This window comes from Lactuca virosa, chromosome 3 (assembly GCF_052849685.1).
Source record: "Lactuca virosa cultivar CGN04683 chromosome 3, Lactuca_virosa_CGN04683_v6, whole genome shotgun sequence".
Lineage (NCBI taxonomy): Eukaryota > Viridiplantae > Streptophyta > Magnoliopsida > Asterales > Asteraceae > Lactuca > Lactuca virosa.
The window spans coordinates 83,779,387-83,851,475 of record NC_136428.1 but is presented as its reverse complement, the minus strand read 5'-3'; the positions used below and the strand labels follow the sequence as shown (position 1 = coordinate 83,851,475).

At 37.4% G+C, this 72,089-nt stretch overlaps 2 protein-coding genes and 2 non-coding genes across 4 annotated transcripts; 2 read left to right on the top strand and 2 right to left on the bottom strand.

Annotated features, from left to right (window-relative positions):
- Positions 1-30,906: 30,906 nt before the first annotated feature.
- LOC145163742 (uncharacterized) lies at positions 30,907-31,614 on the bottom strand. The gene has a single exon (XM_079082525.1). The coding sequence runs from the start codon at positions 31,612-31,614 to the stop codon at positions 30,907-30,909; it is 708 nt and encodes a 235-aa protein (XP_078938651.1).
- Positions 31,615-32,651: 1,037 nt separating this feature from the next.
- LOC145167947 (small nucleolar RNA R71) lies at positions 32,652-32,758 on the top strand. Its single transcript, XR_013741546.1, has one exon. It is a non-coding gene; the product is annotated as a small nucleolar RNA R71 (small nucleolar RNA).
- A 20,719-nt stretch (positions 32,759-53,477) lies between these two features.
- On the bottom strand, positions 53,478-54,185 carry LOC145163741 (uncharacterized). Its single transcript, XM_079082524.1, has one exon. The coding sequence runs from the start codon at positions 54,183-54,185 to the stop codon at positions 53,478-53,480; it is 708 nt and encodes a 235-aa protein (XP_078938650.1).
- Positions 54,186-55,222: 1,037 nt separating this feature from the next.
- Positions 55,223-55,329, top strand: LOC145167946 (small nucleolar RNA R71). Its single transcript, XR_013741545.1, has one exon. It is a non-coding gene; the product is annotated as a small nucleolar RNA R71 (small nucleolar RNA).
- Positions 55,330-72,089: the final 16,760 nt, after the last annotated feature.

Genomic DNA, 72,089 nt, shown 5'->3' with positions numbered 1-72,089 from the left:
ACCTGTCGTACTCCGCCCCAGTACGGAACCCAGACCCTTCCATTCGGGGACAACAACCCTTGGTTGTCATTATCAAACGAGGCCACCCAGCCTACGATCCGCTCGCACTTCTGGCGATCTTCCTTCACGCCCTTGACATGCGCCTCTCTAATCTGCTCCGGTAATGGAGTAATCACTGTCATCCTCAGGCATATATCTCGAATCGGAGCCGTCAGCGCCTTGCGGATCAAGGCATCGGCCACCATATTGGCCTTGCCCGGGTGGTAGAGGATCTCAAAGTCATTATCCTTCACCACATCTAACCACCGACGTTGCCTCATGTTCAGATTCGGCTGATCCACGAGGTACGTCAAACTCTTGTGGTTCCTGTAAATGGTACAACGGACTCCATAGAGGTAATACCGCCAAATCTTGAGGGTGAAAACCAAAACCCCCAGCTCTAAATCATGCGTCGGGTAGTTAGCCTCGTGAGGCTTCAGCTGCCTCGAAGCGTATGCTATAACATGACCCCGCTGCATCAGCACTGCACCCACACCTGCGATCGACGCGTCACAGTAAACCACGAAGTCATCAACTCCCTCGAGCAGAGTCAAAATCAGTGCCTCGCATAACCGCTGTCTGGGAGTCTCGAACGCTGCCTGGTGCTCAGGCCCCCAGCAGAATGTCACTGACTTCTTGGTCATTCGGGTCAAAGGAACAACGATCTTGGAGAAGTCCTGGATGAATCTCCGGTAATAACCCGCTAGACCAAGAAAACTCTAAATATCTGTTGGAGACCTCGGAACCTCCCACTGCATCACGGCCTCAATCTTGGCCGGATTGACCAGAATACCCTTCTGGTTGACAAGATGCCCAAGAAACTGCACCTCACACAGCCAGAACTCACACTTGGAGAACTTTGCAAAAAGTCTCTCCCTCCTCAGTGTCTCCAGCACCTCCCTCAGGTACTCCTCATCGGCATGCACACTTGGTTCATGAGATCCATGAATACGGCTGGAGCATTGGTGAGCCCAAACGGCATCACCACAAACTCATAGTGTCCATAGCGAGTCCTGAAAGTTGTCTTCTAGACATCCTCGTTTCTGACTCGCATCTGGTGATAACTCGATCGCAGATCAATCTTGCAGAACCAAGATGCACCCTGTAGTTGGTTAAACAAATCATCAACCTAGGGAGGGGGTAACGGTTCTTCATCGTTACCTTATTCAGCTCTCGGTAGTCTATGCACATCCGATGTGACCCATCCTTCTTATTCACAAATATGATCAGGGATCCCCATGGCGAACTACTCGGCCTGATAAATCCCTTGTCTAGCAGCTCTTGCAACTGCGTAGACAACTCCTGCATCTCGGGAGGAGCCAATCGATATGATGCCTTGGCTATCGGAGCCGCACAAGGGACAAAGTCAATCCTGAACTCAACCTGTCTCTCCGGAGGTATCCCAGGAAAATCCTTCGGGAATACATTTGGGTACTCTCGCACGACCGGTACATCATCCATTGTCGCCTTACCATTATCCTGGGTATCCATAATATAAGCGATGTAACCTGCGCAACCCTGCTGAAGGTAACGCCTCGCCTTCGTTGCTGAACATAAACCGGTCCGTGATGTGGCCTCTCGCCCTGGATCACTAACCCTCCCCCACTAGGAGTCTGAAACCTCACTAGCTGCTAATCGCAATCAATCAGTGCCCCATTTGGGCTCAACCAATCCATACCCACTATAACCTTATTCCCTCGCAGGGGAATAAGAACCAGACCCACTGAAAACTACTCATCGAATAACTGTAGTGTACAACCTCTGTGAACCCTCGCAACCCTAACGGTCTTGTCATCTACTATCTCCACATCCAGTGGGCAATCCAGCTCCCCCAGAGCTCCTACGAATCGCTTGTTGAGCGCGAGCGACACAAAAGATCGGGTTGCACCCGAATCAAACAGTACCAAGGCTGATATATCATTCACTAAGAACGATCCTATAATAAACACATAAACATAAGCAATAATCAAAACAAATAAATAGATAATGAGAGAATACATACTCGTCACAACATCGGGAGCCGCACATGCCTCCTCAGCAGTAAGCTGGAAAACCCTGCTCCTCACCGTAGGCACCTCTTGTCACACCCCCAAACCGGAACGACGGTAACGTTCGGGGGCGGAGGACGTCATGTTTAGTATCACAAGACATGTATTATAGTAATCAAAGTAACAAACAACCGTTGTATTAATATTAAAGTGTTGACAAACTAGTGATTCATAAAAGATTGAATCCAAAAGTAAATAACAAAACAAGACATGAAACTACAGTACTTCATCTTCTGAATTCCAGCGCACGTACCTGTCTACTAGTTTCCTGAGAATACAAGTTATTTTGAAAGAGTATATAAGCATTTAAGCTGGTGAGGTCATAAGTATTTTAGTGATGTATTAGTAAGTTGAAAGTTCTTTTAGAAACGTTCTCCTGTTCCTCCAGAAGATCCTATATCTTCTGATATGATGAAAGATAAGTAAAAATGACTCTACAATCCTTTCTATGAATGCTAAATGAATACAAATTATATAAAATCCAGATCAAACAAACAATTGATTGTGTGAATTTGCCCTAAGCCCACAACCAAACAAGGAACAGGGAATGAGGCGGAAGTCACACATCCCATTGTTTGTTAGATCTTTACTGCATATAACTCTGGTGTATTCATTTGGTACTCATGGAGTTAACTGTAATAGTTCCTTTATATTTGAAGAAAACATTCTTTAAGAATAACCCTTATTTTCTTTAGTAAAATGGTAACCATAGTAGTTCCTTCTATAATCACTTAGTTTATACAAGCTATATATAATCTAATATCGAATGGATAGTTAATTGTGTGAAGCTGCCCTAAGCCCACAACCAAAGAAGGAACAGGAAGTAAAGCGGAAATCACACATCTAACTACCTATCGGATATTAGTTATATATAACCTTGATGTAAAAACTAAGGTTTTATAGAATTAACCACTTAAGGTCCTTTAAGTTGTACTGGATTAATAAAATGGATTAAACCTTTCACTGATAAGTTTCTAGTTTAGTTTAATCAATGTTCTATCTGAAAGTATGTTTTTGTACTAGAAAACGGTGTATTGAATTGTGTATACTATGACCTGGCCTATACTCGGTACTCCTTATGATTACTTGGTGTATACGGAATATATATATAGTCAATATCGAATAGATAGTAGACTGGGTGCATCTGCTCTAAGCCCACAACCAAACAAGGAACATGAAATGAAGCGGAAGGCACACATCCTACTATCTGCTGGACTCGATTAATATATATCCCTAATGTATCTACCAAGGAATCATAAAGTTAGCATTATAGGCCCCCTTCTAACTGAATGTTCATGTTATGAGTAAGTTATGTGGCGTTATTCTAATATTTGGACAATTACTAGAAGTAATGAAATCTTGTACTCTTAACGCCTCAGTCGATACTACTGTGAGTTTTTTATATATTTATGTGTTTTATTTATTATTGTCCGGTACTTTGTAGATGTACCCTTTATAAATAACTCCAGTATCATACTTGTGTTTGCTAACCCTGGTACGTTGTATTTGTACATTTGTTAGTGTAAACCCGGTATGATGTATTACCTCGTGTTTGCTAACCTTGGTACGTGGTATTCGTACCGTTGTTAGTGCAAACTCGGTATGATGTGTTTTGTATCTGTTTATGTGTTTTATTTATTATTGTCCGGTACTTTGTAGATGTACCCTTTATAAATAATTCCAGTAACATACTAGTTATACTGGGAATATATAGTATAAGTGTGTAATTCATGATTTGTTCTTCTGTTATAGTTATAGTATGTTCCTCTTTGTACTAGTTATAGTATGCTTCTCCCTGTACTAGTTATAGTATGCTCCTCCATGTACTAGTTATAGTATGTTGCTCCCTGTACTAGTTATAGTATGCTCCTCCCTGTACTAGTTATAGTATGCTCCTCCCTGTACTAACTATAGTATGAACTAAATCCCTAAACTATACTATTATAGTTTACTAGTATGTTTGTTTGAACTGTTATTACCTTGAAATAAAGACTCATTTATCTACTAAGTTATGATTGTACTTTAAAAACGGAGTTTTTGGAATGATTTGATCACTTATAAACACATATGCAATCCTTAAAAAATGATGTTTATTACAAAATATTTACACAATTATCATTGTGTTCAACTTGTATCCCCCCCCCCCTTAAAAGTATTTAAAACATTTAAAAGATTGATTATAGGGTTATGAACTCACCTTATGTGGGTGATTCAATTGCACCTTCTGATGAACCAATGAATCGAGTAATGAATTAATCAGGGTATGAATTCAAGTAAGAATATGAGATTTGAACACACGATGTAAATATGATCTTGTTATGCTCTATTACGCTTTCGAATTCTTTACAGAGAATAGTAGACAAGTCAGTAAAAGTTCTTATCTAACTCTAGTAAATAACCCTATTTATAGGGAACTGAAAGCATACAAAAAATATACTAAGGCATTGACTCTAAAGCTTCGAATAAAAGCGCCCTAGTAAAATACATTACAAAATATTCGAAGAGTCCAAAACATACTTCGACTAATTACAACAATTCGACCCTTACAATCTCCCCCTTTGTAATCATAGTCGAAGTCTTCAATTTGTAAGAAGTGTGATGGAATACAAAAATACTCTTCGAATCTCCGTGTACCAGGAGATAATCTTCTTCAGCTCTTTCTTGTCGCCTTCATTGTTCTTCTTGCAATGATTCATACGAACAATCAATTTCGTATATTGAGATGTTGAATATCTCTCGACTTCACTTGCTTGGAATAAGAACCGTTTAGACTTTCCAGCTTTGTCTTTTCCTGCGAAAACAATTCCAAAAGGCTTCAGGCAAATTTCACCATCAACATACTTCTTCAATTCAACCCGAGTCTTTGTAGGAGCCATCGGAGCTTTAATTTCCATTCCTTTAGCAGTAGCTAATTCAACATCCGTTAGTGCCAAGCACTCATAATAGTTTTCGATAAAAATCTTGATGTGAGCTACTCCAAGCTTGAATTCATCTCGTTCTTTGTTTTGAAGGTATGAGAATGATTTGTCTTTCAAAAGTAATGCAACTTGTATAAGATCATACAAGTTCATTAATGGAAAATCTGCAACAGTGAATTCGCAAATATTTCCATTTGCCCTGGCAACCACATACTTAACGTTTTGGACTGTGTTTTTGAAAACCACATCCTTTTTCATACTTATGACCTTCTTGATTTTTATTGAAGACCAAAATTCCTCAGGGGCTTTTCCAAGAACAGCATGAAAACGAATTTTCATGTGTGTACCTTCATCTTTATTTTTAAAATTCCCTTCTGCTTTGAACTGAGGCATGATAAACATCATTTCGTTTATGGGAAAATCCAGCTGGCCTGCATCAGTATTTGTGACCAAATAACTCTTCTTTGGTTTCTTCTCAAATGAATACATGTGATTGAATGCAACCTTGGCCTCGATTGTTTCATAGTTATAGTGTTTAGTTGGATTCCCTTTATCCATTCCCTTCGGATCATTTGCTCGCTAAGCCATAATGCTTTGAACTATTCCGAGCTTTTCGATTTCAGCATCAACTTCAGCCTTCTTTCTTCTTTTAATTTTTCCACAACAATCGATTTCCCTTTATCTTTCCATGCTTGATTTTCAGTTGTCTCTTTTGGTTTTGAACCACTCCCACCAGTCTCCGAAGATTTACCAATCACAATTCCTTTCGAAATTGGTCTTGCAATTGGCATTGTTGTTACGACTGTTGAAGTCACCTGTTCAGCAGAAACAATTATTGGTTTTGTTGTAGGGATTTCCGAAGAAAAGACTTTTCCCACAACTTTTGCATCTTCTCCACTAGTCTTCGACTCACTAGTTTTTCTTTCTCCCCCTTGCACCCCTGTGAAAACAGCTGGGGCATTTGTGGTTGGAAGAAGACTTGATATGCGAAAGAGAGGAGCAAGTTGCTTGTTGAGAATGGCTTCGAATTGGATAAACTTCTGAGATAAAAATTCAGGAGTAATCAATGGAGAAGAAACCGGCCTATCAGAAAACTCTTTTAACTCCTTAAGCAACTTAAGCACTTCTTCAAAGCTTTCACTTTCGGATGTTGAAAGTTGAGTAATTTGAGGACTCAAATTTTCATACAACTTAACAAATCGAGTGACTGCATCACAAATGATATCAACCTTTTGATGCAATGATCTATAGTCATGTTGAATAGTTACTATTTCTCTTTTCATATCTTCACGAAGTTCGTGAATTTGCAAGTTGACATCCTCTCGAACTTTCTTTACATCTTGAATAAAAAGAACATGTCGTTCCTTTGCAACATTCTTCAATTCTTTCAGATTACCAGCAAACTTCGAACTCTGAGAATTGATCCGAATTTCATTGTTTTGATCATTATGATCAATCTTCTCCAAGACTCGAGATTCAGAATCTTTAAGCATCCCCGATACTTTACTTATGATTCTGGATTCAAACACCTTCAGCAATGAATCAACTTCAACACTTGAAACAGACGAACCAACCCCTAGATCTGCTTGGGATTGAATGACAGAATTCAACTTTTGATTTAAAATCTTAAACTGCTTCATGGTCATCAGCATGTGATCTGGAAACTACTCTTCTTCTTCTTCATGAAACTCCAAATCTTCAAACATACCGCCAAACCCCTCATTATCAGTCTCTGTCTCCATACAAATAGTTTCTTGAATAGGTGAAGTTGTTTTGGGTGGCTCAGTAGATTAAGAAGAAACAATAGACGTAAAGGGTTGATCAAGAATGTGTTCGAATGTTGGGGAATCTGTTGTTGAAGTAAGAGGAGTAGAAGATAATGGTAAAGAAACAGTACTTGCAAAAGGAGCAGAAGTAGATGGATCTGTAGCCTCATTTTTCGAACCTCCTTCACCCATATTGACATTTGCATCCGTATCAGATACGTGTGCAGGGATGCCTGAAGTTCGAACCTCCTTAGGAACTGATTTGGCAATCGAATCTTCGGGTGGTATGACAACTGTCTTCTCAGGAGTGAAACTTTTGGTGATAAGAGTAAAATCTGGAGTTTCAGGAATTCTTTCACTATCATCATCTGTTGACTCAGTAGAGATTACAAGTTTTCGAGTCTTCTTCTTCTTTTTCTTTGATAAATGCTTTGCCATGTCTTCAGCCCTTCGTTTCTTGGACACCAGTGAAACTGGTGCGGGTACTTCTCTAATTAGAATCCCTTGATGAGTTATTTGAGGTTTTCGAACCACTTTGTGCGTTGGAGACTTGCTTTTGTGAGTGGACTTCATTTTAATTCTTCGAAACATGCCAGTCTTCGAAGGAAGGACTACATGTTCTCGTGTTTCTTCAATAATGGGCTCAATTACTTGAGTCTCAACAACAGTCACTTCAACTATTTCAGGCTTCTTCTTTGGAAATTTCGAAGATCTGGACTCAGTTTCATGCTTTCTCGACTTCTTGGTTTTCTTATCATCTCCTCCCAGTAAAACACCAGTTTTAATTGAAGAATCAATTGTCATCAAATAGGCTACCAATACAGGGTTCGAAGAATCAACTCTTTTAAGCATCGCATCTGGAATACGAGCAACTGTAGGAAAAACATCAGCATTATCTGTAACCTCCTTCGGATAGTGGTAAGATTGAAAAACTGCTTTGTCTTCATCAGTGGGTACCAAAATCCCTTCCTTATTGTAAAAGTGTTGCAGAATCAAACTCCAGTATCTTGCACACGAAATACCATGAATAACATTCGTGTGTTCTACACCCTTTTGGAATTCCTTCCACAACTGTGTAGAATAATCTACTTGAAGATCATAGTAGATTCCAACAACCATGGCATAAACCTCCATTCTTCCTTTATCAAGGCCAGCTGATCTCCCAGTCAAACAGCGTAGAAAAATACCAAATAAGAAATTCCAAATTCGTGGAAGACCAGATTTCTTAAAATCACTAATCTTGGACAATGGTGGCTGATATCCCATCTCATTAAACATGTGAACGATTTGTGGAAAAGTAAATGAAACATATGGAGGCAAATTCGGAATATCAAGAATTTGGCAAAATAGTTTCTTGGTTAGCCTGACCTTTTTGTCGTTCACCAGATGAAAAGTAATCGTATCAGTTGCTTTGTTATATGTCGCGGTTGATCCTGCTTGAGAAAGCCAGGACAATGGAACAGAGAAAGAGTTGAACATCGCTTTGGCCAAAACCGAGTTCTTCAAAGCAACTATGAGCATCTTTAATTCTTCCGGGTACTGAGAAACGTCACCCTCCAAGTAGTAGTTTGTTGCTTGAATCTTCATTATTTGTAATGAAGAGGCATCTTCAGTGGTATGAGAATCAACATGAGCAGAAGTCGCCATTGTTAGGGTTTGAAGATGATGATGAACAGAGAATTTTGGGAAATTTGCTTTTTGATCGCGTAAACTGACAATGAACCCCTGGAATTCCCTTTTATATGTAACCCTTAAATTTGAATTTGAAGCGGGATATGTATTTAATGATATCCGACGTGGCACCTTGAAAACCGGACCATTACTGCGTAAAAGTAGCCATGCGTCAAAAAGTAGCTGTCACATCACCTTGAAAAACGGACAGAATACCATACGTCATTTATAAACAGCCTGTCTTGTAATCCCCAAGAAAATTGTAACCGTCAGAACCCTTCGAATGGAAGCAAGGCTCTTTCACTTTTGGGATGAAAAGCGAAGTCATACACCAGAAGTTTGAAATCATCAGCCTGAGTTGGTATTACTCAGAACCTCAAGGATTTCGTGAGTGCTGTGTTCCAAAGAATAGAGACGAGAAACAAATATAATAAAAATATGGGATATTGTGATGTCAAACCATTGACACAAAATCAGATGAAATCCCAGGCAAAGATTACTTCATTAATCATTAAGAGAAATGATCAATAGTGTAGTCAGTGACAAGTAGGCTTTGAAAAATTTTGAAATGACTAGGACATTCGAATGAAACTCACACGGAAATCATATTCAAGAAAAAATTTATATGCTGGATCTTGATGGGTAACAAACATCGTGGGTTTCGAATGTTTGATCAAGACCACTCATTCGAAATGAATATGATTTGGAGTTTCGAATTTTGGAACAGAAACAAAAGTTTCGTGAAAATCTGGAACTTAGTTCCCCGACAATTCCTTAAAAGTTAATGAAAATTAGGTTTCACTTTCATCACGGTCTCATGATGTCAGATCATAAACATAGAGTTTTGATATATCTAAGTCTCGATGGGTTTGATCAGAGACCTCTCGGACATATGTCTTCGTGTGTGATCGTGAAAGAATTTTATGGATGAAAAAGATTGATGTAAGACACGAAAAGTACCTCTGTTGTGTTTGGACCAAACAGTAAACTCTTAACTCATTTTGAGAAGAGTAAGGTAGCTCAAAGACTAATGTGAATATAAGCCTGATTGGGAAGAAATCTTCGTATGAATAATTTCATTAAGGCTTTCTTACACACACATTGAGTCATGGAGGCTTTGGTCAACATACAGCAGCATGCTTCTAGGGACATCCTAACTAGTTCGAATGATGAAAAATTTATCGATTCATACGAAAAATGTACCGTACCCGAGTACTGCAAGCATAATCTCTGATGTATCTTCATGAGAATCTGCAACAAAATACTAAAAAGAAATAGGAATCAAAATATTTTTTATGTTTTGATTTTTCGAAAATAAAGACAGAACAAACGAAAATCTTTTTGAATTTTTAAATTTTTCAAAAATTAAATGACAAAATAAATGAAAATCTTTTTGGATTTTGGAATTTTCTGAAAATTAAATGACAAAATAAACGAAAATCTTTTTGGATTTTGGAATTTTCTGAAAATTAAATGAAAAAACATACGAAAATCTTTTTGGATTTTTGAATTTTCGAAAATTGAAATAGTACATGATGCAAATATGCAAAATTTTATCATCCCCTTATAAGTAACAAATGTACGAATTCGAAGAGGTCAAAGCGTTGACTATGAACAGTAACAGCTGAATCAACCCTTAAAATAAGTAACAATTGTGCGAATTCGAAGGGGTCGAAGCGTTGACTATGAACAGTAACATCTGAATCAACCCTTAAAATAAGTAACAAATATGCGAATTCGAAGGGGTCGAAGCGTTGACTATGAACAGTAACCTCTGAATGTTGAATGATTTTGCATTATCTTTTAGTCAGCGCCTCTGAATCATTCGTTATCATGCATCATTCTTCTTTTTCGCATGGAACAGAATTTCCATCGATCATTCCAAGTCCTTCTATAATCTTCACAAGGGATTTTTCATCCAAAGATTTCGTGAAAATGTCAGCTAACTGATCAGTTGTTTTCACAAAATCTACTTCAATATTTCCATCTTCCACGTGATCTTTGATGAAATGATAACGAAGAGCTATATGTTTAGTCTTCGAATGCTGCACAGGCTTATAACAAATTCTTATCGCACTTTGAGAATCACAATATAATGGAATCGTTTTCATATTAATTGCATAATCACGCAATTGACTTTGGATCCATATTATTTGTGAAGTGCAAGCAGCAGCAGCCACATATTCTGCTTCAGCTGTTGAAATTGATACGCATGTTTGCTTTTTCGACTGCCAGCTCACCAATTTGCCATCAAGAAATTGACATCCACCACTTGTGCTTTTTCGATCAAGATTACAACCACCCAGGTCTGCATCCGAATATGCTTGTACAAAGAACCCAGTGTTCGAAGGATACCACAATCCTAACGAAATTGTTCCTTTAAGATAACGAAAGATATTCTTCACAGCAGTGAGATGTGGTTCTCGTGGATTAGACTGATACCTAGCACAATTACATACAGAAAACATGATATCAGGTCTACTAGCTGTAAGATAAAGTAATGAACCAATCATGCTCCTATATAAAGTTATGTCAACGGCAGGTTTATCTAACGAAGATGTAAGCTTTATGCCCGTTGCCATTGGAACTCGTAACTTCGTGCTATTCGTCAATCCAAACTTTTCCAACAGATTCTTCGTATATTTTTCTTGATTAATAAAAATTCCTTTTCTGTTTTGAAGAATATTCAAACCAAGAAAATTATTGATTTTTCCCATCATGCTCATTTCGATCTTACTTTTCATCAAATCTTCGAATTCTCTAGACAAAGCAGGGTCAGTCGAGCCAAAAATAATATCATCAACATAAATTTAAACAAGCATTAGATGATTCCCCACTTTCTTTCGAAATAATGTGGGATCAACTGATCCTTGTTTAAATTTAGATTGTTTCAAAAATGAGGTAAGAGTTGCATACCATGCTCGTGGTGCTTGTTTCAAACCATAAACTGCCTTATCTAAAATATAAACATGATTTGGAAATTCTTCGTTAATAAAACCTGGGGGTTGTTCCACGTAAACAGTTTCTTCAAGCTCTCCATTTAGAAATGCAAATTTCACGTCCATTTGATAAACATCAAAATCTTTGTGAGCTGCATAAGCCAGAAATATACGAACCGCCTCGAGTCTTGCGACAGGGGCAAAAGTTTCTTCATAGTCGATTCCTTCTTGTTGTGAATATCCTTTAACAACAAGTCTGCCTTTGTTTCGAACAATATTTCCATCTTTGTCGGTTTTATTTTTGAAAATCCATTTTAACCCGACAATCGAAACATTTTCAGGTTTAGGAATTAACCTCCAAACCTTGTTTCGTTCAAATTCAGACAATTCAGATTGCATTGCAACAACCCAATCTGAGTGTTCTATTGCAATCTTAACTGTTTTTGGTTCAATCTTAGAAATGAAAACATTGAACATGCAAAATTATTGATGAGTATTCAATACCTCATTCTTTTCACGAATTTGAGCTCTTGTTAAAACTCCCTCTTGTGGATTCCCAATTACTTGATCCTTCGGATGATATTTTGTCCACTTTTCCATTGGCGGATATGCTGGATCAAATTCCAAAGGTGCATCTTCGTATATGTCATCGTTTTCTGATCCTACAATCGAACAAGCATCATCAAAATCATTATTATCTTCAATATTTTCTGAATGCTCCCCCTCAACATTATGCTCCCCCTCAACATCATCATTCATCCTTTCTTTTTCCCCCTCGAAAGAATGTTGTTCGTCATCTAATGTATTCGAATCCAAGTGCTCCCCCTCCACTGGATTGTTTTGCATAGTTTCGCCATTTTCTGGAGAATTTGATGTTGAAGCATCATTAAGCTTTGTTAGTTCAGAGATATGATTATCACTTGCATTGATTTCAGCATCAACAGCATGATCTGAAATTCCAAAAATTAAATCATAATCAATATCTAATGTTTGTGAGGATTCAGATTCATCTTGTATGTTTTTTCAGAATTGGATGATTTTCAAACTGAGTTGTTGTTTGTTTAATGTAGTAATCATCAAATGTAAGATTAAAAGTTTCTTCAACTTTTTGTGTTCTTTTATTCAACGCACGATATGCAACTGAATTATGCGAATATCCCAAGAAAATCCCTTCATCTGCTTTTGCTTGAAATTTCATAAGATTATCCTTGAGATTCATAATGAAGCACCTGCATCCGAAAACATGGAAAAATTTGACATTAGGTTTTCGATTGCTGATAATTTCATATGGAGTAATGTTAAAACGGCGATGAATGAATGATCTCTTTTGAGTGAAACATGCGGTTGATACTGCTTCAGCCCAAAGATATTGTGGAAGATTCGCATATGCCAACATAGTCCTTGCCGCTTCGCATAGAGACCTATTTCTTCGTTCAACAACACCGTTTTGTTGTGGTGTGTATGGAGATGAAAAATTATGTGAAATCCCTTTGTCCACCAAAAATGAATCAAGAACATTGTTCTTAAATTCAGTTCCATGATCACTCTTAATTTTTCGAACAATCTTCTTCAATGTTGTTTCCATCTTTTTGATAAAGTCAATCATGATTTGTGCAACTTCAGATTTAAGCCTGAGAAAATAAACCCACGTAAATCTGGAAAAATCATCAACAATCACTAAAATGTATTGTTTCTTGTTGAGAGTTGAAACAGTCGAAGGACCACACAAATCAATATGTAAGAGCTCCAGAGGTGCAACTATTTTCGAATCAATCGTAATTGGATGACCTTGTTTATGTTTCTTGCCAACTTCACAAGCTGCACATAAAGAAGCATTGTCAAATTTAAGTATAGGTAAACCTCTTACCAAATCTTGTACCACAAGTTTATTGATGTTTCAAAAATTGAGATGAGAAAGTCTTCGATGCCAAAGCCAACATAAGTCTGATGTTGCCTTCGAAAGAAGACATATAGCAGGTTTCCCTACTATCGGATTGATGTCCAAAGTGAACATGTCACCTTTCCTTTTGGATTTCAGTAACACCTCTTTTGTTGTGACATTCGAAATAATACTTCCTTCTTCGTTAAAAAGAACTTGATTGCCAGTGCCCACAACAAGTTGAGAAACACTTATCAAGTTATGTTGAAGGCCTTCAACATATGCCACCCGATTCACTGTGAATTGACCATTTGTGATCTTCCCATATCCTTTGACTTGACATTTTTGATTGTTCCCAAACTTCACTACTCCAACACTTTTGAGACTTCGAAAATCACGTAAATTCTCCTTCTTCCCAGTCATGTGACGAGAGCAACCACTATCGACGTACCACTTGTTATCATATTGCTCATCACATAGTACCTACATTCAATGGAAAATTTTAGGTACCCAAGGCTTTTTGGGTCCTTGGAAATTAGATTTCAATTTCGAATGTAATGAAGAACTTTTAACCCAATCACAAACTTTTGTTTTGAGACTATCAATTAAGTTCACTTCTTCATTTAAAGGAACCGAAACATAAGTTTTTGATGGTTTCGAATGTTCACTGACATTACCCTTCGAATTCTGAGTTTGTGAATGAACATTCTTTGCTTTTATAACTGGTTTCCATGCTTTGACTGATATGTTCGAATCCTTAGACGATGAACTGCCATTTGATGAATTATTCATATACTTTTCATATGCTTCGTGAATTTGCTCCTTTGAAAATGTATTTGACTGATACATCTTTCCTTTTCCTTCAAGCCAATGATCGATGTTCTTCCTTGACGTTATTCCTTTTTCTCGTGAAGTTTTCATAGTTTCTTTCTTCGTTTGATTTGGAAAATTTGGCTTTATAGGAACAAAATCAACTTTTGGTTTTGTTATAAAAGATTTAGCATATGATGTATCAACTGTTGATTTAAAATGTTGACGTTGAAAGAATTTTTGATTTGGTTTTGAGTTATTTGAAAATTTTCTTGGAATATTAGTTTTTGAAACTTTCGAAAACCTTGGTTGTTTATTCACTTCAGACTTTGAATGATTTGATTGAGATGAATGTTGAGGTTTTGTTTAAAAAGATGAATTTGTAGCTTTGAAAACATTTTTGGGTGATTGTGATTCAGACATCTTTTGAGACTCAACATTTTGCCAAAATATTTTCTTTCTTGCTTATCTTTTTGAAATGTTGTTTTCCTTCGAAAATTTGTCAATTTGATCTTTGAATTCCTTGGAGTTTAATTTGACAACTTTTTCACATTCCTTTTCAACTTGTTTTGAATTCTCTTTTTCAATTTCTGATTTTTCAACCCATTTTATTTGTGGTTCTTGACGTTGGAAAACATATGAATTCTTTGTTAAGTTGTTTTCAACTGTGCTTTGATTTGCGAAAAAACCTTCATCAGTTATTTTTGAATTATCCTCTTCAACTAACTTCTTTAATTCTGGTTTGATTTTCTCAACATTTCCAGTAGTTACGAAAACTTGATTTGGAAAAATGACATTATCTGTACATTTGAAATTTGGATAAACCACTGAATTAGTTTCAAGATAGTGTTCATCTTTTTCATTCATCACTTTTTCGAACTTTTGTGTATCACCATACACCTGATCAACCACAATTCGAGGACTTTCTTCTTCCTTTGAAGATTTCTTTTCCTTCGAAATGTTCACTTCATCTTCATCATCACTATCATCAGTTTGGCTGTCTTTGAGATCCACGAAGTTCATATCATAAACTTTCGAAGTTGAGGGTATATCAGTTTCATTTTTAACCATCAAATCCTTAACTTTTTCTTTTCCTTTTGATGTTGAAGCAACATTAACAACAGACAACTGAGAACAATCAACATCTTCAAGTTCACTAATTTCACTAATATTGTCAGAATTATTTTCAATATCAGCAAAATTAGATTGAGAATCAGATGTTGAATTCTCAGTCTTTTTCAAAATTTGAATTTGTTCAGATTTAGTCAAAGTATCATGCACTATGTTAACTAATTCATTCGCATCAAGACATTCATCAATTTTGACAATTTCATATTTATATCTATCATCAGGGACTCTGTCAAAATCAGCTATTATTTGCTCACAATCATACGAAATATTATCTACCTTGGCTCTTTAGAATGCTAGGAAAGGTAGTAATTTTCTATGTTGTTCTTTACTTATATCACATGAATGATGTAAATCAGTTAATTTGCTATAAAGTCGTTTAGCAGAATTACAATAGATGTTTCTTTGTGCTAGCAAAAGTTTAACATCACTCGATAACCTATCCCTATCACACATTATATTTGTCATTTGTAATTCCAAACATTCAATTTTGCTTATTTTCATGTCTAATATCTTTTTGACCTCTAACAACTCCATTGACAACGTGTTGGCCTCATTGCTAGCAGACACAACAATTGAATCAAAATAAGTAACCGTCTCATCAAAAGAAATTAGTTCAGAATCATAAGCATGTGTAGGAATATTAAAAGATTCGAGAATTTTACGTACCTTTATTGTCATTGGAGATTTTTCAGCTTGTTTGGATACGAAGCATCGTCCCCTCACTTCGAATTCCTCATCATCTGAGTCCTCCTCCGTTTTCTCATACAACGCCCCATGCGTTGGATTCCTCATTTCCTCATCGTCTGACCCGGATGACCAGATTTGATAAGTTCCATCTTCATCCTCATGCTCACCCTTTGCAACCAATGACAAATTCTTTGCTTTAGCACGAACCACCTCAAGCTTTTCTGTATAGTATGCCTCATCTTTGACTTTATTCCAAAGGTGCATCTTCGTATATGTCATCGTTTTCTGATCCTACAATCGAACAAGCATCATCAAAATCATTATTATCTTCAATATTTTCTGAATGCTCCCCCTCAACATTATGCTCCCCCTCAACATCATCATTCATCCTTTCTTTTTCCCCCTCGAAAGAATGTTGTTCGTCATCTAATGTATTCGAATCCAAGTGCTCCCCCTCCACTGGATTGTTTTGCATAGTTTCGCCATTTTCTGGAGAATTTGATGTTGAAGCATCATTAAGCTTTGTTAGTTCAGAGATATGATTATCACTTGCATTGATTTCAGCATCAACAGCATGATCTGAAATTCCAAAAATTAAATCATAATCAATATCTAATGTTTGTGAGGATTCAGATTCATCTTGTATGTTTTTTCAGAATTGGATGATTTTCAAACTGAGTTGTTGTTTGTTTAATGTAGTAATCATCAAATGTAAGATTAAAAGTTTCTTCAACTTTTTGTGTTCTTTTATTCAACGCACGATATGCAACTGAATTATGCGAATATCCCAAGAAAATCCCTTCATCTGCTTTTGCTTGAAATTTCATAAGATTATCCTTGAGATTCATAATGAAGCACCTGCATCCGAAAACATGGAAAAATTTGACATTAGGTTTTCGATTGCTGATAATTTCATATGGAGTAATGTTAAAACGGCGATGAATGAATGATCTCTTTTGAGTGAAACATGCGGTTGATACTGCTTCAGCCCAAAGATATTGTGGAAGATTCGCATATGCCAACATAGTCCTTGCCGCTTCGCATAGAGACCTATTTCTTCGTTCAACAACACCGTTTTGTTGTGGTGTGTATGGAGATGAAAAATTATGCGAAATCCCTTTGTCCACCAAAAATGAATCAAGAACATTGTTCTTAAATTCAGTTCCATGATCACTCTTAATTTTTCGAACAATCTTCTTCAATGTTGTTTCCATCTTTTTGATAAAGTCAATCATGATTTGTGCAACTTCAGATTTAAGCCTGAGAAAATAAACCCACGTAAATCTGGAAAAATCATCAACAATCACTAAAATGTATTGTTTCTTGTTGAGAGTTGAAACAGTCGAAGGACCACACAAATCAATATGTAAGAGCTCCAGAGGTGCAACTATTTTCGAATCAATCGTAATTGGATGACCTTGTTTATGTTTCTTGCCAACTTCACAAGCTGCACATAAAGAAGCATTGTCAAATTTAAGTATAGGTAAACCTCTTACCAAATCTTGTACCACAAGTTTATTGATGTTTCAAAAATTGAGATGAGAAAGTCTTCGATGCCAAAGCCAACTTAAGTCTGATGTTGCCTTCGAAAGAAGACATATAGCAGGTTTCCCTACTATCGGATTGATGTCCAAAGTGAACATGTCACCTTTCCTTTTGGATTTCAGTAACACCTCTTTTGTTGTGACATTCGAAATAATACTTCCTTCTTCGTTAAAAAGAACTTGATTGCCAGTGCCCACAACAAGTTGAGAAACACTTATCAAGTTATGTTGAAGGCCTTCAACATATGCCACCCGATTCACTGTGAATTGACCATTTGTGATCTTCTCATATCCTTTGACTTGACATTTTTGATTGTTCCCAAACTTCACTACTCCAACACTTTTGAGACTTCGAAAATCACGTAAATTCTCCTTCTTCCCAGTCATGTGACGAGAGCAACCACTATCGATGTACCACTTGTTATCATATTGCTCATCACATAGTACCTACATTCAATGGAAAAATTTAGGTACCCAAGGCTTTTTGGGTCCTTGGAAATTAGATTTCAATTTCGAATGTAATGAAGAACTTTTAACCCAATCACAAACTTTTGTTTTGAGACTATCAATTAAGTTCACTTCTTCATTTAAAGGAACCGAAACATAAGTTTTTGATGGTTTCGAATGTTCACTGACATTACCCTTCGAATTCTGAGTTTGTGAATGAACATTCTTTGCTTTTATAACTGGTTTCCATGCTTTGACTGATATGTTCGAATCCTTAGACGATGAACTGCCATTTGATGAATTATTCATATACTTTTCATATGCTTCGTGAATTTGCTCCTTTGAAAATGTATTTGACTGATACATCTTTCCTTTTCCTTCAAGCCAATGATCGATGTTCTTCCTTGACGTTATTCCTTTTTCTCGTGAAGTTTTCATAGTTTCTTTCTTCGTTTGATTTGGAAAATTTGGCTTTATAGGAACAAAATCAACTTTTGGTTTTGTTATAAAAGATTTAGCATATGATGTATCAACTGTTGATTTAAAATGTTGACGTTGAAAGAATTTTTGATTTGGTTTTGAGTTATTTGAAAATTTTCTTGGAATATTAGTTTTTGAAACTTTCGAAAACCTTGGTTGTTTATTCACTTCAGACTTTGAATGATTTGATTGAGATGAATGTTGAGGTTTTGTTTAAAAAGATGAATTTGTAGCTTTGAAAACATTTTTGGGTGATTGTGATTCAGACATCTTTTGAGACTCAACATTTTGCCAAAATATTTTCTTTCTTGCTTATCTTTTTGAAATGTTGTTTTCCTTCGAAAATTTGTCAATTTGATCTTTGAATTCCTTGGAGTTTAATTTGACAACTTTTTCACATTCCTTTTCAACTTGTTTTGAATTCTCTTTTTCAATTTCTGATTTTTCAACCCATTTTATTTGTGGTTCTTGACGTTGGAAAACATATGAATTCTTTGTTAAGTTGTTTTCAACTGTGCTTTGATTTGCGAAAAAACCTTCATCAGTTATTTTTGAATTATCCTCTTCAACTAACTTCTTTAATTCTGGTTTGATTTTCTCAACATTTCCAGTAGTTACGAAAACTTGATTTGGAAAAATGACATTATCTGTACATTTGAAATTTGGATAAACCACTGAATTAGTTTCAAGATAGTGTTCACCTTTTTCATTCATCACTTTTTCGAACTTTTGTGTATCACCATACACCTGATCAACCACAATTCGAGGACTTTCTTCTTCCTTTGAAGATTTCTTTTCCTTCGAAATGTTCACTTCATCTTCATCATCACTATCATCAGTTTGGCTGTCTTTGAGATCCACGAAGTTCATATCATAAACTTTCGAAGTTGAGGGTATATCAGTTTCATTTTTAACCATCAAATCCTTAACTTTTTCTTTTCCTTTTGATGTTGAAGCAACATTAACAACAGACAACTGAGAACAATCAACATCTTCAAGTTCACTAATTTCACTAATATTGTCAGAATTATTTTCAATATCAGCAAAATTAGATTGAGAATCAGATGTTGAATTCTCAGTCTTTTTCAAAATTTGAATTTGTTCAGATTTAGTCAAAGTATCATGCACTATGTTAACTAATTCATTCGCATCAAGACATTCATCAATTTTGACAATTTCATATTTATATCTATCATCAGGGACTCTGTCAAAATCAGCTATTATTTGCTCACAATCATACGAAATATTATCTACCTTGGCTCTTTAGAATGCTAGGAAAGGTAGTAATTTTCTATGTTGTTCTTTACTTATATCACATGAATGATGTAAATCAGTTAATTTGCTATAAAGTCGTTTAGCAGAATTACAATAGATGTTTCTTTGTGCTAGCAAAAGTTTAACATCACTCGATAACCTATCCCTATCACACATTATATTTGTCATTTGTAATTCCAAACATTCAATTTTGCTTATTTTCATGTCTAATATCTTTTTGACCTCTAACAACTCCATTGACAACTTGTTGGCCTCATTGCTAGCAGACACAACAATTGAATCAAAATAAGTAACCGTCTCATCAAAAGAAATTAGTTCAGAATCATAAGCATGTGTAGGAATATTAAAAGATTCGAGAATTTTACGTACCTTTATTGTCATTGGAGATTTTTCAGCTTGTTTGGATACGAAGCATCGTCCCCTCACTTCGAATTCCTCATCATCTGAGTCCTCCTCCGTTTTCGCATACAACGCCCCGTGCGTTGGATTCCTCATTTCCTCATCGTCTGACCCGGATGACCAGATTTGATAAGTTCCATCTTCATCCTCATGCTCACCCTTTGCAACCAATGACAAATTCTTTGCTTTAGCACGAACCACCTCAAGCTTTTCTGCATAGTATGCCTCATCTTTGACTTTATTCTTCCTCTCATCCTTCTTTCGAAGCATACAGTCATTTGCAAGATGATTCGCACCGTTGCAATAATGACAATCTATTCCTGCATCACCTTTCAGCTTCTTCTCACCCTTTCCATCAGCTATCTTCGAATCTTGCTTCTCAACTTTATTTTTCTCCTCAACAACATTTTTACTCACAGAATTTCCTTTCACCTCAGCAAGCTTAGTCTTCGAATTGAACGGCTTTTTGAAATATTTCTTGACACGATTATTCGAGTAAAATGTTATTGCTTCATCATCCGAATTCATGATGAATCCTTCTTCTTCCTCAGAATCACCATTTTCAGCTTCTTTCTTAGAAATCTTTGATACAAGAGCTAATGGACCTCCCAAATTCAACTTCGATTCCTCAGCAATTTCATTTACCTCACTTTCGTGTGTTTTCAATTGATTGTACAAATCATTGCGAGTTGATGTATCAAAACTTTGCTGATTCTTCACCATCATACTCACACTTCTCCATTCTTTTCGAAGCCCCATTACAAAGATGAGATTGAATTCCATTGAAGTTCTGGTAATTCCATAGCGATTGCACCGATAGATTAACTCGTTCAGACGATCATAGTAAACTTCAATTGTTTCTCCTTCTTTTTGTTTGAAATCTTTCAACTCAACCAAACACTGTTTAACTGAATTGATTTTTGTCTTCTCACTTCCTTGAAATTTATCTTTCAGATTGTTCCAGACTTCCTTTGCAGTTGTACAACTCCTAACGTAATTGTACAGAACTGGAGGTAATGCACCTTGCAGTTCCCTCATACACCTCTTCTCCAGTTTCTTCAGATGATCAGTTTGATTATCAACTCCAGAATTTGTAGAAGATGATCCAATTGGTTGAACATTCACTGGAACATTGACATTTCCAGTGATACATGACCATAATTCTTCATCCAGACCATTCAGATAATCCTGCATACGATCAGCCCATTGATCATAGTATTCAGGGATTAGCATTGGAATTTTGGTTGATGAACCTAGCAGATGAGAAAACGAGGTCATCGAATTGAGACTGAAACTCGCCATTGTTGTACGGAAAAAGATTTTGAGAAGTTTGAAAAGATTTGAGAATTTGAAAACAAACTAGATGAATCAAATCGAATTGATGAGAATAACACTCGATTCAACAATTCAAATGCAGAATCGAATCACAGACTAAGATCTAGACAATTTTTCACTTTCAAAAAGTGCGGAAACTTTTGAATCAAAAAGTTGATTCAAAAACTTTTTGAACAGCGTGAAAATCAGATCAGAGATATGATTCCTGCTCTGATACCAATTGATGAACCAATGAATCGAGTAATGAATTAATCAGAGTATGAATTCAAGTAAGAATATGATATTTGAACACACGATGTAAATATGATCTTGTTATGCTCTATTATGCTTTCGAATTCTTTACAGAGAATAGTAGACAAGTCTGTAAAAGTTCTTATCTAACTCTAGTAAATAACCCTATTTATAGGGAACTGAAAGCATACAAAAAATATACTAAGGCATTGACTCTAAAGCTTTGAATAAAAGCGCCCTAGTAAAATACATTACAAAATATTCGAAGAGTCCAAAACATACTTCGACTAATTACAACAATTCGACCCTTACACCTTCGCGTAAGGATGAGGAGTTCCACGAATGAATTTCTGAGACACAAAAGAATCCTAAATCATATATAATGGCATATATAGGCATGTAATTAATGTTTTACACAACTAACATGCCAGAAAACAACCTTAGGGACTAGGAAACACTTGAAATGAAGTGTAGAATCACATGTGATTGATCAAAGGGGGTTTAAGGCCACAACATGGAGTGTACGGCCAAGGTGTGTACGGCCATGGAGTGTACGGCTGTACACTCATGAAAAACATGCACAAGGAAGGGTGTTTGATCCATGGGGAAGCTAGTGTGACAAATGCACAACCAAAGGATGACCAAGGCTTTCATTTTGGAGGGTTTTGAGGTGTGTACGGCCACACCAAGTGTGTACGGCCGTACACTCCCCAAGATAGATGCATTTTTGGGTCTTAAGTCAAAGCGGTTCAAGGTTTCTAGAGTTCTAAGGGGTACCAAGTGACTAGCAAGTGTTTTAATCCTTAGATTATGGACTTAACAAGGGTGTACGACCATAGATAGAGTATACGGCTGTACACTCTTGATGTTCTTGAGTTTTAAAGATGTTTCATGGATGAAATCATGGATTCTTACTAAATAATGGAATGAATCAACTGACAATGGAAGAATGCTTACTTTCCTTGAAGATCTAGGTGAAAAAGCTTGATGATAGTTGAGAGAGAACTTGAGTTCTTAACTTGGAAGTTGAAGAAATGAATAAAAGTGAAGGGGTAGCTTATATATGGGGGAGAGTTCACGGCTACCATGGGTGTACGGCCGTACACCCATGTGTACGGCCGTACACTCCTCTTGATGGAGTGTATGGCTCGATTGTAACGCAAAGAACTAAAGTTAACATAGCCCTACACCAAATCGTTAAGTGTACTAGGCTTAGAACACTCTAACAGACCCGAAACAATGCTAAAAGATAGCAGAAATGAGTCTGACTCCCGATGGATTGGCTGTACTTACAAGGCAAAAAATTTTGGGTTATCACACCTCTGCCCGGCCCTGACGGCCATCTGTAATCCTGCCGCTGCTAAACTCAGACACTGGGCCTTCTTATGGTCCCTCTGATTGCACTGAAAGCAAATCAGATCTGATACTGCTATTGTGGTGGTGGTAGTTGTACAATCCCTACTCATGTGACCGGTTCGAACGCACTTGAAGCAGCCCGAACTCCCCGCCCTGCACGCCCCCTCGTGCATCTAGTCGCACTTGCCACACCGGTTGTGGCCCTGCTGGCTCCTCGATCTGTGGTCTGATAACTTGGGCTTCTTGCCTGAACTTCCTGTCTGAACCCCATCTGGTTTCCTCTTCCTCTCCATCTCCAAATCCAACTCCCTCTCTCAATCCCTGGCAATCATGTCCTCCACCATCTTGCAGTTGGAGCGGCCCACACACTGGCGGATAACACTTCGCAACATCTCATGATATCCGACCTTTTTTCATCTTCTCGTCCGCCACGTACTGTGGAATGAGAAGGGCTCTCTCCCTAAACTTGGTGGTGATCTCCGCCGTTGTCTCTGTAATCTGCTCAAGATCCTGGAACTCTCTCGCAAGCTGTTGCACCTCAATCATAGGTGCAAACTCGGCCCTGAACCTGGCCGAGAAATCACTCCAGTTTATAGCATCTAGAACTGTATCATCCACAATGGCTCGTCCGACCTCCTCCCATAAATCACATGCCATGTCCTTCAGAAGACAGGATGCAAGTCGGACCTTGTGCCCCTCAGGACATCTGCTCGTACAGAATGCGTTGGCGACATCATCCAACCATATGCTGCTAGCAATGGGGTCCCGAGCCCCATGATAATCGGGAGCTCCACAAGCCCTGAACTCCCTGAAATTCAGTGTGCACGACCCCATCATGGCCGCCACCTCAGTGCTGAAGGCGCTCAACTTCTCATCAAGAAGCTCCAAAATACCCTCCTTGACCGAACCAAAGATCACAGGAGTCTGGTCTAGAATGATGTGTGTGATTTCAGAAAAGATGAACTCCCTCGTCTGCGCATCCAGCTGCCCGACTCCAGAGCCTGAGCCTGATCCCTCACCAGTACCTGAAGTGTTAACTGTTCTAGTGTGTAGCGTCACCATACTGAAAATACACCATAACAAACATCAGTATACTCATCATAACTCGAGGGATCTTACATTCTACAAGTTTCCTGGGTTCATCTCATCCTTCCTTGATTCGATTACGGATCCTCTGCTTTCAGTAGTACGAGCCCATACTACCTTCCACATCTATCTGTACTTTCCTCAAGAACTACCTCGACTCCACCAAGTCCATTCTGCTACTACTGCTGATCTCATGCTAAACTCATCCTAGGCTTGCCTTAGGGTAATCACCAACCCACTCTCCGCTATCAGCTGCATAAGAAGTCCATGCTATCTCCCCTTAACTAGCTCGTGAACACTATTACATATCACTAAGACTAGATAATTCTTCGAATGAGAGATCCTACCCTACAACGGTTGGACTCAAACAAGAGTTGCGTAATAGAGCTAGACCTAACCTTCTAAAATTATGTAGTCCTCGCAATATGTAACTTAACATATTCATTTACTAGTTAGTAAAAGATAACTAGCACTCCTAAAATCACAAAGCAAGCAGCATTCGAGCATCGAGTAAACATAATCAAGTATATCTCATTCAGGCCATCACTGACTAATATGTACTAGCATGCGGTTCATAAAGCTGAGATACATATAACAGGCACATAATACATCCTTCCTAGATCCTTAGTCCTAATCTATCATGCAATTCTCATAAAGATGATACACATATAATAGGCACATAAGGCATCCTTCCTAGATCCTTAGTCCTAATCTAGCATGCAGTTCTCATAAACATATCATATCATAAACTTGTATGGGTAATTTGGGAGTACTTACTTGAGCTCGGCTGATTGCATGCACCACACCCTTTTTCTCTTTTCAAAGTTCTTTTCTCTTTTCAAAATTCTTTTTGTAAAAATTATTTTTGATGTGTGTAAACTCAACTAGTTTTAAACTACTTTTAATTATAAATTAACACACAAGAGGCAGTGGACCTATCAATTGTGGTATGGCTAAATAAGTAGGGTATCGAACTCAGGGAACGGAAAATTAAAACTAATAACTAATATTATCTAAAAGACAAGTAATAAAATTAAGGTTTTCTCTAGTTTTACAAGACTAGAAACTTAAACTAAAACTTAACTAAAATAACTAACAACTAAGCAAGCAAAGACCAACTAAATTCAATATCTAAAAGGACTTCTGTTCAGGTTCGACTTAATTGATCCTATGGTTGATTTAATGGTAATGGTGCAATGGATTAACCTTTTATTGGCTACCGATTCAAGTGATTAGATTCACATTCGCTATGCTAATCCTTAGAAAATAAACTAATTCAAGCAGTGGTCAGTTGTCTAAATTAATTAATTCCCTAGGTTATCTATTCGGGTTGAATAAGACTTGTAATGGTTAATCAATTTGTCAATTCAATTAACCTCTTGTTGTTGGTTTATCAAACAAGCTCACACATTAACTTACCCATTCTCTAATTAATCCTAGTTTCATATTCACTAATCCTAAGCACATAATTAAGTGTTCACATAAACCACATGAGGTAAACAATCAACAGATGTTCATGCAGCCTAATTGTCTTAATATTAACAGAAAATAGTTATGGTTAATGCATAAGGATCTCTAACAAGCTTAATTCAACAAAATCACCAATTAAAAGTTAATCCTACCATTAATCAAATCATAGTCTCAAAATTGTCTTACCCAAACAGAAGCTAGCAAGTTTAGCTCATAATTAAGGCAGTAGAAAACTCAAAAACGAAATTCAATAACATAAACATGGTTTAAGTACTAGATCTAGTTAAGAGAAATCAAAGTATGCCTTAGTTATCCTTCAAAACTTGAATTTGGTTGAATCTTCACTCTTCCAGATGTCTCTCTTCGTTCTGAATCGCAGCTCCTCCTCCTAGGGTTCTCAGAAGTCCCGTCTATCGATCTGGAGGGTTTCTTTTATAGATTCGTCTCGACTCGTCGAGTCCACAACCGACTCGACGAGTCCCTCATTAAATTCCCGTGTACGGCAAGTCAAGGACTCCCCTGCTTCGCGAATCTTCGTGGGAACTCTTCGATTAGACGTCCCTACTCGCCGAGTCCTTTGTGCTTTTTGATCCTTTCTTCTTTTGTTCACTCCAAAGCTTCCCGATAGCTACTCCTGCTTCCTTTTGCTTCCGAGTACTTCTTTTGGACTGAAAATATAATTCAAACATAATTAAGTACCTTTTGTCAATAATATGCAATTAATTAGCTAATAAATGATAAAACTTTATACTAAATATAGGGCTAAACATGCACATATCAAAATACCCCACACTTGGCTTTTGCTTGCCCCCAAGCAAAACTGAATTTTAAACGTACTAACATTACATATGACAATCCCAATCGAACCCAGCCGTTATGCCAAGACCGCAACGCATGCATTTGTGTCTAAAATTTTTCCTAAGGACCCCCCTTAATCCTAAATACTCACAATCCTCATAAACACCACTTTTTCCGAACAATGCTCATTTTATGCATCCCTCCGAATCCATCCGCATAAAATCTTTTAACCTCAAGGTATTTTTTCTTGAGCAACCCAAGCACACATAATCTAGAAAATTACAATTTTTCCAATACCAATATGGAGCTATTTAGAATTCTTCACTTCTTCGATAATTTGTCTTTCGTTTCTTTGAATTCACCAACTTCTTTAATTTTTGGTATCTTCAACTTTGATCTTCTTTAGAATTTTGATCTTTTCATCTTCACTTTGATTGCTCCAAAATTCTTACAACTTTTCTTGTAATTCTCTCTCTTTTTTTTACATGTAACTCACTTTTTTCTTCTTTTTTTTCACTCAAGACCCTACATGCTTAAGCAGGGGAGCTGAACTTCAACCTTTATTGGTTAAGGATAATAATTTTCCTGGATACATTTCAAGTACAAGATGCTAAACATATTGCATCCCTCAAACTAAGCAAGGTTGTGTTTTTGTCCCATGATTTCACTAGAATAAGGGAGACCACAAATGCATTATAACGTGTATAAGCTCGACTAAACATTTGGGTCTTCATGCAATCATCAAACATAACACTAGCATGATTCCTAATTGCTTTTTTTTTACCAAAGTTTCTAATTTCAAAATTTTCAAAATTTAACTAAAATTTTAACTAATGTAACCAACCCAAATTTTAACTAATGTAACCAACCCCCTACCCCACACTTAACTTATGCAATGTCCCCATTGCATATTATGCATGATAAAGAACAATAAAGTAAAGAGGGAATTAGAACAAACTCCCCTAGGATAGTATTTGTGAGGTTGATCTTCTTCATTGAAAGCTCCATCTTCAGCTGACCTTAGACATGAGAACAGCTCATCCATGCCTTGGGCGTCAAATATCGTGTGGTAACAGCTCCAAAAGTGCAGGAAAAACTCTCGAAAATCTCTAGAAATGAACCTTCTTGATAAAAACCACTTATTGTGGGAATATAATTGTCAAGCCTGAAGCTAAGTTGGAAATTCGTAAACACTTGTCGAGTAGGGAATACGACTCGCCGAGTGAGTTGTGAAAATGTAGAATACATGTTTTTACGCTTGGACTCGTCGAGTTAGTAGATGCACTCGACGAGTCAGTCGCTGGGTGAAAATTTTTATGTTTTCTGCTCCAAGTCTTTTTGATAAAAACTAACCACGTCAGAATCATATTAAATCTAATATTTCTCTTCAGTAATTAGACTCATGTGAACGCTCCTCGTGACCGGACTCGATACTTGAACTTCACTCTCGCTTCCGCCTAGACTCGAAACTCCTATTACTCGTGAGACTCTTTGTAAGCAACCCATTTTCAAACTCTGAAAAGACACTAAACAAACCATGAGAAATTAAAAATCCTAATTACTAGAAGTTCCAACAAACAATTAAACAAAGACAAAACAAATTGTTCAACAAAACATAAAACATAAATCAATCTTCATCTTCTTCCTCATCATTATCATCATGCATTGCCCCGCTCCCTCCGGCTCCACTTTGCCTTGCGCTTATCCTCTCCTCCCAAGTTGGTACATAAGGAAATTGGCCTCCGTCCACATGTTGGATGTTAAAGTGATCAAACATTTGGATGAAGGACCGGTTGGCAAAATTCATTCCTCTTGCCAAATCATCTTGATATTGCCTTCCTTCAACATTAAACCATTCCGGGGGTATTTCATCTTCCACCGGAATAACCGGTGGATCGGGAGGTGCTGGCCCGTGTCTTTGCCTAACTCTCCTGCCCGGCTCCTCGGGTCCGATCACAGAATCATCATGTGGAATAGTATAATTTCCCCCTCCATAATCCTCAATAATTCTAGCCCTTCGAAAAAGAATAGGATTAAAGGGAGGGGTCGGGACAATTGTCATTAAGTTCCAAGCACCACGAGCCATCAACCCATAAGAGTGGGCTAAACGTGTCACAAACATGCCACCATTAATTTTAGAAGTTTTTCGGTCCTTGACCGCCCCTTCAGCTAACTATGAAGCCACGCACCATGGAATGTTGCAAAAGGTGTTGGGTGTAATGATGCTCCAAAGATAAAAGACATCAAGGTTAGAAACCTTGTCATCATCTTTTCTTTGGTTAATGGTGTTTGAAATAAGGCGGTGAAGAAGGCGGTGCGTAGGTGATCGTATGCTCCCCTCTTGGGCCGATTTGGGAATATAGACTTTGTTGGCAATAGTGTTCCACCAACTTGTGCTTGTGACACCATCCGAGAATACCTTATGGCAATGCTCCAAAAATGTACCAAATGCAGCCGTATGAATCACTTGTTGGTCATAAATTCCCAACCTCCAAGCTAATTCCACCATAGAACAATTGCGAACCTCGCCCCCAAGACAAAAAGTAATATTCCAGGGGTTATAATAATCGTCCCCACCCCGGAAATGTATTGTGGAGAAAAATTCCAAGCACAACTCTTGATAGACCGGCTCTTGGATACGAAAGATGCGACTCCATCCATCACACGTGATGGACTCCCCATTATGCACAAACGTCTTGACTAAATAAGGAGCCAACCCCTCTTCGTAACGAACTCTCCCCAGCCATTCCCAATCAATTGCATTGGGGACACAAATTTCCTTTTTCCGGATTTCTGCAAGCTTCTTCTTCCACCTAGTCATCGTAGAATTGGACTCGATTTGTGGGAAATTTAACCAAGGGAAACCCCCTTGGCTTCCTCTTGAACTCTGACCCCGTGAAGACATGTTCCTGCAAAAATACGTAACAAAAACAACCAGAAACGAACAGAAAAATTAGAAAATAAATTATGAACTGCATCAGACATGACTCGCCGAGTCCGTAGATCGACTCGACGAGTCGTACGAACTGCGCGAGTCGGTTGACGAGTCTGTCAAATGTCATCCATAAAAATCAAAATAGATTGCAAGGGTTTGTCCAGGGATGTATCTCAAGGATAATAGTATAAGAAATTTCACCCATAACATCCTAATTGGATCAAAATCGAAACGCTAGAAATTCTAAAACTTCAAACACGGGTTTTCTAACCAAATAACACTTCCAATCTACTAAAAATCAAAGCTTTGACAGAAATAGAGAGGAAATTTAGTACCTTTCTTGCTAGATAGAGAAATAGAGAGAAAGAGAGGAGAAGAAAGAGGGAGGCGCACGTCGAGTGTCGGCTGGGTGAGTGAAGAATGGTTACCAATTAGGATAAAAAGCCCTAATTTAACAGATATGTAAAAATTAAAAAAATTTCGATAAAAACAAACCGACTCGTCGAGTCAGGGTCCGACTCGGCGAGTCTGGTCGCGATTTTGCGATTCCGACTTTCGAGTTAACTCGTCGAGTAAGTCACCCAACTCGCCGAGTCACTCGTTAATTTTGAAAAATTTATATATATATATATATATATATATATATATATATATATATATATATATATATATATATATATATATATATATATATTTAAAAATTTGATATTATTCTTATTCCTGCTTAAAATATATCAAACCCACCCCACACTCAGACCATGCTTACCCTCAAGTAGTCATGTTTTTGGACAATTAAAATATGAAAATAAATAAATCCTAAAAACGAAAATAAAACTAAAGAAAAAGTAAAATAAAGCAAACTCTAGGGACGGGTTGCCTCCCATTAAGCGCTTCTTTTTGAGGAGTCGTTAGCTGGACTCCTTCCCGCTTTACGTTTCTTCGTTTTCCTCTATCGGGAATTCACACTTAATCTTTTGTTGTTTAAACTTTTTCTTGTAAGCATGTATCTTTCTTTTATACGCCCGTCTCGATTCCTCTCTCCTTTTCCTCGCAGCATCCTCTTGTATAGCATAACTGATCTGTTTCCCAACCTTTTTCTTCTTCACCCCGTTCCTTGGACCCATCTTTTGTACTCCTTCTTTGTCGATCTCGATTTCCCGTATAGTTGCCACCTTATCCTCACTTGATATTAAGGATTCCTCCTTATCTTCTAAATAATCCGGTGGTTCAAATGCACATACTTCATAATTAGTAGACACTCGGGCTCGAGGTTTGGTTCTCTTGATTGTATTTGACTCGATCTCTCGATTAGCCATGAGTGACTCAATGGATGAGTTATTCACATCATTATTGCAACCCCTTTCATTCTCCTTTTCTCCCAAACTTACCCTCTCGTCAAGTTGAATCGCTTCTTCTTTTATCATGGTGTCAAGGTAAGCCAATTGTGCGTGTTGGAAGTTAAAGTTTTCCACAATTTCAGCCTCTTCTATTGGACTTCCCACAGGATCAGGAGAAGTATACATGTCAATATCAGAAAAGGAACTTGTAAGAAGCAAGTTAAGATCTTCATGATTCTTGAGGTTCTCGATTGGACTCGTCGAGTCAGTCGATGCGACTCGGCGAGTCTGTGAGGTTTCCACAATTTTTGTTGTTTCTTCTGACTCAGCTTCCTCTAACAACCTTTCTATCGAAATTCCCTTCAGAAGGTAATAGAAATTTGTTTGGATTTTCTTCTTGTAAAAGTGCAAGCTCTCTTTCTAACACTTCATCATCCAAATCCACTAAGGAAATTTCCCCGTTTTTCATCCCTTCATTCTTTTTCTCTTGTTCCGCTTTAAACACCTCTGAATCATTCCCTACCCTTAGTGTTAGTGTAGATTCGCACACATCGACTATTGCACAAGCGGTATTTAAAAATGGTCTTCCAAGAATGATTGGAACTCTAGGGTCTTCTTCCATGTCAAGCACTACAAAGTCCACGGGAAACACAAATTTATCGACTTTGATGAGAAGATCTTCGCACACTCCTCTTGGACTTGTTATTGTCTTATCGGCTAAATGGATCTTCATACGAATCGGCTTTGGCTCCGACAAATTTAGCTTCTTGAAGAAATAATATGGCATTAGATTAATGCTTGCACCAGAATCGGTCAACGCATGAGTAGAGATTATGTTCCCAAATTGACAAGGTATGGAGATGCTTCCCGGATCACCCCTCTTTTCTGGCAGTTCATTTAGCAATACTTCAGCAACTTCTTCCATATTTTGTCTAGTGGTGAAGAGGTTCTTAAGCAAAGTTGCATAATTGGGTGTATGAAGTATTGTTTCAACAAATAGAATGTTCACTTGGAGGGTCCTCACTTGCTCCATAAATCTTCTATACTGTTGAATCTGCTCGTCTGGTATGGCTCGGATTGGAAATGGCAAAGGGAGCCTGTAAGATTTCAAAAGAGAACAATTTTTCTTATCAGCTCTCGGACTCGTTGAGTCCATTATACCGACTCGGCGAGTCGAGTCGGGTTTGCTCGAATTCCTTTCAATTTCCTCTTCTGTTTTCACCTTACTGGGTTTCTTCTGAATAGAGGTCAAAGGAGTGAAAATTTTGTCAGAATTAGTGGTTATCACATTTAGATGCGCCATTTTTAGATTTTGTTCGGTATTGCTCGGAAGTTCACCAAGTATTCTTTGATTTATTTGTTGTGCAAGCTGTCCTATCTGCTTTTCAATGTTATGAATAGAGGCTTGCTGATTCCTAAGCAAATTTTGTTGATCTTTCATCATAGCTTGATGATCTTTAAGCATTACTCGTTGCTCCTTCAATTCAACGTCGGTATCATTGTGTCTCTTCTCTGACGCAGCTACAAACCTTGTGAACATCTCTTCCAAATCAGCTCTCTTTTCCATAACCGGTTCCTCCTTTTGATAGAAACCCCGTTCTTTTTGCTTGTATTTCTCCTCCTTTGCCTTTTTGTACTCGTCATACGGGAGCCATTCCTTCTTCGGTTTCCGCCAATTATAATCAAATCTATCGCCACTTGAATAGAATACTTGAGCTTTCTTGTTTCCATTCTCATCCAAATCACAATCTTTAGTAAGATGAGGTCCGTTACAATTTTCACATCAAACCCGAATAGCATGAATTGTTTGATCCATCTTAGTCATCCTCCGATCTAAACTATCTAGTTTAGCCATCATTGCCGCCATGCTATCGTTTACAGTGTTCACCACCCCCCCTACTTACTTCATTCCATGGGTTATGATATTCTCTAGAATGTTTAGAGAATTCCTCAATTAATTCCTTGATCACCGGGGGTGGCTTCTTGGTGAGTGGTCCTTGCGAGTCAAGAAGCTGCCTTGTAGTCACATTTACCCCATCATAAAAAATGGAGACTTCTTGTTGGCTATTAAGATCGTGATGTGGGCAATTCCTTAGTAGGCCCTTGTATCTCTCTCATGCCTCATAAAGGGACTCTCCAGCTTGTTGTTCAAAGTTGGCAATAGCTTTCTTCAACTTGGCTATCTTTGAAGGTGGGCAAAACTGGTCAATAAATTCTTCCTTCATCTTAGCCCATGTAGTAATGGATCCGGGAGGGAGTGACTTGAGCCAATCCTTTGCAGCACCTTTGAACGTGACGGGAAGCATACGAAGCAGTTGGGTCTCGCGAGGCACATTTGGAACATTAAAATAATCAGCTACATCGTTGACCTCATCCAAGTGTTTATAGGCATCTTCGTGATCTTTACCGTAGAACGGAATCTCCTTTAGTTGAGCAAGTATGTGACCTTTAAGCTCAAAGTTACCAGTTGCGGGAATTGCGGGCTGCACAAGTCCCGGCCCGGTATCGTCACGTATTCTCTTCTTCCATTCCCCCATGGGAACTTCATCGATGTTAGCCATGGGGTTAGCTAGTTCGCCTTCAAACCGTAGAAGGGAATCTCCTTTAGTTGAGCAAGTATGTGACCTTTAAGCTCAAAGTTACCAGTTGCGGGAATTGCGGGCTGCACAAGTCCCGGCCCGGTATCGTCACGTATTCTCTTCTTCCATTCCCCCATGGGAACTTCATCGATGTTAGCCATGGGGTTAGCTAGTTCGCCTTCAAAGTCACTCTCTTCCTCGGTTTCGGATTCGGAGTCGTATTCGATGTCCTCCTTAATTGGGTCTTCGTTTGCCAAGGAAATGCTGGATCCTCCTGATTTACTACTCTTCTTCTTGCTAAAGACAGATCTGATATTCTTCAAGGGTGAGTTCTTAGGTGTATTAGAGCTTTCAACCCCCTTGCCTTTGTTTTTCCTCAAAGCGGATTCTGGATCTTCAAGTGGAGGAACCAAGGGTGTGTTGGATCCTCTGGTCATGTAATGCCTGCAAACACAACAAGTAAAACGCGTAAAAGGAACAAAAATAAAATGAAAAACGAAACTGTGTAAAAGCGATGGACTCGCCGAGTAGCTTCGATTGCACTCGGCGAGTTCAGAGCAAAAACAGCAAAATACTTACTAAGCTTCTAAAAAATGAAAATTATTAAAATCTATCATAATTACTAAATTACCTAAGAAATAACTTTGTGTAAGATAAATCTCACACAGAGGATCGATAAAACTAGGAATTAGAATTAATTTTTGAACCGTTCCCCGACAACGGCGCCAAAAACTTGATGTGTGTAAACTCAACTAGTTTTAAACCTACTTTTAATTATAAATTAACACACAAGAGGCAGTGGACCTATCAATTGTGGTATGGCTAAATAAGTAGGGTATCGAACTCAGGGAACGGAAAATTAAACTAATAACTAATATTATCTAAAAGACAAGTAATAAAATTAAGGTTTTCTCTAGTTTTACAAGACTAGAAACTTAAACTAAAACTTAACTAAAATAACTAACAACTAAGCAAGCAAAGACCAACTAAATTCAATATCTAAAAGGTTCTGTTCAGGTTCGACTCAATTGATCCTATGGTTGCTTTAATGGTAATGGTGCAATGGATTAAGATTTTATTGGCTACCGATTCAAGTGATTAGATTCACATTCGCTATGCTAATCCTTAGAAAATAAACTAATTCAAGCAGTGGCCAGTTGTCTAAATTAATTAATTCCCTAGGTTATCTATTCGGGTTGAATAAGACTTGTAATGGTTAATCAATTTGTCAATTCAATTAACCTCTTGTTGTTGGTTTATCAAACAAGCTCACACATTAACTTACCCATTCTCTAATTAATCCTAGTTTCATATTCACTAATCCTAAGCACATAATTAAGTGTTCACATAAACCACATGAGGTAAACAATCAACAGATGTTCATGCAGCCTAAATTGTCTTCCTATTAACGGAAAATAGTTATGGTTAATGCATAAGGATCTCTAACAAGCTTAATTCAACAAAATCACCAACTAAAAGTTAATCCTACCATTAATCAAATCATAGTCTCAAAATTGTCTTACCCAAACAGAAGCTAGCAAGTTTAGCGTTTGATTTATAACGAAGCTTGGTTATACGTATATATATATATATATATATATATATATATATATATATATATATATATATATATATATATATATATTTAAAACCATGCGTTATAACTTAATATTTTTAGCCCAATAATTTAATATTTGTCTACTTGGCCCAAAAACATTTAGTTTGACCATTTCAGCCCCTTAATCTATAAAAATGGCACTTTTAGTCCCCTTTTATAAAAATTGACATTTTTGGTCCTTGAACCGTTTTTCTTGACATTTTAGACCCAAACTTTAGTTAAATAATAATTTCAGCCCAAAAATATTGTATTTGTCATTTCCAGCCCTTAATTGTAAAAAGTTTACACTTTTGGCTCAAATTTCATAAGTTTTACAATTTTGACCCCAAGATCAAAAACTTTGCATTTTTAGTCCAATTTTTGCATCAAGTCATTTTCAGCCCATAAAAACAGTTTATTCATGTTTTAGACTCATAGTTTGTTAAGTTTTCCAATTCAGCCCCTCAACATTTCATTTTTTCGCAACTTTGGGCCCAAAACTCGGGAGGCCCAAATTAAAGCCCAATAAGCTAAAATTTATGTTTTTGACCCCTAGAAAAGTGTTATTTTCATAAAAGTTAGATTTCTATGTAAATAATACCATTTTGTCCTTATAAAACCGAAAATTACATATTTTACCCAAACTTTGATTATTCTTGCAAAAATGACACTTAAAAGGACTTTGACTTTATTTTCACTTCTTAAGCCTAAAGATCCTTAGATCTTTGAAGTAAATTGTTTATTATGTACTTTGTTTATGTATTCTTCACACTTTAGCCATACATTTCAAGATTTAGCAAATAACATCATATTTTCACAACATAAACCAAAGAAATCACATATAACAAGCATACACACATAGATCAACACATAGTACTTGTATTCTCCCCCCAAAAACAAGTAAAAATCGAAAATAAGGGGGTATGAACTCACCTTTGCTTTGTTGTTTCGGTGTTTAAGAAGATATGAAGAAGATTTTTGGTTCTAGCAACACCTTGATGTGGATCTCAAGCTTATGGAGCTTCTAAGGTGTGGTCATGGAATAAAACTATGTAAGAAGGAGTTCTTGGTGTTAAAATGAAAGAAGATGTTTGTTTTTTATAATAACTTACCAATAATAGTGATTGTGGTGAAAAATCCCCTTGGAAACACCCTAAATCTCGAAATTTTGAGGAAGTGAAGGAGGAGTTGTTCTTGAGAGCTTGAGAGAGTTTGAAGGAAGTTTGAAGATATGTGTGTGTGTTGCATTCCGCCGAGAAGAGAAAAAGAAAGAGAGAGATGAGTTTGCATGGGAACATGAGAGGACTTGGATGTTTGGAGTGTAATGTGTCTAGTTATCCACCAAATAAAAATGAGGTGGCAACACAAAAGTCAACACTCTTAATCTCTCTTTTTTTTTGTTTTTTTGGGCCGAGAACTTGGGCTAGAAGGAAGAGTTGCATAGTGTTGGGCCATTAATTCCCTTAGTTCGAAATTATAAGGCCCAACTTGGTATTTTCGGCCCATTGGGCTTTTAGGGGTGTTCACGGCCCAATTTTGTATAAAAGAATGGATTTATGGTCCATGAAAGCTAATTGAATCAATTATGGCCCAATAAGGCTCATTAAGGTAAACCAATTCATTTTGGATCCATTATGGCCCAAAATGTTAAGTTTCTTGAAAGTGGGTCCAATTAGGGCCCATTTAAGGGTCCTAAGCCCAAAATAGTCAAATTGGAAGCTTATTGGTCCATTAGGCCCAATAAGGAAATCCTAGTCCATAATGGACTTAAACCGGGATTTTTAGGGTTTCCAATCTTTTGTTGACTATTTGAAGTGTTTGCATAGGGTGATTGATGGCACTTTGGTGTTATTGAATAAACATCATGCATACTTTCAAGTTTTAGTCACAAATGTTATCATTGTTAATGTTTACAAAAGCATTAGAATTCCTAGTTGTAACATTATCCCAAGGTTGTAAAAATCGCTCGGCGGTAGCTCGGCGGTCGACTGGGTCAAGCGATTAATCGGTTTGGTGGGGATTAATCGGAGGATTAATCGGGGACCATAAATTACTAATAAAACTTTTTTAAAACTTAATATATCCTAAGAAAAAAATATTATTTGAAATTTTAAAATTTTAAAATTTTGAAATTTTGAAATATTTGGTATAATATTTGAAAATTTGAATATTTAAATATTTAAAATTTTGAAGTTTTGTAAATTTTGGTGTAATATTTGAAATTTTGAAAATTTGATTTTTTTAAAATCTTCCCGCCAAGGACCGCCTACCTGAGTTTGACCGATATTGACCAATTTCCGCCAAGCACCCTAATCGTAATCAGTTGCAGACCGCCTAGCGCCTAGGCGCCGCCTAGGCGGCCACCTAGGCCGATATTTACAATACTGCATCATCCCCTCGTTAGAGGGAATTTCGTCCTGAAATTCTTTTTGAAGCTAGATTTGAGAATGCGATAACAGGTGAGGGTACTTTTGCTTCATCTGGTCTTCGCGTTCCCATGTGAATTCTGGTCCACGTTTTGCGTTCCACCGAACTTTCACAATCGGAATGCGACTTTGCTTAGTACGCTTCACTTCCCTGTCCATGATTTCAACTGGTTCCTCGATGAACAGGAGATTCTCGTTGATTTCGATTTCTTCCAATGGGATGACAAGAGTTTCGTCGGATAAGCACTTCTTCAAATTGGAAACATGGAACACGGGGTGTACACTGCTGAGCTCAACAGGAAGCTGCAGCCTATAGGCCACTGGACCAATTCGGGCAAGAATCTCTAATAGCCCAATGTACTGTGGGTTTAGTTTTCCCCGTTTCCCAAAACGAATCACCCCTTTCCAGGGAGAGACCTTTAACAACACCAGATCTACTAGCTGTAAGATAAAGTAATGAACCAATCATGCTCCTATATAAAGTTATGTCAACGGCAGGTTTATCTAACGAAGATGTAAGCTTTATGCCCGTTGCCATTGGAACTCGTAACTTCGTGCTATTCGTCAATCCAAACTTTTCCAACAGATTCTTCGTATATTTTTCTTGATTAATAAAAATTCCTTTTCTGTTTTGACGAATATTCAAACCAAGAAAATTATTGATTTTTCCCATCATGCTCATTTCGATCTTACTTTTCATCAAATCTTCGAATTCTCTAGACAAAGCAGGGTCAGTCGAGCCAAAAATAATATCATCAACATAAATTTGAACAAGCATTAGATGATTCCCCACTTTCTTTCGAAATAATGTGGGATCAACTGATCCTTGTTTAAATTTAGATTGTTTCAAAAATGAGGTAAGAGTTGCATACCATGCTCGTGGTGCTTGTTTCAAACCATAAACTGCCTTATCTAAAATATAAACATGATTTGGAAATTCTTCGTTAATAAAACCTGGGGGTTGTTCCACGTAAACAGTTTCTTCAAGCTCTCCATTTAGAAATGCAAATTTCACGTCCATTTGATAAACATCAAAATCTTTGTGAGCTGCATAAGCCAGAAATATACGAACCGCCTCGAGTCTTGCGACAGGGGCAAAAGTTTCTTCATAGTCGATTCCTTCTTGTTGTGAATATCCTTTAACAACAAGTCTGGCTTTGTTTCGAACAATATTTCCATCTTTGTCGGTTTTATTTTTGAAAATCCATTTTAACCCGACAATCGAAACATTTTCAGGTTTAGGAATTAACCTCCAAACCTTGTTTCGTTCAAATTCAGACAATTCAGATTGCATTGCAACAACCCAATCTGAGTGTTCTACTGCAATCTTAACTGTTTTTGGTTCAATCTTAGAAATGAAAACATTGAACATGCAAAATTATTGATGAGTATTCAATACCTCATTCTTTTCACGAATTTGAGCTCTTGTTAAAACTCCCTCTTGTGGATTCCCAATTACTTGATCCTTCGGATGATCTTTTGTCCACTTTTCCATTGGCGGATATGCTGGATCAAATTCCAAAGGTGCATCTTCGTATATGTCATCGTTTTCTGATCCTACAATCGAACAAGCATCATCAAAATCATTATTATCTTCAATATTTTCTGAATGCTCCCCCTCAACATTATGCTCCCCCTCAACATCATCATTCATCCTTTCTTTTTCCCCCTCGAAAGAATGTTGTTCGTCATCTAATGTATTCGAATCCAAGTGCTCCCCCTCCACTGGATTGTTTTGCATAGTTTCGCCATTTTCTGGAGAATTTGATGTTGAAGCATCATTAAGCTTTGTTAGTTCAGAGATATGATTATCACTTGCATTGATTTCAGCATCAACAGCATGATCTGAAATTCCAAAAATTAAATCATAATCAATATCTAATGTTTGTGAGGATTCAGATTCATCTTGTATGTTTTTTCAGAATTGGATGATTTTCAAACTGAGTTGTTGTTTGTTTAATGTAGTAATCATCAAATGTAAGATTAAAAGTTTCTTCAACTTTTTGTGTTCTTTTATTCAACGCACGATATGCAACTGAATTATGCGAATATCCCAAGAAAATCCCTTCATCTGCTTTTGCTTGAAATTTCATAAGATTATCCTTGAGATTCATAATGAAGCACCTGCATCCGAAAACATGGAAAAATTTGACATTAGGTTTTCGATTGCTGATAATTTCATATGGAGTAATGTTAAAACGGCGATGAATGAATGATCTCTTTTGAGTGAAACATGCGGTTGATACTGCTTCAGCCCAAAGATATTGTGGAAGATTCGCATATGCCAACATAGTCCTTGCCGCTTCGCATAGAGACCTATTTCTTCGTTCAACAACACCATTTTGTTGTGGTGTGTATGGAGATGAAAAATTATGCGAAATCCCTTTGTCCACCAAAAATGAATCAAGAACATTGTTCTTAAATTCAGTTCCATGATCACTCTTAATTTTTCGAACAATCTTCTTCAATGTTGTTTCCATCTTTTTGATAAAGTCAATCATGATTTGTGCAACTTCAGATTTAAGCCTGAGAAAATAAACCCACGTAAATCTGGAAAAATCATCAACAATCACTAAAATGTATTGTTTCTTGTTGAGAGTTGAAACAGTCGAAGGACCACACAAATCAATATGTAAGAGCTCCAGAGGTGCAACTATTTTCGAATCAATCGTAATTGGATGACCTTGTTTATGTTTCTTGCCAACTTCACAAGCTGCACATAAAGAAGCATTGTCAAATTTAAGTATAGGTAAACCTCTTACCAAATCTTGTACCACAAGTTTATTGATGTTTCAAAAATTGAGATGAGAAAGTCTTCGATGCCAAAGCCAACTTAAGTCTGATGTTGCCTTCGAAAGAAGACATATAGCAGGTTTCCCTACTATCGGATTGATGTCCAAAGTGAACATGTCACCTTTCCTTTTGGATTTCAGTAACACCTCTTTTGTTGTGACATTCGAAATAATACTTCCTTCTTCGTTAAAAAGAACTTGATTGCCAGTGCCCACAACAAGTTGAGAAACACTTATCAAGTTATGTTGAAGGCCTTCAACATATGCCACCCGATTCACTGTGAATTGACCATTTGTGATCTTCCCATATCCTTTGACTTGACATTTTTGATTGTTCCCAAACTTCACTACTCCAACACTTTTGAGACTTCGAAAATCACGTAAATTCTCCTTCTTCCCAGTCATGTGACGAGAGCAACCACTATCGATGTACCACTTGTTATCATATTGCTCATCACATAGTACCTACATTCAATGGAAAAATTTAGGTACCCAAGGCTTTTTGGGTCCTTGGAAATTAGATTTCAATTTCGAATGTAATGAAGAACTTTTAACCCAATCACAAACTTTTGTTTTGAGACTATCAATTAAGTTCACTTCTTCATTTAAAGGAACCGAAACATAAGTTTTTAATGGTTTCGAATGTTCACTGACATTACCCTTCGAATTCTGAGTTTGTGAATGAACATTCTTTGCTTTTATAACTGGTTTCCATGCTTTGACTGATATGTTCGAATCCTTAGACGATGAACTGCCATTTGATGAATTATTCATATGCTTTTCATATGCTTCGTGAATTTGCTCCTTTGAAAATGTATTTGACTGATACATCTTTCCTTTTCCTTCAAGCCAATGATCGATGTTCTTCCTTGACGTTATTCCTTTTTCTCGTGAAGTTTTCATAGTTTCTTTCTTCGTTTGATTTGGAAAATTTGGCTTTATAGGAACAAAATCAACTTTTGGTTTTGTTATAAAAGATTTAGCATATGATGTATCAACTGTTGATTTAAAATGTTGACGTTGAAAGAATTTTTGATTTGGTTTTGAGTTATTTGAAAATTTTCTTGGAATATTAGTTTTTGAAACTTTCGAAAACCTTGGTTGTTTATTCACTTCAGACTTTGAATGATTTGATTGAGATGAATGTTGAGGTTTTGTTTAAAAAGATGAATTTGTAGCTTTGAAAACATTTTTGGGTGATTGTGATTCAGACATCTTTTGAGACTCAACATTTTGCCAAAATATTTTCTTTCTTGCTTATCTTTTTGAAATGTTGTTTTCCTTCGAAAATTTGTCAATTTGATCTTTGAATTCCTTGGAGTTTAATTTGACAACTTTTTCACATTCCTTTTCAACTTGTTTTGAATTCTCTTTTTCAATTTCTGATTTTTCAACCCATTTTATTTGTGGTTCTTGACGTTGGAAAACATATGAATTCTTTGTTAAGTTGTTTTCAACTGTGCTTTGATTTGCGAAAAAACCTTCATCAGTTATTTTTGAATTATCCTCTTCAACTAACTTCTTTAATTCTGGTTTGATTTTCTCAACATTTCCAGTAGTTACGAAAACTTGATTTGGAAAAATGACATTATCTGTACATTTGAAATTTGGATAAACCACTGAATTAGTTTCAAGATAGTGTTCACCTTTTTCATTCATCACTTTTTCGAACTTTTGTGTATCACCATACACCTGATCAACCACAATTCGAGGACTTTCTTCTTCCTTTGAAGATTTCTTTTCCTTCGAAATGTTCACTTCATCTTCATCATCACTATCATCAGTTTGGCTGTCTTTGAGATCCACGAAGTTCATATCATAAACTTTCGAAGTTGAGGGTATATCAGTTTCATTTTTAACCATCAAATCCTTAACTTTTTCTTTTCCTTTTGATGTTGAAGCAACATTAACAACAGACAACTGAGAACAATCAACATCTTCAAGTTCACTAATTTCACTAATATTGTCAGAATTATTTTCAATATCAGCAAAATTAGATTGAGAATCAGATGTTGAATTCTCAGTCTTTTTCAAAATTTGAATTTGTTCAGATTTAGTCAAAGTATCATGCACTATGTTAACTAATTCATTCGCATCAAGACATTCATCAATTTTGACAATTTCATATTTATATCTATCATCAGGGACTCTGTCAAAATCAGCTATTATTTGCTCACAATCATACGAAATATTATCTACCTTGGCTCTTTAGAATGCTAGGAAAGGTAGTAATTTTCTATGTTGTTCTTTACTTATATCACATGAATGATGTAAATCAGTTAATTTGCTATAAAGTCGTTTAGCAGAATTACAATAGATGTTTGTTTGTGCTAGCAAAAGTTTAACATCACTCGATAACCTATCCCTATCACACATTATATTTGTCATTTGTAATTCCAAACATTCAATTTTGCTTATTTTCATGTCTAATATCTTTTTGACCTCTAACAACTCCATTGACAACTTGTTGGCCTCATTGCTAGCAGACACAACAATTGAATCAAAATAAGTAACCGTCTCATCAAAAGAAATTAGTTCAGAATCATAAGCATGTGTAGGAATATTAAAAGATTCGAGAATTTTACGTACCTTTATTGTCATTGGAGATTTTTCAGCTTGTTTGGATACGAAGCATCGTCCCCTCACTTCGAATTCCTCATCATCTGAGTCCTCCTCCGTTTTCGCATACAACGCCCCATGCGTTGGATTCCTCATTTCCTCATCGTCTGACCCGGATGACCAGATTTGATAAGTTCCATCTTCATCCTCATGCTCACCCTTTGCAACCAATGACAAATTCTTTGCTTTAGCACGAACCACCTCAAGCTTTTCTGCATAGTATGCCTCATCTTTGACTTTATTCTTCCTCTCATCCTTCTTTCGAAGCATACAGTCATTTGCAAGATGATTCGCACCGTTGCAATAATGACAATCTATTCCTGCATCACCTTTCAGCTTCTTCTCACCCTTTCCATCAGCTATCTTCGAATCTTGCTTCTCAACTTTATTTTTCTCCTCAACAACATTTTTACTCACAGAATTTCCTTTCACCTCAGCAAGCTTAGTCTTCGAATTGAACGGCTTTTTGAAATATTTCTTGACACGATTATTCGAGTAAAATGCTATTGCTTCATCATCCGAATTCATGATGAATCCTTCTTCTTCCTCAGAATCACCATTTTCAGCTTCTTTCTTAGAAATCTTTGATACAAGAGCTAATGGACCTCCCAAATTCAACTTCGATTCCTCAGCAATTTCATTTACCTCACTTTCGTGTGTTTTCAATTGATTGTACAAATCATTGAGAGTTGATGTATCAAAACTTTGCTGATTCTTCACCATCATACTCACACTTCTCCATTCTTTTCGAAGCCCCATTACAAAGATGAGATTGAATTCCATTGAAGTTCTGGTAATTCCATAGCGATTGCACCGATAGATTAACTCGTTCAGACGATCATAGTAAACTTCAATTGTTTCTCCTTCTTTTTGTTTGAAATCTTTCAACTCAACCAAACACTGTTTAACTGAATTGATTTTTGTCTTCTCACTTCCTTGAAATTTATCTTTCAGATTGTTCCAGACTTCCTTTGCAGTTGTACAACTCCTAACGTAATTGTACAGAACTGGAGGTAATGCACCTTGCAGTTCCCTCATACACCTCTTCTCCAGTTTCTTCAGATGATCAGTTTGATTATCAACTCCAGAATTTGTAGAAGATGATCCAATTGGTTGAACATTCACTGGAACATTGACATTTCCAGTGATACATGACCATAATTCTTCATCCAGACCATTGAGATAATCCTGCATACGATCAGCCCATTGATCATAGTATTCAGGGATTAGCATTGGAATTTTGGTTGATGAACCTAGCAGATGAGAAAACGAGGTCATCGAATTGAGACTGAAACTCGCCATTGTTGTACGGAAAAAGATTTTGAGAAGTTTGAAAAGATTTGAGAATTTGAAAACAAACTAGATGAATCAAATCGAATTGATGAGAATAACACTCGATTCAACAATTCAAATGCAGAATCGAATCACAGACTAAGATCTAGACAATTTTTCACTTTCAAAAAGTGCGGAAACTTTTGAATCAAAAAGTTGATTCAAAAACTTTTTGAACAGCGTGAAAATCAGATCAGAGATATGATTCCTGCTCTGATACCAATTGATGAACCAATGAATCGAGTAATGAATTAATCAGAGTATGAATTCAAGTAAGAATATGATATTTGAACACACGATGTAAATATGATCTTGTTATGCTCTATTATGCTTTCGAATTCTTTACAGAGAATAGTAGACAAGTCTGTAAAAGTTCTTATCTAACTCCAGTAAATAACCCTATTTATAGGGAACTGAAAGCATACAAAAAATATACTAAGGCATTGACTCTAAAGCTTTGAATAAAAGCGCCCTAGTAAAATACATTACAAAATATTCGAAGAGTCCAAAACATACTTCGACTAATTACAACAATTCGACCCTTACACCTTCGCGTAAGGATGAGGAGTTCCACGAATGAATTTCTGAGACACAAAAGAATCCTAAATGATATATAATGGCATATATAGGCATGTAATTAATGTTTTACACAACTAACATGCAAGAAAACAACCTTAGGGACTAGGAAACACTTGAAATGAAGTGTAGAATCACATGTGATTGATCAAAGGGGGTTTAAGGCCACAACATGGAGTGTACGGCCAAGGTGTGTACGGCCATGGAGTGTACGGCTGTACACTCATGGAAAACATGCACAAGGAAGGGTGTTTGATCCATGGGGAAGCTAGTGTGACAAATGCACAACCAAAGGATGACCAAGGCTTTCATTTTGGAGGGTTTTGAGGTGTGTACGGCCACACCAAGTGTGTACGGCCGTACACTCCCCAAGATAGATGCATTTTTGGGTCTTAAGTCAAAGCGGTTCAAGGTTTCTAGAGTTCTAAGGGGTACCAAGTGACTAGCAAGTGTTTTAATCCTTAGATTATGGACTTAACAAGGGTGTACGACCATAGATAGAGTATACGGCTGTACACTCTTGATGTTCTTGAGTTTTGAAGATGTTTCATGGATGAAATCATGGATTCTTACTAAATAATGGAATGAATCAACTGACAATGGAAGAATGCTTACTTTCCTTGAAGATCTAGGTGAAAAAGCTTGATGATAGTTGAGAGAGAACTTGAGTTCTTAACTTGGAAGTTGAAGAAATGAATAAAAGTGAAGGGGTGGCTTATATATGGGGGAGAGTTCACGGCTACCATGGGTGTATGGCCGTACACCCATGTGTACGGCCGTACACTCCTCTTGATGGAGTGTATGGCTCGATTGTAACGCAAAGAACTAAAGTTAACATAGCCCTACACCAAATCCTTAAGTGTACTAGGCTTAGAACACTCTAACAGACCCGAAACAATGCTAAAAGATAGCAGAAATGAGTCTGACTCCCGATGGATTGGCTGTACTTACAAGGCAAAAAATTTTGGGTTGTCACACCTCTGCCCGGCCCTGACGGCCATCTGTAATCCTGCCGCTGCTAAACTCAGACACTGGGCCTTCTTATGGTCCCTCTGATTGCACTGAAAGCAAATCAGATCTGATACTGCTATTGTGGTGGTGGTAGTTGTACAATCCCTACTCATGTGACCAGTTCGAACGCACTTGAAGCAGCCCGAACTCCCCGCTCTGCACGCCCCCTCGTGCATCTAGTCGCACTTGCCACACCGGTTGTGGCCCTGCTGGCTCCTCGATCTGTGGTCTGATAACTTGGGCTTCTTGCCCGAACTTCCTGTCTGAACCCCATCTGGTTTCCTCTTCCTCTCCATCTCCAAATCCAACTCCCTCTCTCAATCCCTGGCAATCATGTCCTCCACCATCTTGCAGTTGGAGCGGCCCACACACTGGCGGATAACACTTCGCAACATCTCATGATATCCGGCCTTTTTTCATCTTCTCGTCCGCCACGTACTGTGGAATGAGAAGGGCTCTCTCCCTAAACTTGGTGGTGATCTCCGCCGTTGTCTCTGTAATCTGCTTAAGATCCTGGAACTCTCTCGCAAGCTGTTGCACCTCAATCATAGGTGCAAACTCGGCCCTGAACCTGGCCGAGAAATCACTCCAGGTTATAGCATCTAGAACTGTATCATCCACAATGGCTCGTCCGACCTCCTCCCATAAATCACATGCCATGTCCTTCAGAAGACAGGATGCAAGTCGGACCTTGTGCCCCTCAGGACATCTGCTCGTACAGAACGCGTTGGCGACATCATCCAACCATATGCTGCTAGCAATGGGGTCCCGAGCCCCATGATAATCGGGAGCTCCACAAGCCCTGAACTCCCTGAAATTCAGTGTGCACGACCCCATCATGGCCGCCACCTCAGTGCTGAAGGCGCTCAACTTCTCATCAAGAAGCTCCAAAATACCCTCCTTGACCGAACCAAAGATCACAGGAGTCTGGTCTAGAATGATGTGTGTGAGTTCAGAAAAGATGAACTCCCTCGTCTGCGCATCCAGCTGCCCGACTCCAGAGCCTGAGCCTGATCCCTCACCAGTAACTGAAGTGTTAACTGTTCTAGTGTGTAGCGTCACCATACTGAAAATACACCATAACAAACATCAGTATACTCATCATAACTCGAGGGATCTTACATTCTACAAGTTTCCTGGGTTCATCTCATCCTTCCTTGATTCGATTACGGATCCTCTGCTTTCAGTAGTACGAGCCCATACTACCTTCCACATCTATCTGTACTTTCCTCAAGAACTACCTCGACTCCACCAAGTCCATTCTGCTACTACTGCTGATCTCATGCTAAACTCATCCTAGGCTTGCCTTAGGGTAATCACCAACCCACTCTCCGCTATCAGCTGCATAAGAAGTCCATGCTATCTCCCCTTAACTAGCTCGTGAACACTATTACATATCACTAAGACTAGATAATTCTTCGAATGAGAGATCCTACCCTACAACGGTTGGACTCAAACAAGAGTTGCGCAATAGAGCTAGACCTAACCTTCTAAAATTATGTAGTCCTCGCAATATGTAACTTAACATATTCATTAACTAGTTAGTAAAAGATAACTAGCACTCCTAAAATCACAAAGCAAGCAGCATTCGAGCATCGAGTAAACATAATCAAGTATATCTCATTCAGGCCATCACTGACTAATATGTACTAGCATGCGGTTCATAAAGCTGAGATACATATAACAGGCACATAATACATCCTTCCTAGATCCTTAGTCCTAATCTATCATGCAATTCTCATAAAGATGATACACATATAATAGGCACATAAGGCATCCTTCCTAGATCCTTAGTCCTAATCTAGCATGCAGTTCTCATAAACATATCATATCATAAACTTGTATGGGTAATTTGGGAGTACTTACTTGAGCTCGGCTGATTGCATGCACCACACCCTTTTTCTCTTTTCAAAGTTCTTTTCTCTTTTCAAAATTCTTTTTGTAAAAATTATTTTTGATGTGTGTAAACTCAACTAGTTTTAAACTACTTTTAATTATAAATTAACACACAAGAGGCAGTGGACCTATCAATTGTGGTATGGCTAAATAAGTAGGGTATCGAACTCAGGGAACGGAAAATTAAAACTAATAACTAATATTATCTAAAAGACAAGTAATAAAATTAAGGTTTTCTCTAGTTTTACAAGACTAGAAACTTAAACTAAAACTTAACTAAAATAACTAACAACTAAGCAAGCAAAGACCAACTAAATTCAATATCTAAAAGGACTTCTGTTCAGGTTCGACTTAATTGATCCTATGGTTGATTTAATGGTAATGGTGCAATGGATTAACCTTTTATTGGCTACCGATTCAAGTGATTAGATTCACATTCGCTATGCTAATCCTTAGAAAATAAACTAATTCAAGCAGTGGTCAGTTGTCTAAATTAATTAATTCCCTAGGTTATCTATTCGGGTTGAATAAGACTTGTAATGGTTAATCAATTTGTCAATTCAATTAACCTCTTGTTGTTGGTTTATCAAACAAGCTCACACATTAACTTACCCATTCTCTAATTAATCCTAGTTTCATATTCACTAATCCTAAGCACATAATTAAGTGTTCACATAAACCACATGAGGTAAACAATCAACAGATGTTCATGCAGCCTAATTGTCTTAATATTAACAGAAAATAGTTATGGTTAATGCATAAGGATCTCTAACAAGCTTAATTCAACAAAATCACCAATTAAAAGTTAATCCTACCATTAATCAAATCATAGTCTCAAAATTGTCTTACCCAAACAGAAGCTAGCAAGTTTAGCTCATAATTAAGGCAGTAGAAAACTCAAAAACGAAATTCAATAACATAAACATGGTTTAAGTACTAGATCTAGTTAAGAGAAATCAAAGTATGCCTTAGTTATCCTTCAAAACTTGAATTTGGTTGAATCTTCACTCTTCCAGATGTCTCTCTTCGTTTTGAATCGCAGCTCCTCCTCCTAGGGTTCTCAGAAGTCCCGTCTATCGATCTGGAGGATTTCTTTTATAGATTCGTCTCGACTCGTCGAGTCCACAACCGACTCGACGAGTCCCTCATTAAATTCCCGTGTACGGCAAGTCAAGGACTCCCCTGTTTCGCGAATCTTCGTGGGAACTCTTCGAGTAGACGTCCCTACTCGCCGAGTCCTTTGTGCTTTTTGATCCTTTCTTCTTTTGTTCACTCCAAAGCTTCCCGATAGCTACTCCTGCTTCCTTTTGCTTCCGAGTACTTCTTTTGGACTGAAAATATAATTCAAACATAATTAAGTACCTTTTGTCCATAATATGCAATTAATTAGCTAATAAATGATAAAACTTTATACTAAATATAGGGCTAAACATGCACATATCAAAATACCCTACACTTGGCTTTTGATTGCACCCAAGCAAAACTGAATTTTAAACGTACTAACATTACATATGACAATCCCAATCGAACCCAGCCGTTATGCCAAGACCGCAACGCATGCATTTGTGTCTAAAATTTTTCCTAAGGACCCCCCTTAATCCTAAATACTCACAATCCTCATAAACACCACTTTTTCCGAACAATGCTCATTTTATGCATCCCTCCGAATCCATCCGCATAAAATCTTTTAACCTCAAGGTATTTTTTCTTGAGCAACCCAAGCACACATAATCTAGAAAATTACAATTTTTCCAATACCAATATGGAGCTATTTAGAATTCTTCACTTCTTCGATAATTTGTCTTTCGTTTCTTTGAATTCACCAACTTCTTTAATTTTTGGTATCTTCAACTTTGATCTTCTTTAGAATTTTGATCTTTTCATCTTCACTTTGATTGCTCCAAAATTCTTACAACTTTTCTTGTAATTCTCTCTCTTTTTTTTACATGTAACTCACTTTTTTCTTCTTTTTTTTCACTCAAGACCCTACATGCTTAAGCAGGGGAGCTGAACTTCAACCTTTATTGGTTAAGGATAATAATTTTCCTGGATACATTTCAAGTACACGATGCTAAACATATTGCATCCCTCAAACTAAGCAAGGTTGTGTTTTTGTCCCATGATTTCACTAGAATAAGGGAGACCACAAATGCATTATAACGTGTATAAGCTCGACTAAACATTTGGGTCTTCATGCAATCATCAAACATAACACTAGCATGATTCCTAATTGCTTTTTTTTTACCAAAGTTTCTAATTTCAAAATTTTCAAAATTTAACTAAAATTTTAACTAATGTAACCAACCCAAATTTTAACTAATGTAACCAACCCCCTACCCCACACTTAACTTATGCAATGTCCCCATTGCATATTATGCATGATAAAGAACAATAAAGTAAAGAGGGAATTAGAACAAACTCCCCTATGATAGTATTTGTGAGGTTGATCTTCTTCATTGAAAGCTCCATCTTCAGCTGACCTTAGACATGAGAACAGCTCATCCATGCCTTGGGCGTCAAATATCGTGTGGTAACAGCTCCAAAAGTGCAGGAAAAACTCTCGAAAATCTCTAGAAATGAACCTTCTTGATAAAAACCACTTATTGTGGGAATATAATTGTCAAGCCTGAAGCTAAGTTGGAAATTCGTAAACACTTGTCGAGTAGGGAATACGACTCGCCGAGTGAGTTGTGAAAATGTAGAATACATGTTTTTACGCTTGGACTCGTCGAGTTAGTAGATGCACTCGACGAGTCAGTCGCTGGGTGAAAATTTTTATGTTTTCTGCTCCAAGTCTTTTTGATAAAAACTAACCACGTCAGAATCATATTAAATCTAATATTTCTCTTCAGTAATTAGATTCATGTGAACGCTCCTCGTGACCGGACTCGATACTTGAACTTCACTCTCGCTTCCGCCTAGACTCGAAACTCCTATTACTCGTGAGACTCTTTGTAAGCAACCCATTTTCAAACTCTGAAAAGACACTAAACAAACCATGAGAAATTAAAAATCCTAATTACTAGAAGTTCCAACAAACAATTAAACAAAGACAAAACAAATTGTTCAACAAAACACAAAACATAAATCAATCTTCATCTTCTTCCTCATCATTATCATCATGCATTGCCCCGCTCCCTCCGGCTCCACTTTGCCTTGCGCTTATCCTCTCCTCCCAAGTTGGTACATAAGGAAATTGGCCTCCGTCCACATGTTGGATGTTAAAGTGATCAAACATTTGGATGAAGGACCGGTTGGCAAAATTCATTCCTCTTGCCAAATCATCTTGATATTGCCTTCCTTCAACATTAAACCATTCCGGGGGTATTTCATCTTCCACCGGAATAACCGGTGGATCGGGAGGTGCTGGCCCGTGTCTTTGCCTAACTCTCCTGCCCGGCTCCTCGGGTCCGATCACAGAATCATCATGTGGAATAGTATAATTTCCCCCTCCATAATCCTCAATAATTCTAGCCCTTCGAAAAAGAATAGGATTAAAGGGAGGGGTCGGGACAATTGTCATTAAGTTCCAAGCACCACGAGCCATCAACCCATAAGAGTGGGCTAAACGTGTCACAAACATGCCACCATTAATTTTAGAAGTTTTTCGGTCCTTGACCGCCCCTTCAGCTAACTATGAAGCCACGCACCATGGAATGTTGCAAAAGGTGTTGGGTGTAATGATGCTCCAAAGATAAAAGACATCAAGGTTAGAAACCTTGTCATCATCTTTTCTTTGGTTAATGGTGTTTGAAATAAGGCGGTGAAGAAGGCGGTGCGTAGGTGATCGTATGCTCCCCTCTTGGGCCGATTTGGGAATATAGACTTTGTTGGCAATAGTGTTCCACCAACTTGTGCTTGTGACACCATCCGAGAATACCTTATGGCAATGCTCCAAAAATGTACCAAATGCAGCCGTATGAATCACTTGTTGGTCATAAATTCCCAACCTCCAAGCTAATTCCACCATAGAACAATTGCGAACCTCGCCCCCAAGACAAAAAGTAATATTCCAGGGGTTATAATAATCGTCCCCACCCCGGAAATGTATTGTGGAGAAAAATTCCAAGCACAACTCTTGATAGACCGGCTCTTGGATACGAAAGATGCGACTCCATCCATCACACGTGATGGACTCCCCATTATGCACAAACGTCTTGACTAAATAAGGAGCCAACCCCTCTTCGTAACGAACTCTCCCTAGCCATTCCCAATCAATTGCATTGGGGACACAAATTTCCTTTTTCCGGATTTCTGCAAGCTTCTTCTTCCACCTAGTCATCGTAGAATTGGACTCGATTTGTGGGAAATTTAACCAAGGGAAACCCCCTTGGCTTCCTCTTGAACTCTGACCCCGTGAAGACATGTTCCTGCAAAAATACGTAACACAAACAACCAGAAACGAACAGAAAAATTAGAAAATAAATTATGAACTGCATCAGACATGACTCGCCGAGTCCGTAGATCGACTCGACGAGTCGTACGAACTGCGCGAGTCGGTTGACGAGTCTGTCAAATGTCATCCATAAAAATCAAAATAGATTGCAAGGGTTTGTCCAGGGATGTATCTCAAGGATAATAGTATAAGAAATTTCACCCATAACATCCTAATTGGATCAAAATCGAAACGCTAGAAATTCTAAAACTTCAAACACGGGTTTTCTAACCAAATAACACTTCCAATCTACTAAAAATCAAAGCTTTGACAGAAATAGAGAGGAAATTTAGTACCTTTCTTGCTAGATAGAGAAATAGAGAGAAAGAGAGGAGAAGAAAGAGGGAGGCGCACGTCGAGTGTCGGCTGGGTGAGTGAAGAATGGTTACCAATTAGGATAAAAAGCCCTAATTTAACAGATATGTAAAAATTAAAAAAATTTCGATAAAAACAAACCGACTCGTCGAGTCAGGGTCCGACTCGGCGAGTCTGGTCGCGATTTTGCGATTCCGACTTTCGAGTTAACTCGTCGAGTAAGTCACCCAACTCGCCGAGTCACTCGTTAATTTTGAAAAATTTATATATATATATATATATATATATATATATATATATATATATATATATATATATATATATATATATATATATATATATATATATATTTAAAAATTTGATATTATTCTTATTCCTGCTTAAAATATATCAAACCCACCCCACACTCAGACCATGCTTACCCTCAAGTAGTCATGTTTTTGGACAATTAAAATATGAAAATAAATAAATCCTAAAAACGAAAATAAAACTAAAGAAAAAGTAAAATAAAGCAAACTCTAGGGACGGGTTGCCTCCCATTAAGCGCTTCTTTTTGAGGAGTCGTTAGCTGGACTCCTTCCCGCTTTACGTTTCTTCGTTTTCCTCTATCGGGAATTCACACTTAATCTTTTGTTGTTTAAACTTTTTCTTGTAAGCATGTATCTTTCTTTTATACGCCCGTCTCGATTCCTCTCTCCTTTTCCTCGCAGCATCCTCTTGTATAGCATAACTGATCTGTTTCCCAACCTTTTTCTTCTTCACCCCGTTCCTTGGACCCATCTTTTGTACTCCTTCTTTGTCGATCTCGATTTCCCGTATAGTTGCCACCTTATCCTCACTTGATATTAAGGATTCCTCCTTATCTTCTAAATAATCCGGTGGTTCAAATGCACATACTTCATAATTAGTAGACACTCGGGCTCGAGGTTTGGTTCTCTTGATTGTATTTGACTCGATCTCTCGATTAGCCATGAGTGACTCAATGGATGAGTTATTCACATCATTATTGCAACCCCTTTCATTCTCCTTTTCTCCCAAACTTACCCTCTCGTCAAGTTGAATCGCTTCTTCTTTTATCATGGTGTCAAGGTAAGCCAATTGTGCGTGTTGGAAGTTAAAGTTTTCCACAATTTCAGCCTCTTCTATTGGACTTCCCACAGGATCAGGAGAAGTATACATGTCAATATCAGAAAAGGAACTTGTAAGAAGCAAGTTAAGATCTTCATGATTCTTGAGGTTCTCGATTGGACTCGTCGAGTCAGTCGATGCGACTCGGCGAGTCTGTGAGGTTTCCACAATTTTTGTTGTTTCTTCTGACTCAGCTTCCTCTAACAACCTTTCTATCGAAATTCCCTTCAGAAGGTAATAGAAATTTGTTTGGATTTTCTTCTTGTAAAAGTGCAAGCTCTCTTTCTAACACTTCATCATCCAAATCCACTAAGGAAATTTCCCCGTTTTTCATCCCTTCATTCTTTTTCTCTTGTTCCGCTTTAAACACCTCTGAATCATTCCCTACCCTTAGTGTTAGTGTAGATTCGCACACATCGACTATTGCACAAGCGGTATTTAAAAATGGTCTTCCAAGAATGATTGGAACTCTAGGGTCTTCTTCCATGTCAAGCACTACAAAGTCCACGGGAAACACAAATTTATCGACTTTGATGAGAAGATCTTCGCACACTCCTCTTGGACTTGTTATTGTCTTATCGGCTAAATGGATCTTCATACGAATCGGCTTTGGCTCCGACAAATTTAGCTTCTTGAAGAAATAATATGGCATTAGATTAATGCTTGCACCAGAATCGGTCAACGCATGAGTAGAGATTATGTTCCCAAATTGACAAGGTATGGAGATGCTTCCCGGATCACCCCTCTTTTCTGGCAGTTCATTTAGCAATACTTCAGCAACTTCTTCCATATTTTGTCTAGTGGTGAAGAGGTTCTTAAGCAAAGTTGCATAATTGGGTGTATGAAGTATTGTTTCAACAAATAGAATGTTCACTTGGAGGGTCCTCACTTGCTCCATAAATCTTCTATACTGTTGAATCTGCTCGTCTGGTATGGCTCGGATTGGAAATGGCAAAGGGAGCCTGTAAGATTTCAAAAGAGAACAATTTTTCTTATCAGCTCTCGGACTCGTTGAGTCCATTATACCGACTCGGCGAGTCGAGTCGGGTTTGCTCGAATTCCTTTCAATTTCCTCTTCTGTTTTCACCTTACTGGGTTTCTTCTGAATAGAGGTCAAAGGAGTGAAAATTTTGTCAGAATTAGTGGTTATCACATTTAGATGCGCCATTTTTAGATTTTGTTCGGTATTGCTCGGAAGTTCACCAAGTATTCTTTGATTTATTTGTTGTGCAAGCTGTCCTATCTGCTTTTCAATGTTATGAATAGAGGCTTGCTGATTCCTAAGCAAATTTTGTTGATCTTTCATCATAGCTTGATGATCTTTAAGCATTACTCGTTGCTCCTTCAATTCAACGTCGGTATCATTGTGTCTCTTCTCTGACGCAGCTACAAACCTTGTGAACATCTCTTCCAAATCAGCTCTCTTTTCCATAACCGGTTCCTCCTTTTGATAGAAACCCCGTTCTTTTTGCTTGTATTTCTCCTCCTTTGCCTTTTTGTACTCGTCATACGGGAGCCATTCCTTCTTCGGTTTCCGCCAATTATAATCAAATCTATCGCCACTTGAATAGAATACTTGAGCTTTCTTGTTTCCATTCTCATCCAAATCACAATCTTTAGTAAGATGAGGTCCGTTACAATTTTCACATCAAACCCGAATAGCATGAATTGTTTGATCCATCTTAGTCATCCTCCGATCTAAACTATCTAGTTTAGCCATCATTGCCGCCATGCTATCGTTTACAGTGTTCACCACCCCCCCTACTTACTTCATTCCATGGGTTATGATATTCTCTAGAATGTTTAGAGAATTCCTCAATTAATTCCTTGATCACCGGGGGTGGCTTCTTGGTGAGTGGTCCTTGCGAGTCAAGAAGCTGCCTTGTAGTCACATTTACCCCATCATAAAAAATGGAGACTTCTTGTTGGCTATTAAGATCGTGATGTGGGCAATTCCTTAGTAGGCCCTTGTATCTCTCTCATGCCTCATAAAGGGACTCTCCAGCTTGTTGTTCAAAGTTGGCAATAGCTTTCTTCAACTTGGCTATCTTTGAAGGTGGGCAAAACTGGTCAATAAATTCTTCCTTCATCTTAGCCCATGTAGTAATGGATCCGGGAGGGAGTGACTTGAGCCAATCCTTTGCAGCACCTTTGAACGTGACGGGAAGCATACGAAGCAGTTGGGTCTCGCGAGGCACATATGGAACATTAAAATAATCAGCTACATCGTTGACCTCATCCAAGTGTTTATAGGCATCTTCGTGATCTTTACCGTAGAAGGGAATCTCCTTTAGTTGAGCAAGTATGTGACCTTTAAGCTCAAAGTTACCAGTTGCGGGAATTGCGGGCTGCACAAGTCCCGGCCCGGTATCGTCACGTATTCTCTTCTTCCATTCCCCCATGGGAACTTCATCGATGTTAGCCATGGGGTTAGCTAGTTCGCCTTCAAACCGTAAAAGGGAATCTCCTTTAGTTGAGCAAGTATGTGACCTTTAAGCTCAAAGTTACCAGTTGCGGGAATTGCGGGCTGCACAAGTCCCGGCCCGGTATCGTCACGTATTCTCTTCTTCCATTCCCCCATGGGAACTTCATCGATGTTAGCCATGGGGTTAGCTAGTTCGCCTTCAAAGTCACTCTCTTCCTCGGTTTCGGATTCGGAGTCGTATTCGATGTCCTCCTTAATTGGGTCTTCGTTTGCCAAGGAAATGCTGGATCCTCCTGATTTACTACTCTTCTTCTTGCTAAAGACAGATCTGATATTCTTCAAGGGTGAGTTCTTAGGTGTATTAGAGCTTTCAACCCCCTTGCCTTTGTTTTTCCTCAAAGCGGATTCTGGATCTTCAAGTGGAGGAACCAAGGGTGTGTTGGATCCTCTGGTCATGTAATGCCTGCAAACACAACAAGTAAAACGCGTAAAAGGAACAAAAATAAAATGAAAAACGAAACTGTGTAAAAGCGATGGACTCGCCGAGTAGCTTCGATTGCACTCGGCGAGTTCAGAGCAAAAACAGCAAAATACTTACTAAGCTTCTAAAAAATGAAAATTATTAAAATCTATCATAATTACTAAATTACCTAAGAAATAACTTTGTGTAAGATAAATCTCACACAGAGGATCGATAAAACTAGGAATTAGAATTAATTTTTGAACCGTTCCCCGACAACGGCGCCAAAAACTTGATGTGTGTAAACTCAACTAGTTTTAAACCTACTTTTAATTATAAATTAACACACAAGAGGCAGTGGACCTATCAATTGTGGTATGGCTAAATAAGTAGGGTATCGAACTCAGGGAACGGAAAATTAAACTAATAACTAATATTATCTAAAAGACAAGTAATAAAATTAAGGTTTTCTCTAGTTTTACAAGACTAGAAACTTAAACTAAAACTTAACTAAAATAACTAACAACTAAGCAAGCAAAGACCAACTAAATTCAATATCTAAAAGGTTCTGTTCAGGTTCGACTCAATTGATCCTATGGTTGATTTAATGGTAATGGTGCAATGGATTAAGATTTTATTGGCTACCGATTCAAGTGATTAGATTCACATTCGCTATGCTAATCCTTAGAAAATAAACTAATTCAAGCAGTGGCCAGTTGTCTAAATTAATTAATTCCCTAGGTTATCTATTCGGGTTGAATAAGACTTGTAATGGTTAATCAATTTGTCAATTCAATTAACCTCTTGTTGTTGGTTTATCAAACAAGCTCACACATTAACTTACCCATTCTCTAATTAATCCTAGTTTCATATTCACTAATCCTAAGCACATAATTAAGTGTTCACATAAACCACATGAGGTAAACAATCAACAGATGTTCATGCAGCCTAATTGTCTTCCTATTAACGGAAAATAGTTATGGTTAATGCATAAGGATCTCTAACAAGCTTAATTCAACAAAATCACCAACTAAAAGTTAATCCTACCATTAATCAAATCATAGTCTCAAAATTGTCTTACCCAAACAGAAGCTAGCAAGTTTAGCGTTTGATTTATAACGAAGCTTGGTTATATATATATATATATATATATATATATATATATATATATATATATATATATATATATATATATATATATATATATATATATATTTAAAACCATGCGTTATAACTTAATATTTTTAGCCCAATAATTTAATATTTGTCTACTTGGCCCAAAAACATTTAGTTTGACCATTTCAGCCCCTTAATCTATAAAAATGGCACTTTTAGTCCCCTTTTATAAAAATTGACATTTTTGGTCCTTGAACCGTTTTTCTTGACATTTTAGACCCAAACTTTAGTTAAATAATAATTTCAGCCCAAAAATATTGTATTTGTCATTTCCAGCCCTTAATTGTAAAAAGTTTACACTTTTGGCTCAAATTTCATAAGTTTTACAATTTTGACCCCAAGATCAAACACTTTGCATTTTTAGTCCAATTTTTGCATCAAGTCATTTTCAGCCCATAAAAACAGTTTATTCATGTTTTAGACTCATAGTTTGTTAAGTTTTCCAATTCAGCCCCTCAACATTTCATTTTTTCGCAACTTTGGGCCCAAAACTCGGGAGGCCCAAATTAAAGCCCAATAAGCTAAAATTTATGTTTTTGACCCCTAGAAAAGTGTTATTTTCATAAAAGTTAGATTTCTATGTAAATAATACCATTTTGTCCTTATAAAACCGAAAATTACATATTTTACCCAAACTTTGATTATTCTTGCAAAAATGACACTTAAAAGGACTTTGACTTTATTTTCACTTCTTAAGCCTAAAGATCCTTAGATCTTTGAAGTAAATTGTTTATTATGTACTTTGTTTATGTATTCTTCACACTTTAGCCATACATTTCAAGATTTAGCAAATAACATCATATTTTCACAACATAAACCAAAGAAATCACATATAACAAGCATACACACATAGATCAACACATAGTACTTGTATTCTCCCCCCAAAAACAAGTAAAAATCGAAAATAAGGGGGTATGAACTCACCTTTGCTTTGTTGTTTCGGTGTTTAAGAAGATATGAAGAAGATTTTTGGTTCTAGCAACACCTTGATGTGGATCTCAAGCTTATGGAGCTTCTAAGGTGTGGTCATGGAATAAAACTATGTAAGAAGGAGTTCTTGGTGTTAAAATGAAAGAAGATGTTTGTTTTTTATAATAACTTACCAATAATAGTGATTGTGGTGAAAAATCCCCTTGGAAACACCCTAAATCTCGAAATTTTGAGGAAGTGAAGGAGGAGTTGTTCTTGAGAGCTTGAGAGAGTTTGAAGGAAGTTTGAAGATATGTGTGTGTGTTGCATTCCGCCGAGAAGAGAAAAAGAAAGAGAGAGATGAGTTTGCATGGGAACATGAGAGGACTTGGATGTTTGGAGTGTAATGTGTCTAGTTATCCACCAAATAAAAATGAGGTGGCAACACAAAAGTCAACACTCTTAATCTCTCTTTTTTTTTTGTTTTTTTGGGCCGAGAACTTGGGCTAGAAGGAAGAGTTGCATAGTGTTGGGCCATTAATTCCCTTAGTTCGAAATTATAAGGCCCAACTTGGTATTTTCGGCCCATTGGGCTTTTAGGGGTGTTCACGGCCCAATTTTGTATAAAAGAATGGATTTATGGTCCATGAAAGCTAATTGAATCAATTATGGCCCAATAAGGCTCATTAAGGTAAACCAATTCATTTTGGATCCATTATGGCCCAAAATGTTAAGTTTCTTGAAAGTGGGTCCAATTAGGGCCCATTTAAGGGTCCTAAGCCCAAAATAGTCAAATTGGAAGCTTATTGGTCCATTAGGCCCAATAAGGAAATCCTAGTCCATAATGGACTTAAACCGGGATTTTTAGGGTTTCCAATCTTTTGTTGACTATTTGAAGTGTTTGCATAGGGTGATTGATGGCACTTTGGTGTTATTGAATAAACATCATGCATACTTTCAAGTTTTAGTCACAAATGTTATCATTGTTAATGTTTACAAAAGCATTAGAATTCCTAGTTGTAACATTATCCCAAGGTTGTAAAAATCGCTCGGCGGTAGCTCGGCGGTCGACTGGGTCAAGCGATTAATCGGTTTGGTGGGGATTAATCGGAGGATTAATCGGGGACCATAAATTACTAATAAAACTTTTTTAAAACTTAATATATCCTAAGAAAAAAATATTATTTGAAAATTTAAAATTTTTAAATTTTGAAATTTTGAAATATTTGGTATAATATTTGAAAATTTGAATATTTAAATATTTAAAATTTTGAAGTTTTGTAAATTTTGGTGTAATATTTGAAATTTTGAAAATTTGATTTTTTTAAAATCTTCCCGCCAAGGACCGCCTACCTGAGTTTGACCGATATTGACCAATTTCCGCCAAGCACCCTAATCGTAATCAGTTGCAGACCGCCTAGCGCCTAGGCGGCCACCTAGGCCGATATTTACAATACTGCATCATCCCCCCGTTAGAGGGAATTTCGTCCTGAAATTCTTTTTGAAGCTAGATTTGAGAATGCGATAACAGGTGAGGGTACTTTTGCTTCATCTGGTCTTCGCGTTCCCATGTGAATTCTGGTCCACGTTTTGCGTTCCACCGAACTTTCACAATCGGAATGCGACTTTGCTTAGTACGCTTCACTTCCCTGTCCATGATTTCAACTGGTTCCTCGATGAACAGGAGATTCTCGTTGATTTCGATTTCTTCCAATGGGATGACAAGAGTTTCGTCGGATAAGCACTTCTTCAAATTGGAAACATGGAACACGGGGTGTACACTGCTGAGCTCAACAGGAAGCTGCAGCCTATAGGCCACTGGACCAATTCGGGCAAGAATCTCTAATAGCCCAATGTACTGTGGGTTTAGTTTTCCCCGTTTCCCAAAACGAATCACCCCTTTCCAGGGAGAGACCTTTAACAACACCTGATCCCCGACTTGAAATTCCAAGGGCTTTCGCCGCTTATCAGCATAGCTCTTCTGTCGGTCTCGTGATGCTTGAAGTCGAGCTCTGATTTGAACTATCTTCTCTGTCGTCTCACGTATGATTTCCAGTCCTGTTAATGCATTGTTTGGTGTATGTCCTCTTGCTAGCTGAGTGTCACCTACCTCATCCCAACGCAACGGTGATCTACATTTACGCCCATATAATGCTTCAAAAGGATCAACTTTGATGCTTATGTGATAATTGTTGTTGTACGAAAACTCAATTAACTCCCACAACCTTCCAAAGTCCATCACACATGCTCGAAGCATGTCATCAAGCGTTGGAATGGTTCGCTCACTTTGACCATTCGTTTGTGGGTGGTAAGCAGTGCTCATGTCGAGTTGTGTTCCCATAGCTTTCTGAAGTGATTGCCATAAGCGTGAAGTGAATCTACTATCTCGATCTGAGATGATAGATATTGGTACTCCATGGAGTCTCACAATTTCCTTGATGTAGATTCTTGTTAGTCGCTCCATCTTGTATGTCTCCTTTATTGGCAGGAAATGGGCGGATTTTGTCAACCTATCAACTATTACCCATATGGCATCCATTCTATCGGTTGTCTTGGGTAATTTGGTCACAAAGTCCATGGTAATCCTTTCCCATTTCCACTCGGGTATTACCGGCTGTTGTAATAGTCCCGAGGGCTTTTGATACTCTACCTTCACTTTAGCACAAGTGAGGCACTTTCTAACGTAAGTGGCAATCTCTGCCTTCATGTTAGGCCACCAATAATATTGCTTGATATCCAGGTACATCTTATCTGAACCCGGATGGATGGAGTATCGTGTCTTATGAGCCTCATTCATGACTACCTCTCTGAATCCCCCAAGTTTAGGGACCCAAATTCGGTTCATGAAATAATATGTTCCTTCCTCCTTGACTTCGAAGTTCTTTTCCATTCCACGTAACGTTTCGTTGATTCTGTTTTCTGTCTTCATGGCATCAGACTGGGCTTCTTTGATTTGCGAGATTAGATGTGATTGAATGGTTATCGAAAGAGTTTTCACACGACGATTTGAGTATTCTTTCCGACTCAAGGCATCAGCTACCACGTTAGCCTTTCCTGGGTGGTACTTGATTTCACACTCATAATCGTTTAGCAGCTCAACCCATCTTCCCTGCCTCATGTTTAACTCCTTTTGATTTAAAATGTGTTGGAGGCTCTTGTGGTCAGTGAAAATGGTGCACTTTGTACCATAAAGGTAGTGCCTCCAAATCTTCAAAGCAAAGACCACAGCTCCCAATTCAAGATCATGGGTGGTATAATTCACCTCATGTGTCTTTAGTTGCCGGGATGCATAAGCTATCACATTCCCACGCTGCATGAGTACACAGCCTAAACCCTGATTCGAAGCATCGCAGTAAACTACGAAGTCCTCAGTTCCCTCTGGTAATGATAGTACTGGTGCACTACAGAGAGCTCGTTTCAGAGTTCGGAAGGCAACCTCCTGCTTTTCTGTCCATTCAAATGGTACGCCCTTTTGTGTAAGCATGGTAAGTGGCTTGGCTGTTTTGGAGAAGTTCTGAATGAATCTTCTGTAATAGCCTGCGAGACCCAAAAATTAACGAATTTCTGTGGGTGTCGTTGAGACTGCCCATCCTTCAATGGCTTTGATCTTAGAAGGGTCCACATGTATCCCTTCTTGGCTGACAACGTGACCTAAAACGTTTACGCTATGGAGCCAGAACTCACACTTAGAGAGTTTTGCGTATAACTTTTCGGCTCGTAGGGTTTCCAAGATTTGTCGGAGATGTCGACTATGTTCCTCCGCAGGAGCCAACCTATAGGGTGATTTGGCGATGGGTGTAGCTCCTGGCTCAAGGTCGATTCGGAACTCGACTTGTCTTTCTGGGGGTATCCCCGGAATATCTTCAGGAAAGATGTCAGGGAAATCGCAAGCCACTGGGATGTCTCGAATACTAACCTCTTCCTTGGATTTATCCACGATGTGAGCCAGAAACGTCAAGTCCTTCTTTTGTAGACACTTCTGTGCCTTAATACATGAGATAAGACGAAGGGTCGTACTGGGTTTGTCTCCGTATATAATTAGGGTTTCGTGGTTAGGGAGATGAAGGCGAACGGCCTTCTCATGACACATAATTTCGGCATGATGGGGGCTCAACCAATCCATGCCGATAATCACATCAAAACTCCTAATAGTTCGAGGCATCAAATTTATTTGAAATGCGTGGTGATTTAAGGTTAGGGCACATCCTACGTAGATTTCCCCAGTTGATTTTGTTTTCCCATTAGCCATTTCCACCGTAAAGGTTTCATTAAGCTTCTAGGGTTGTTGCTTTAGCAAATGTTTGAATTTATTACTCATAAAACTCCGCTCTGCCCCGGTATCAAACAGGATGCTTGCATATGTGTTGTTAAGGAGAAACGTACCAGTGACAACAGCGGGATCCTGAACCGCTTCTCTTTGACCCATGGTAAGCACTCTCCCTACTCCTCCATTCCCTTGGTTGTTGACATTGGGGTAGTTTCGACGGAAATGCCCAGTCCTTCCACATCCATAACAGGTGTGGCTAGCCCCAGCGTTGTTGCCGTTGTTGTTGTTGGTGTTGTTGTTGTTCTTGTTGTTGCGGTTGTTGTTGTTGTTTCCGTGTTGTTGGTTCTGGGGAGGATAGGTCCTATAGTATATTTCTGTGTGACCCTTTCGGTTGCAACTGGTACAATGCATCTCCCTGCATTCACCATTGTGATGGAGATTGCACTTGTTGCACTTCGGGAGATTTCCGGAATACTGCTTAGGGGCACTTGGGGTGGATGAGGCTGGAGCATGTGGTGTGGAGGGAACTTGGGTGGTTGCAGCATGAACTGTCACTGTTTGTTGTTTCTTCGACGACTCAGAGCCTTGTCGTCCCTTCCTCTTGTTATTCTTTCCTTTCTTGTTATCGCTCTCCTTCTTGCTTTCAGTTTCCACTGCTTTCTCGCCCTTCTTGTTGTTGTGGTCGTACAACTTCTTGGCCAACCTCTTGGCACTGTCAAAGTTTTTAGGATTTGCGGCTATCACGTTTCCTTGAATTGGAGGAGTTAATCCCCAGATGAATCGTTCTATTTTCTTCCCTTCCGAAGTAATCATGTAAGGGCACAACAGAGACAGTTCACTAAACCTTGATATGTAGGCGTTGATGCCGGAGTTTCGGACAGTGAGATTCCATAACTCTTGCTCCATTTTCTGAACCTCGCCACGCGGGCAGTATTCATCCATTACAATTTCCTTCAATTCCGTCAATGGCATGGCATTAGCCACCGGAAGAGTCACAGCCTCCACATGTCCATTCCACTAGGTGAGAGCTTGATCAACAAATGTACATGCTGCAAACTTCACCTTGACGTCATCCGGGCATCCGCATATCTCGAACACCGATTCCACCTTTCAATCCATCTTTTCAGGGTTATCATTCCCCCTGTGCCATTAAAGGTTCGTGGCTTGGCGTTGGTGAACTCTTTGTAAGAGCGTGTCTTGGTAGGTCCTTGGTTCATCCCGTTGTTTGAACTTCCGGCCCCTTGTCCGTTGCCTCCACCATTGTTCCCATTGTGGATCTGCGCCAGCGCCGCTGTGACTGCAGCAGATACAGCTGCTTGAAATGCAACTGAGTTGATTTCTGGTGGTGTCGGTGGTTGATTGTTTCCATGGTTTGGTCGCCCGTTATTTCTCACTAATCCAAAAGAAATTGTATAACATTGTTTCACGACCCGATTTATGTTTACTTGAATAAAGGTAAGCCTAACAGACGAAGAGAAGAGGACTACGGAGGCCCACTAACTTTGTATGTTATTACAGGATGTCGAGTATGCTACGGACACGTTATAGCCCATTAAGCATATTATAAAGGTTTAGGGTCTTATTAGCAATGCAAATGGACCATTAAGGCCCAATAGCATATTAAAGCTGATAAAGGCCCACTAGGTATGTAATTGGATCACTGGAAGCCCAATAAACATATTTGAATATGTTGGGCCCAAGAATCTTGATATTGGGCCACAAAGGCCCAATAGCACGAATAGAAGATATTTGAGCCCAACCATTGAATCATTTTTGATTTATTGATCTTAAGTTCGTAATGTAGGTATTTGTTGTAAGTTCGATGTTTATTCGAAGTGTTAAAATGTTTTGACGTTTGATTTATAACGAAGCTTGGTTATATATATATATATATATATATATATATATATATATATATATATATATATATATATATATATATATATATATATATATATATATATATATATATTTAAAACCATGCGTTATAACTTAATATTTTTAGCCCAATAATTTAATATTTGTCTACTTGGCCCAAAAACATTTAGTTTGACCATTTCAGCCCCTTAATCTATAAAAATGGCACTTTTAGTCCTCTTTTATAAAAATTGACATTTTTGGTCCTTGAACCGTTTTTCTTGACATTTTAGACCCAAACTTTAGTTAAATAATAATTTCAGCCCAAAAATATTGTATTTGTCATTTCCAGCCCTTAATTGTAAAAAGTTTACACTTTTGGCTCAAATTTCGTAAGTTTTACAATTTTGACGCCAAGATCAAAAACTTTGCATTTTTAGTCCAATCTCTTAAGTGACCCATTGCAAGATGGGACAGTGCATACTAACTGTATATTTTAGTATTTTAGGGTAAAGAACATATTTGGTATTTACATAGTGGTTTCTCAAGACATATGTTCAAGTCTCTTCTAGATGATTTTGTGAGAAAATATGGTACAACTGTTACATACGGAGACAATGGCAAGGGAGCTACAAAAGGATTTGGCGCTATCAAATGCAACTCTATTGTATTTAAGAATGTGTCAAACGTCAAAGGTCTTCAACACAATCTCATCTCAATCAGCCAACTGTGTGGTGCTGACTATGAAGTCCATTTTAACAAGAAGGAAGGAAAAGTGATTGATCAAAAGAATTTCACTATGTTGGCTGCAAACTGACAGAATGACATTTATGTTCTGGACATGTTCCCTGATGACAACTCTCTTCGACGTTGCTTCTTCTCTCATGCTTAATCTCATCTAAACTTGTTGTGGCACAAGAGACTATCTCACTTGAACTTCAAGAACATATCGAAGATTTCTGGGAATCAGCTTGTGTGAGGGATTCCTAAGATGCAGTTCGTCAAGGATAAACTATGTTCAGCATGTGAAAACGGAAAGAAAACAAAGTCATCCTTCAAGCCAAAGTCGCGTTCCTCCATCACCATACCCTTTCGTCTCTTACATATGGACCTGTTTTGGCCGGTCACAATAAAGTCAAGATTCGGGAAGAAGTTCACTCTTGTTATCATAAATGAATATTCAATATTTACATGGGGTTATCTTTTTAAGAAAGAAAAGTCATGTTGCTAATGAAACCATCTCTCTCCCTAAGCAATGGGAAGTTCTTTATGACCATAAAGTCAGGCAATTACGTACTGATCATGGAACTAAATTCAAAAATTCCTCCTTAGAAGATGTTTGCTCAAACTCAGGAATCTCTCAAAATTTCTCTGCTGTTAGAACCCCCAAATAAAAGGGCATAGCTGAAAGAAAAAATCGGACACTCGTTGAAGCTGTGCGAACTATGGTTCTTGAGACTGGTCTCCCTTTATCCTTTTGGGCTAAATCTACCAACATAGCATGTTACACTCAAAACCGTTCCATCATTATGAAGCGTCAGGGCAAAACTGCCTATGATCTGCTTAAAGGAAGAAAACCTGACATCTCATACATTCATGTGTTTGGTTGTGGCTACTATATTATGAACCAGAGGGATCAGCGTTCAATGTTCGAAGCCAAAGTTGATGAACAAGTGTTTCTGCGATACTCTAGTGTGTCCAAGGCTTTCAAGGTGTTCAATCTTTCAAGGAGAACTGTTGAGGATACTAGTAATGTCATGTTTGATGCAGAGTCATTCATTCATGATCTGATATATCATCCCTCTTCCATTCTAAGTGAGCTCACCTTCAATCCATCAGACCTTGTCCCTGAGTCATTACCAAATGTCACTGAGCCTGTTCTTCTCAAAATTGATCCAATTATCAATTCTCATTATGACATCGAAGATCAAGCTATCATCTTTGAAGAACCTGAGCCAACCAACTCTTCAAATCAAGAAGATTTTGTCCCAAATAATGTGAATGAAAATGCAAATCATAGAATTCTTGGTGATCGTCCTCAATCTCAAATCATTGGGGATGTCAATTCTGGAATTCTCACTGGTAGCAGAGTTAGCTGTAACTTCTGCATGTTTGTCAACTTTGTCTCAATGATCGAACCAAAGAATGTTGCTAATGCTCTCAAAGAAGTTGCTAGATCAAGGCTATGCCAGACGAGCTGAATGAGTTTGAGCTTCATCGTGTGTGGACTTTAGTTCCTAGGACTAAATGAAAAAACATTATTACTACTCGTCGGGTGTTTAGAAACAAGATGGATGAAGATGGATTTGTTAATAGAAACAAGGCAAGACTCATGGATCAAGGATTTTGTCAGTCGAAAGGTTTGGACTAAGATGAAAGCTTTTCCCCTGTTTCTCGACTTGAAGTAATTGAATTGTTCCTTGCCTATGCTTCATTCACAAACTTCAAATTCTATCAAATGGACATAATGACTACTTTCCTACATAGGGATCTTCAAGAATAAGTCTTTCTGATACAACCTCCAGTAGTTGAGATTGAAGAATTTCCTGATCATGTATATCATCTAGATAAAGTTGTCTACGGTTTGAAACAGGCACCCAGGGCTTGGTATGACACTTTGGTATTTATTTTCTGGAGAGTAGATATAAATAAGGAAAATTTGATAACACCTTGTTCATTAAGCAATCAGGATCTCACATTAGCCTTGCTCAAGTGTATGTCGATGACATCATTTTTGGATCCACTGATGAGAAGTTTAGTTCTGAGTTCGCTGAAGTAATGGATAAGAAATTTGAAATGAGCATGATGGGTGAACTATATTTCTTTTTAGGTTTTCAGGTGAAACAACTCACTGATGGAATCTTTTTTTGTCAAGCAAAATACATTGCATATATACTAAAGAGATTTGGTTTTTTTGGTAGCAAACCAACGAAGGCTCCAATGTCCTCATCAACATCTATCTCTAATGATCCAACTGGCGAGGATGTGAATGCAACCCTATATCAAGGAATGATAGGATCACTACTCTATCTCATTGCCAGTCGCCCTGAAATCATGTTTGTTACCATCTTGTGTGCTCGATATCAAGCCTATAGAAAGGAATCCCATCTTCTTGTTGTAACAATGATCTTTCATTACTTGAAACATACACCCAATCTTGGGTTATGGTATCCTCGCGACTCTGAGTTCAAGCTTGTGGGATTCACTAACTCTGATCATGGTGGGTGTGGCATTGATCGAAAAAGTACATCAGGAGGAGATCAACTACTAGGAAATAGACTTGTGAGCTGGTCCAGTGAGAAGCATACATCAGTGGCTTGTTTTATTGATGAATCTGAATATGTATCCGTTGGAAGATGTTGTGCTCAGATTCTTTGGATCTAGATTTAGCTCTTAGATTATGGCTTCAACTTCTCAAAGACTCCCATTTGCTATGACAACACCAGTTCCATCCAGATGATTCAAAATCTGGTGCAACATTCCAAGACCAAGAACATCGATATTCGTCATCACTTCATCAGGGACATAGTTCAAAAGGGCAAAGTGGATCTGTTCTACATTTCATCTGCTGATCAATTGGCTGAAATTTTCACTGAGGCATTGGATGATAATAACCTGAATAAATTGATTGTTGATCTTGGCATGATTTCAATGACTTAATTTTCTTTTCGTTTGCTTTGAAAAACTTTGCTTTTATCTGCTTTCATAAACATAAAAACATAAAAACATAAAAACACAAGTACTTTATTTATTTTTCCTTTAACAAAGGAGTTACATAGATTGCTTAACTTTTTGTATCTAATGTTTACAAGTGTTTTCTTTTCTCTTTATTCTTAATTTCAGGTCTATCTATTTCTTTTCTGAAGTCGATCTGCATTTCTTCTTTCTAAAATTAGAAAAAGTTGGGGCCTTGAAGAATGTTCTGAATGCTCTGATTGTAAAGGCGAAAGTTGGCATCAAGTCTTCTTCTTGTTGACTATACCCCCTTTCTCCCTCACTCAATGTTATGGATGCAAGAAGTCACCGTCAATACAATGAGTCTGACTTCCATCTACTGACTCATAATTTGGTAAAACCTTGATTTCCCTCTTGTTGATCTTGTCAAATCGATGGTTACATATATTAGAGACCATTAACTCATTTCTTACAAAGACTGGTTCTTACTCTTCCTTTGTTCTTGGTAAACATGAAGCTTGGAATCCATTTGCCATACTTCATCGATTAAATACATTCTCTCTCTTTTTATGTTGTGAATTGTATTTTATTTTAATGCTTTTGACTATGTTTGTGTATTCTTTTATAGACATTGTTGAAGGGTAGATATCTCGAAGAAAGGAAACTCATTCATGTGCCTTTAAATCAAACGATTTTTAGTATCGGTTTTTATGATTCTCCTGAAAAAGGCTACATCCAGGTCTTCTGAAAAAGCTGTATATTCCTCTTTTAACCATTCATATGTTGACCATTTCTCACGTTATCATCTCTTTACCATTTTTGTCATGTACCATCTTAAAATGAATTGTGGTAAATTTTAAATTCTAGACAACAACTTAACTTTATGATACAACAGATAAACCACTTCTTGTTGATAAGTTTACATTGTTTATGATTCATGCTGATTTCACATCAGCGTGATTGAAACATCCCATTCACTCCTTAATTTATTCTTCATAAAACGTAACGATTCATTGTGATATACCACACACTAATAAAAGTTTGACACTCTGTGTTGATGGTTAGACTATGTATCGTAGCTTATCACACGCACCAATCCATTCTCACAAATACATTCTTCTTTATAATTTTATGATTCAGCGTATGAAGGCAGACGTTGATCAGAATTCGAAAACTTTATGCCGATGGGTATATCATGTTCTGTGATGTATTACACGCACCTACCCTTTCTTTGCCAACAATTCTTCTATTAAAGAAGTTGATGATTCACAGTATCTAGCATACACTGATAAAACTTCGACACTCTTTGCCGATGGGTACATTCTGTACCGGAATGTATTACATGCATCATCCCATTATCACCCTTTATTCTTCTAATAAAGAAGTTAACGATTCAACGTATAATTCCCTATAAAATAAGCAAAATCATGAAAAATTTTAATTCTCTATAAAATAAGCAAAATCATGAAAAATTTTAAAAACAATTTTTTATTTATAAAAAACTCAAAAAAAAAAATTAAAATCATGAAAATTTAAGCGATACTTCTAGACATTATATTAGTGACTTTGTAAAAAGAGTTTTCCAAAAAAGTTTTTGAAGTGTTTATTTTAATTCTAAGAAATATTAGTTTTTAAAAAAATGTTAAATATAATATTATCCAAAATGTGATTATTCAAAATATTTATGATTTATTTTTTTTTATTCAACTTATTTATGATTCTTAATTTGTTATGATCTAAAAATAGTTAAATTCAAATATTTTATAATGCTTAATTATATCTTTTATGATTCAAAATATATAATGATCCATAATTTTTTTTTAAACAAAAACTTCATTCAATTGAATATATTGTTGATCCAAAATCATATGATTCAAAAACGATATGATCCAAAATACTATGATTCAAAATAATTTGATTCAAAATATTTTGATCTAAAAATAATATGATTCAAAAATAGTTTGAACGGAAAATATTATGATCTTTAATATTTTTATTGTTTAAACTTTTATAATTGTTAAAAATTAAAAACATGAAACGATATTTAAAATAAAAACAACAAAAAAATCAAAAAATTAAAACAAAAATAAACAAAAACACTAGAATCTTCAAGTACGTAGTAAAGACATTAAAAAATAAAAAATAAAAAAAAAACTCGCTTAAATGACGTTCCATAGACGTTCGTCGCACGTGATTAAATCTTCGAATCTGTATTAATTACCATGGACGTGGGTCGCAAGTATTGGGTTTGACATTTTGCCCTTGACGAAATGAGTGGTGAAGAATTATTCTCGTACTTCTTATCAATTTTTGAGTCCTATATATATATATATATATATATATATATATATATATATATATATATATATATATATATATATATATATATATATATATATATATATATATATATATATAACGCCCGTGTTTCTAGGCTAAATATTATTTTAATGGTGTAATAGTTAGGGTCAACAATTATAACCTACTTTGAAATAATAAATAGGAATCATTTGAATATTATGTGATTTTATGTACATTATACCTATTTATAAGATATAATAAGTTAAGAATAAATAATAGATAAGTCCAATATCTATGAAGAAAGTTGTAGTGGTCGGGACAAGGATTCCGGAGATATAAAGAACGCCGAAATCCGAGATATAACGAAGAAGTTATGACCTGTCGAAGTTTCGCGACAAAACCGGCACGACACCGGGAATCGTAAAAAAAATGCGTTTATGATAAATACTTTCTAACCTTAGGGGTCTAAATGAAAGTTGTAGAGTAAGTCTCCACCTTCGTGTGGATATAAAGAACGTCAAAAACGGAGTTCGTATGCAAAAGTTATGGCCTTCCGAAGTTACAGCTGGCTGAGGGCATGACACGTGTCAGAAACCCTAATCTGACTGAACTCACGACGTGAGCATAAAAACTCACGACGTGAGGAGTCAAATTGCCACATTTCGGACCTAGAAGGTGCGTGACGAGACTATGAAGGAATAAGTTCTAAGTGTTGGATTAATGTCTAAGTCCATAACTATAATTGGTAAGACTTGACCCGACCCGGCATGGTCCATTTGGGTTGCATGGCATCATGCATTTGGATAGACTATAATGAGAGAAATAACACTTAAGGTTGGTTAATATATTATAAGTTCTAATATATTAATAAGGTTATTTAATTAGTATTGATCAAGAATTAATTTGGAATTAATTAAGTGATCAAAAGGAGACTAATTAAATATATGGGTTGATTGTGTAAATCATTCATTCTTATATATGTGGGCTTGTGATCCAAGATTCCTTATGTTGGACTAAGTCCATGGGGTGACCCATGGATACTCCATGGAGGTTAAAATCCATGGAGCATAAGGAATGGGTAAAGTTATGAGTTACATGGTGTAACCCTAATAGCCACCATATAAAAGAATCTCATGGCTCAAGAAATCGTGCACTAATGTGTGAGTGTGAGGGCTAGACGATTTCAAGGAGTGTTCAAGTTTCTCTCAAGTTATTCCAAGTGTATTTTGTGTTGTGTGAACCATTTGAGGTGTCACACTTGGGGCACTAGGCACTCAAGCTTCATGAAGACATTCTACATCAAAGAGGTATGTATTCTATCTTGTTATATTTATTATTTTGTATGCTAGATTAGGATAATACCTTGGATGTTCATAATTGTATGTATAATAGAGAAAACATAGATCCAAGGTATTTAGGGTTGCATGTACACTTAGGAGTGTTAGAATGCTCATAACCCAACAGTGGTATCAAAGCCTAGGCTTGTTTTCTTGTTATACTTGCAAAAGTAGCTGAAAAATCGAGTTGGATGCATATATTCGATTGTTTTGGCTGGAATTGGACTAGGAACATTACCCTAAGATGTTTTTGGACTTATAAACTTGTTTTTGATGTGGTAATGTTCATGCTAATCCAATTTCTAAGATAATTGTCATAATTTCAAGATTTGTATTAGTTTGTATGTTCATGCTAATTTCTTGAAGATTGATGATTTGAATTATCTTGTTCTTAT

Excerpts from the sequence above, each read along its gene's own strand:
- LOC145163742 (XM_079082525.1), bottom strand. The coding sequence starts at position 31,614 with ATGGAGCAAGTGAGGACCCTCCAAGTGAACATTCTATTTGTTGAAACA.
- LOC145163741 (XM_079082524.1), bottom strand. The coding sequence starts at position 54,185 with ATGGAGCAAGTGAGGACCCTCCAAGTGAACATTCTATTTGTTGAAACA.